Below are 72089 nucleotides of genomic sequence, written 5' to 3'. Positions count from 1 at the left end.
AATCTTTCTTAGTGAAAACATTTTCTCACAATCATTTTCATGAAGGAGGAAATCTTATGACACTTAGATTTAAACAGTGTATGTGTTCCTATCCATGTGAATTTGTTAAAACCAAAGTTTACAACAAATTCAAACTCATATGGATCGAACTTCCTTTAATCTTGATTTCTTGCCTTATGGTAGCACAGTTGCCCACCACGTCTTCCAAGTAGTTAAGCATCTTACCTTTTTCCTATCAATGCACCTTTCATTGATCAAGGTCCTTGCCTTTTACGCATTCAAATGAGAACTCATAGGACTCACATGCATAATTAACTCGATTGGATTGGCACAGAAACAAAATAATGTCTTCACGATAGGTTGTAAACCTCAACTCGTGTGCTAGTGATGATCGATAAGGTTTATTTGATTTGTTCTTGAAACTTTTCGAGACCATTAAGACTCCCACTGACTCCTTGACATATAAGATTCTTTTGTCAATAAACATTTCTTGACAAACAAATTTTCAAGAGTTAGTGTAGCTTGTATCAAAACACTTCATAAATTGGTCATAGTTGGTCTTTGTCTTATCCAAGACATCACAACTTTCCACATTTGATGAATGTTATAAACCTTTAATACTTTTCACTCATTGTCACAATCTTAACTTTAAGACTTGTTATTGGAACGAAGTATGATTGTCTTCTTGATTTGACCATTTCATCAATCTTTGATTCCTCTTCTTAGACATACAATTGTACCAAGACTCACTTAGAGGATCAATTGAGATATGGTTCTTAATCATTAAGACCTATCATAAAGCATAAAAGCTACTCTCCCTTCTTCTTAGAATGGAGAAACTCTTATCTTTCTGCCTACTTGATTCTTCTTATTCGTTTTGCTATTGATCTAAACCCTTTAATCAATTCAAAATTACACTTAATCTTGTAAGTGTAATCATATTTACTAAGCCTTTAGTAAATCATGACGAATATCTTTGTTACTCTTATGGTGAACTCGATCAACACACAACTTTGTGTACTCGATCTCCTAGTCCTTCACTTGACATTGCCATAAATAACATAACTAAGAATCATATCCATTCGTTGTAGAAATATGCAAACATCAATTTTCATAATGATTTCATTGCAAGGAAGTAAACAAATAAATAAGTCAAACAAAATTTATTTTATTTATAAAAGCAGCGGAAAAACATTTGTCCTTACAATGCAAAATCCATTGAAAACTATGTAAAAAGAAAATTTCTAACAACTCTATCATAACTATCTAAGCTCAAAATCCAATCTTCAAGTCCATGAGATCGAGATCCATCTCTTGTGATTAGATTCATCTTGCTCTCTTATCAAGCTTCCTTTCTTTTCACCGATCCTTCAAAACATTCAAATGCAATCTTATCACATCATGTATTAAGAATCAATGAATAGGAAATTAATGGATTTAGATAGTGGATTCTTACCTAAAGCGTAGTCATACTTTTGACTCTCCCATCTCTTAGATCTCTTAGGTAGATAGGGCAACTTCGTCTCCAATGCCCCTTCTCTTGGCAATAAAAGCAAATTGACTCCTTTGGAACAACACATGGAACTACTTCAGACATCGCCTTTCTCTTGTGATCAAACTTTTCGATCATTGCATGTCTTTCATTGCCATTGTCTATATCCATAGAGGTCTTGAAGGCAGATTCACCAATCAACTTTGCTTTTTCTATTGCGCCAAACCATTGTTGATTCAGCAGCAATAAGCATGTAGGTGAGATCTATAAGTGTCACGTCGTGGTTCATCATATAGTACTCTCTTACGAACTCACTATACGAGTTAGGAAGTGACTGAAGAAGCCAATCAACAGCCATCGCTTCACCGACAACGGATCCCATCATTCTTAATCTATCAATGTGTGACTTCATCCCTAAGACGTGTGCACACACCGACTTGCCCTCTTTATGTTTACTTGCCAAAAGGGCTTGAGTGATATTGAACCTTTCAATTTTACAATCTTGTGGGTTAGGGAGAAGAATTGGAGGAGGAAGAGGAAGTGAAGCATGATTTCTTGTTCCTCGATCGAATCGTGGAATATCATCTTCATGTGGAATGCTTGTTCCACGGGATTTGAGAAGACCATAGTTGTCGAACTTTGACATCGGGAGAAAACCGAATTCAAGTTAGTTGATTGATTGAGTCCTTGGTAAATCACCCAAATGAAATTCCAAGGCTAGGACCCAACACAATATCCTACAACTCGGGAGAGGGATGCCGTAACCCAAATTGCAGAACATCTGAAGGTAAGTGAATGACGATTCACTAGTTTCCACCATGAAAAACGAAAAATAATTTTAAGTTTTAAATCTATGAAAACTCCTAGATCCTTTGAGATTCATTGAACATTTCAATGGCATGTTTAAATCTCGATATGCCCCTCTTGTTTGTGACTGGGATGCCGAGGATCACAAAGCGGGTGTGAATAACCATGCAAACTACATGGTGCCCTCACATGTTACAATCACCTATTCGATGTGCCGGTAAGCCACACACGCTCCACCGAAATATGACAAACATTGAGTCACCCTTTGCTACCTTTGCTTAGAACCATTTAGTGTGCCGGTAAACCACACACGCTCTACTAATGTCTTCGCAAGGGCACAAAGTGTAATTTCATGGAATTGCATCAATTCACTTTCGCCTAAGTAACTAAGATTGGGAATTTGAAAAACATTTAGTTACTTTGTATTTCATCATACTTATAATGGAAGGTTTCGTCCTATCTTACCCGTTCGGCTAACGACCCTCCACTAGTCAAGAGTGCGGTGGGTAAGAGTGGATACCCATTCAATCGCCATTTTATAGGCAATTTTCCTTAAACACCCCTTATAGACCAGTTTCGTGAATGAGGCCTACTAACGGTAAGACTGACTTTTACTCATACATATATATAATGTTAGACTTTTAATGTTATATATAGTATAGAGTGTATTTTATACTTTTAAAATACTATATGGTTAACTTTAACAATTACACTTTTAATTCAATTAAAAAGTTAACCTAAACTTTTATGGATTTATTAAACCTCTTTTAATTATACTCCTTAATTAATTAATAAAACCATAAGGGTGTGATTTGAACTTTTCAAAACATTACTAGAGTTTTAGAATTTAACATTTCTAATTAAACCTTTTAATCAACTTTTAAATTCCAAAACTTGAGGGCAAGTTTTGAAACCTTTTTCAAAACATTAGGGTTTTAACTATTTAAATTTCAAAACTTCAAAACTTTTGGGTTCAAATTTAAACTATAAAACCTAAAGGGGAAAATATGAAACCTTTCATAACAACAAGGATCAAATAACAAATAATTTTAAATTAACATTTAATCACATAATTATCCATATTTGATTTATTTAATGATTTCTTGCAAAACAATTTATCAATTTACTCAAAATAATTAATCAATTATCTTATAAGGAAACAATTATCTTGTTAATTGATAATTATCTTTAATTAGATCAAGAATATAGTCATATATATCATAAAATCGGATTTATATTGATCTAACATGATAAGGTAACTATCCAAATGCAAAAACAGCAAGAAATCCCGAGATAAGCATTATCTGACGCTCGAACTCGTCGAGTACCACACTGTACTCGGCGAGTTCCTCAGCCATAAAGCCCAAAAAACGATTTTCCAGTTATACAATGCATCAATACAATTGAAACCAAGCTAGGCTCTGATACCACTGATGGGTTTTGGTCATAAGACATCCTATGTTCTCATACAAACCCTAATGCTTGGATCTAGGTTTCTCTATTGTACATGCTTTGAATCCAAGACTATAAACCCTAATTCTAGCATACAAGTAATCATCTTAATATGTAATTAGGTTTAATATCATACCTTGATTGTTATGTAGCAATAACAATCCCAATTCCTCCTTGAATTGACTTTGGAAGGCTTAGAGTCACAAGTGTCACTCCTCTAATGGTTCACAAACACCATAAGCAAATGGAGAAGGTATAAAGAGAGAGGTGAGAGGTTAGAATTCGTATCTAGGACCTCTTGGGAAGGGATACACGAATTCATGACCCTAGGGGTGTTTATATAGGTGTAGAGATAGGGTTTCAGTCATTATCCTTATCTAGTTGATTATCCATTAAGCAACCAATAAGATAATCCTTGAATCCTTATCATACTCGAATTCTAAGGCTTTCCAACCTTAAATTCGTCCACCATATAAATAAGATAATCCTTACCCTATTTTGTAACTATCACATAATTACAAATCAGCCCCTCTAGTTTAATTAATTACATTTGATCACAAAACTAATTCTTAATTAATTATTGACCAATATTAATTAAACAAATATGATTTCTCCTTTAATATATTATTCTTATAACATATTAATAAATCATATTATCCTTTCTCTCTTTATTCATTTCTCCAATCAAGTTGCTTTGGTGAAGGCAACCCAAAAGGACCATGCACCATCGGGTCAAGTACATACCAAAATAGTTATGGACTTAGACACTAATCCAACACTTTCATCTTACACATAGATATGAAGTATTTTATATAAACTACGTGCTATGTGTGTATATTATTTTTATACTTGCTATCTATGCTGGATGAACAATTTTATACAAGTTTTATATGATTTAAATTGTATATATGTATTTTATATCTTCAAAAATGTTGGGGTAAAACATGGGTAGATGTAATAGGTGATGTGTGATAAAATGATGAGAGGCATCGATGTTGTTGTTGTTGATCCAGTCATCTAGCGGGGTACAGATGACAATCACGGACTCTTCTAGACAGTCCAGTGGAACGCTGGCAGGCTCGCAACCTGTAGGTGTTGTGAACGATGTGTTCACCAATGTACTCCATCCCCCTCATGATTGCCTTTAGGACATTTATTGCTGAGGAACCCCCTTAGCAGTAGTGTCCATCCCGATGATGATCCTTAGGATAGGTCCCTTATGATAGGTGTTTAGGGACGTAATGTGAGGATAACGGGAACGGGTAATCGGGTTATTATTGGTCGATGAAATTAATAAATTTTTTTATTGTAGGTTGAAAACCCTATGTGCTTACCAGGCTCCCAAGCCTGACCTACTCAGTTTTATGTATTACAGGTAGTGGTGCTCGAGCATAGTTGTGATGTGTTGGGATGAGGGATTACGGATATAGGCCTGTAGATATGAAAGAATGTAGTAAGGCTTATATTGTATTGTTTATACTTATGTACTGTATCGAACATGACATCCCGAGTCTTTTAATGAAATACATTTCTAAGGAAATGCTTTTGATAACTCTTTATCATATTATTGTTTTGGGACAAATTCTACAACTCTTTTATTAAAAGGTTACTCTGATTTTGAAATAAAGTATAAACAAAAAACGGTATTTTCTGGCCATGATTTTGGGGATGTCACTATTGGTATCAGAGCATTAGTTTAAGCGAACTAGGAATTTGTAGGATTTCTAAACTTAAACTTAGAATGCTAAGCGATGATTGTGAAATGTGAGCACTAGCTTATTTTAGGAATTATGCCTAAAATGCTTTTATGTGCTAAATCCTTTATGCCTGATATGCTGCTATTTATTCGGATCTATGGTCTGTTATCAACCAGATCTGGAAACCTTATGTGTTTAGGATTCTAAACGTACGAGTACAATATTAGAACTAGCATATAAACGTTTCGGAGTGATAAGGTTGATTTAAACATCTATCCTAAATAAAGATCTAAATTCAGCTTATTTGGTGTATAGATCAAAATGACAAGAACCCGCAGTGGAGCTGGGAATGCGAATAGGAATAGGAATCAACCCCTGGTGATTCAGCAAATATCTATTATAGTAGGAGCTGCACCTGAGCCAGTCACCATGGCTGGAGTTCAAGCTATGATTCGGGCTATGCTAGCTGAGCAAAGGGAAGAAATGAGACAGATGTTCCACGAAAATAAGGATGAGCCTACCATACACGTTGAGCTGACCGAGCCAATTCCCGAGCAATCTGAGGAAGGGAACTACAGCCGCCAAGGGAGTCAAGTAGGGACTTAAGGTGAGCAAAGGGATGGTCCGGAGAGGAGAAACAACAAGAATGGGTGGATGTACAAGAATTTCTTGGGTGCAAAACCACCAAGTCTCTCAGCAAGCCCAAAGCCTGTAGAGATAACGGATTGGATCTCCGAGATGGAGATGGTGTTTGAAAGTTGCGACTGCAGCGAGAAGCAGAAAATTGTATTCACTGTAAGACAACTGAAAATTGGAGTCTTGAACTAGTGGAAACTATTCGCGGATACAATGTCGCGAGGAGAAGTTATGAAAATGTCATGGGATGAGTTCTTGGAACAGCTGAAGATGAAATATTGTTCAGAGATAAATCTGATCGACCTGAACAATGAGTCCCAAAACTTGAGGAAGGGAAGAATGAGTGTTGACGACTATGCTACTACATTCACATAGAAGATGAAGTTGTTTCCGTACCTAGTACCAACCGAACTTCCCAAAATTGAGAGGTTCGCGAACGGATTGCCCGCTGACTTTGGCCTAACAATCAAGATGGCAACTACACTGAAATCAGCTATTCGAGTAGCTAAAAATGTGGAGACCCAACAGAAAGAAAGGGGTCTAGAAAGGGTCCAGGTTGGGGAAAAACGAAAGTTTGATGGATCCTCGAATTCCAATAAGAAGAGTAGATTCTCAAAGTCTGGTTCGAGAGGAGGAGGATCAGAAGCGAAGTGGTGTGACAAGTGCAAAAAGAAGCCCACCGGGAAATGTGACGGGGGAGTCACATGTTACAAGTGTGGAAAACCAGGTCACTGTACCAACGAATGTACCCTCACCCAGAAGGCATGTTACGGTTGTAATGAGGAGGGGCACGTTTTGAAGGACTGCCCGAAGAAGAAGGAGGCAGGGAGACCCAACATACCACCGAAGCCGAAGGCAAGAGCTTTCCAAATAACGGTCGAGGCTGCAAAGGAGGCAACAGACATCGCTTCAGGTACCTTTCTTGCAAATGGTTTACCTGCCAACATACTATTTGATTCATGAGCAAACTACTCATTTGTATCCCATAAGTTTGGTAGAATATTAGCATTGCCTATAGAAAAGCTTGATGATGCCCTAATTGTGGAAGTTGTCAGTGGCAAGTTCATATCTGTTAGTAACCATATTAGGAATATCGTCATCGACCTGAATGGAAACGAATTCCACGAGGAGCTATTACCCATAGAGTTAAACGATTTCGACATCGTTTTGGGAATTGATTGGATTAGCACCAACGACGCTGAGATTCTTTGCAGGAAGAAGATAGTAAGGGTGAACCCACCCGAAAAAGAGTCATTTATGGTGTATAGGGACAAACGCCAAGTAAATTCTGGAATCATCTCCCTGATGAAAGCCATGAAATGTTTGTCCAAGGGATATGCATCATACTTGGCATTCGTAATCGATGCTAAGAAGGAAAAGAAGGAGGTGAAGAATATACCAGTCGTGTGAGATTTTCCGGAGGTTTTTCCTGAAGATCTTCCCGGATTACCACCTGATAGACAAATAGAGTTCTGAATAGACTTGTTACCAGGGAAGAAACCAATAGCGAAAGCACCATACCGATTAGCACCGACGGAAATGAAAGAGCTTATGAAGCAACTTCAGGAGCTGTTGGACAACGATTTCATTCAACCTAGTTCATCACCCTGGGGAGCACTAGTGTTATTCGTGAAGAAAAAGGATGGAAGCAGGAGAATGTGTATAGACTATCGAGAGCTAAATATGGAAACGGTGAAGAACAAGTATTCATTGCCGAGGATTGACGACCTATTCGATCAACTGCAAGGTTCGAGCTACTTTTCAAATATCGATCTTAGGTCAGGATATCATCAGCTGAAGGTGAGAGAGTAGGATATTAAGAAGACTGCATTCAGAACTCGATATAGACATTATGAGTTCTTGTTTATATCATTTGGACTAACCAATTTTCCTGCAGCATTCATGGAGTTGATGAATAGGGTTTGTAAACCATTCCTCGATGAATCTGTGATAGTGTTCATCAACGATATTCTGATCTACTCGAAGAGCCAAGAGGAGCATGACAAGCATCTACGAAAAGTGTTAGAAGTGTTAAAGAAGGAGAAGCTTTACGCTAAGTTCTCTAAGTGTGATTTTTGGATTCGAGAAGTGCAGTTCTTTTGTCGTGTGGTTAACCAAGAAGGAATAATGGTTGACCCAGGAAAGACCAAAGCTGTAATGAAGTGGGAACGACCAAAAAGTCCCACAGAGATTCGGAGCTTTCTAGGATTAACTGAATATTACCGACGATTTATCCAAGGCTTTTCTTCAATAGCATCTCCATTGACAGCTTTGACCTATAAAGGAGCTACATATACGTGGAATGAGAAGCATGAAGAAGCATTCGAGAAACTGAAGAAGAAGCTATGTGCAGCACCGATACTTTCTCTACTTGATGGAGTTGAAGACTTCGCGATCTATAGTGACGCATCTGGATTCGGGTTGGGTTGTGTTCTAACGCAAAGAGAAAAGGTGATAGCCTACGCATCTCGACAATTGAAAGAGCACGAAAAGAACTACCCCACTCATAATTTGGAGTTGGCAATGGTAGTATTTGCTCTAAAGATATCGAGGCATTACCTTTACGACACAAAGTGCAAGTTGTTCACTGATCATAAGAGTCTCCAGTATCTCTTTAATCAGAAGGAGTTGAACATGAGACAACGACGCTGGCTAGAGTTACTCAAGGACTACGACCGTGAGATACTTTACCACCCTGGTAAAGCCAATGTTGTCGCTGATGCTCTCAGTCGGAAAGTTAATCTTGAAAGGAAAAGGCCAAGAGCGTTGAGAATTTTAGTTGTCTTGACCATTGTGGAAAGTATAAAGAAAGCTCAAAAGGAAGCTTCTGAGAAGAATAACCGAAAGGAGGAACGTTTGGAGAAAACATTGGAGTTCGGTACAAACAACCAAGGGTTGAAGGTATTCCAAGATTGAATTTGGGTACCAAAGACGGCATGAATAAGAAATCTTCTGATGCAAGAAGAACACAAAACCATGTACTCGATTCATCCCAATAGCACTAAAATGTATAGGGACCTAAAACCCTACTACTGGTGGCTGACGATGAAACTCGACGTTGCGAAGTATGTGGCCGAGTGTGTTACTTATGTGAGAGTCAAGGCACAACATCAGAAACCATATGGGAGTTTAGAACCTTCACATGTACACATGGGTAAAGGGGAAGACATCACGATGGATTTTGTGACTAAACTACCTAGGACGAAGAACGGTCATGACATGATTTGGGTGGTCGTGGATCGTTTCACCAATAGTGCACACTTCATAGAATCCAACGAAAAGTGGTCTATTAATAAGCTCGCAAAATGCTTACGTGAAGGAAATTGTACGACTTCACGGTGTTCCTCTAACAATTGTGTCAGATCGTGACAGTCGTTTCACGTCAAGGTTCTGGAGAAGTCTACAGGAGGAATTAGGTGCAAAATTGTGTTTGAGTACAGCTTACCATCCACAGACTGATGGTCAATGCGAGAGAACGATTCAAACACTTTCCCAGAATAACACCTTCCATGTGTGTTATTTGAGGAAATTCACGGGATAATTTCCTGACATAATTCCAATCTCAGAATTAAGAATGGATGAGACCAAGAGACTGATTGAAGAGCCCGAGGCAATTGTTGACCGTAAGACGAAGAAGTTACGACACAAGATGGTCAACTTAGTGCTACTCTGGTGGAAACATTCGAATGGGCCGAATCTCACTTGGGAAACAGAAAGTGACATGATGAGTCGCTACCCACATCTGTTTGTTGATGCATTATTCCGAGACGAAATCATCCTAAGCAGGAGAGAATTGTAACGCCCGGGTTTTGGAGCTAAGCATTTTTAGACAATGTAATAGTCTAAATCAACTATTGTAACTCTTTCTAAAATAATAAAAAAGAAATATTTAAGTATTATGTGAATTATGTGTATTTATGTGCTTATTACTCATTTATAAATGTATAATAAATAAAGGATAAAAATAAGCGTCAAAATTAAAATGTGAGATAAACTCTATATCTTTACATAAAGTTGTAGTGGTCGAAACAAGGATTCTGGAGATATAAAGAACGCCGATATCCAAGTTGTAACGAAGAAGTTATGACTCGTCGAAGTTTCGCGATGGAACCGGTACGATACCTGGAAGTGTAAATAGTGAATTTACGATATATTGAGTTTTAGTCTTAACCATCTAAACAAAATTCGTAGAATACGTTAAACCGAGAGCGTCCATAAAAAGAACGCCTAAATTTGACTTCGTATGAGGAAGTTATGATTTTTCGAAGTTTCGTCTTACCAGTGTAAAGCCCGAAACTCGAATTTTAGATCGAGCTGTTTTTGGCCTATGCGACCTAAATGATAATTGAAGATCTCATTAATAAGAACTCAACGGTAAAAAGACAGATGAAAACAAAGTTCGTATGTAGAAGTTATGAATTTTACGCGGACATTTAACAGTATAATCTCCTCGTACTGTTAAATTTAAGATCGGTCAAGAATTAACTGATGGAGTCAAAATGAAAGTTGTAGATCTTATATTTACATACGCGTGGATATAAATAACGCCAGAAACGGAGCTCGTATGTGAAAGTTATGGATTTTAGAATTCGGAAGTATACTGTGCGAAAATGGGTGACGTGGCACAATCTTGGCCATTGCTTTCTCCCCAATGCTTGCCACCAGATGATGACATGTGGCACCAAGTTCAGCCACATTTCACACTATAAATATCACCTCTCCCACCCTCATTTTCTTCACACCTTTCCCATTCTTTCTTCTCTTTACTCTCTCTCTAGAGCTTCTCTCTAGCCCTGAAATCCCCCGAAAAGCCTAGGGAACCTCCCTAGCACGAGGCGGAAGCCCCGGAGTGCTCGAAGGCTCCGAGAACAAGAGCTTTTTGGCTTGGGAATGGTGCTCCAAGCAAAGCCTGGTTTTCTATAAACCCGTTGTAAGTGAGCTACGCCTACGCTATTTTTAATATAGCTTTTATTTAATTATAGTAATGTTATTAGGAACTTATAATAAATACTTGGGCTATTATTATGGGTTATATATTTATTTTTTAACGATTATATAATAGTAATAATAGCTAGACTATTAATTAGTCTCGGCGAATAATAGACTAAACTCTAGTGGTAATAATACTAGGTTTCATCGAAGGAAATTGTTTTTAAGAAGCGAAGCGCTGTCTGAGTTCGGAATCACCACCTTTTCAAGTGAGTGTATGGTCCCTTTCATCTTACACATAGATATGAAGTATTTTAAATAAACTACATGCTATGTGTGTATAATATTTTTATACTTGCTATCTATGTTGGATGAACGATTTTATACAAGTTTTATATGATTTAAATTGTATATGTATTTTATATCTTCAAAAATGTTGGGGTAAAACATGGGTAGATGTAATAGTTGATGTGTGATAAAATGATGAGAGATCTCGATGTTGTTGTTGTTGATCCAGTCATCTAGCGGAGTACAGTTGACGACCACGGACTCTTCTAGACAGTCCAGTGGAACGCTGGCAGGCTCACAACCTGTAGGTGTTGTGAACGATGTGTTCACCGGTGTACTCCATCCCCCCTTATGGTTGCCTTTAGGACATTTATTGCTGAGGAACCCCCTTAACAGTAGTGTTCATCCCGATGATGATCCTTAGGATAGGTCCCTTATGATAGGTGTTTAGGGACGTAATGTGAGGATAACGGGAACGGGTAAAAGGGTTATTGTTGGTCGATGAAATTAATAAACTTATTTATTGTGGATTGAAAATCCTATGTGCTCACCAGGCTCCCAAGCCTGACCCACTCAATTTTATGTATTACAGGTAGTGGTGCTCGAGCATAGTTGTGATGTGTTGGGATGAGGGATTACAGATATAGACCTGTAGTTATGAAATAATGTAGTAAGGCTTATATTGTATTGTTTATACTTATGTATTATATCGAACATGACATCCCGAGTCTTTTAATGAAATACATTTCTAAGGAAATGCTTTTGATAAATCTTTATCATATTATTGTTTTGGGACAAATTCCGCAACTCTTTTATTAAAAGGTTACTCTGATTTTGAAATTAAAAAAAAAATGGTCTTTTCTGGCCGTGATTTTGGGGATGTCACAGTATCCTAGAGTTCCTATTTTAGGATAACAGTTCAATTTTTTAGAGTTGGTCTTTATTGTAATAACATAAATCTTATAAACAAAAACTCTCATATACGAATTTAGATTCACATATCACTATATTATCCCACCTACTACTCAAATTAATTTAATTTCACACATACATTCATTTTTAGAATCCATTTGATCTAGGTTAGATCATACGTAATTCACATGAAAATTTATTCATAACATATTTCACAATATAGCAAGCTATTCTCTAAAAAATTCTTTTTCTTAGTCAAATTTAATTCCCAACTCTTTTTGTCCTTTAACATCCAAAATTGAGTTAAGGACTTGGGCATCTCTACGTCATGTGACGAGCCCACATCCTATGTGGTAACATGATTAACAGGTGTAAAACAAAGGAAGAGGAAACAACCGTATTGTAACATCCCAAACTTTAGAAGTATATTTTAGGGGCTTATGTGTAAATTAAGGAGTCTACTCGGCGAGTAGGTATGCCTGCTCGTCAAGTCGGAGCGGGTGTTGTCCACGTGTTAAGTGACTAACTCGACGATTCAGTGGCTGGACTCGATGAGCTGGTGCTGGGAAGAGAAAACCCTAATTTTAGGGTTTGCACCCTATTTAAAGGACCTTAAGTCTTTACCTCAGCCCCCTTATCACTCCTTGGCGTCCAGAACCAACCGTAACTAATCCAAACCCTAATTTTGAGGGTGTGAAGGAAGGAAAGTATGTTTTGAAGCAATTGCAAGAAGAAGGCTTGGAGTTTAAGAAGGTTATAGAGGAGCAAGTGGATTCGATTTCTCTGCTCAGTGGCATCAGTTTGAAGGTAACAAGTCGTTACCTTGCCCTTGTTACATCTAGATCAATTCATGGATGAGATTTGGGGCCACTTAACATGTTTAGAATCCATTTCGAGTTTTGGGTCTAGATCTGAGGTTGCAACTTCATATCTAGACTTGTCTTGGTCCATGAAATCATAAAGTATCAGCCCTTTAGCTTGTTTGTGAGCATTCTTGTCATGAACCTTCTCCTTAGCTTGTATTGAGCCAAATCACCTTGTATACACGTAAAGTTTGCACCTTTACATGAGAAGCATGCCCTAAAAGGTTGGATCTACAATTTAGAGTAATTGGTTAGCTCAAAATCATTGTATTATGAATTAGGGAGAAGAAACTCAGCGAGTCAGGGTTACGAGTCTTGAGTTGCGATTAAACTCGGTGAGTCTGGGAGATGACTCGGCGAGTCTTCTAAGGTTTCCCCGACTTTTGGACACGTTTGAACCTGACGAGTTGACTGGAAACTCGGCAAGTCAACGAGGGTTTCATGACTCTGTGAGTTTTGGAAGAACTCAACGAGTCAGTATATTGCACTCGTTGAGTCAGGTGAACATGGACTGTTGACTTCGGCTGTTGACTTTGACTTTGACCAAGGGTTGACCGTTTTGACTTTTGATGATAATTGGTAAGCGAGTATTTATGATTGGATCACTGATGGTTATAGGCATTGGAGTTTGGGGCAGTGTTTCGGGAGCATGATTTTGTGGTTCAGTCTGGCATTGCAAGGTGAGTTATCCTCACTATATCGATAGGGTCTAAGGCACCAAGGCCGGCTCTTTATGGACTGTATTTGGATTATTTCATGTTATGCTTATTGATTTACATCCTGGTAGTTAGGATGGTGATATGTTATGCTTTAGTGACCCGGTTGGGTTAATATCCTGGTTATAGGATTGTTGCTATGGTTTATGATTTGTTTGATCAGTTTGACTGTTATATGTATACATGCTAGTGTTATATGATATCTATGTGCACATGATTGTCATGGTTTTAGGATGATGCTATGTTAGTGACCGGTTAGGTCGATATCCTGGTTATAGGATTATTGCTATGCTTTATGATCTGTTAGATCGGTTTGACTGTTATATGTATACATGCTAGTGTTATATGATATCTATGTGCACATGATTGTTATGGTTTTTGGATGATGCTATGTTAGTGACCGGTTAGGTCGATAACCTGGTTATAGGATTGTTGTTATGCTTTATGATCTGATAGATCGATTTGACTGTTATATGTATACATGCTAGTGTTATATGATATCTATGTGCACATGATTGTCATGGCTTTAGGACGATGCTATGTTAGTGACCAGTTAGGTCAGTATCCTGGTTAGGATGTTGCTATGCTATATGATATGCTAGATCGGTTTGTTCATCTATAGACTGTTGTGTGATTATCTGTTATATGTGTACATGGTTGTTTGTTTGGGGATTGGGTTGAGGCGAGTCCTGCTTCTTGCTGCATGCCAACATACCCAGGATGGACCGGATAGACTGTGGGCCCAGGAGGGAACCTAGTCAGGTCGAAGGCCCGACGAGCGGTCCGGATAGGCTGAAGGCCTGAGAGGGCGGTCCAGTCATATTGTAGACTCAGAGAGTGGACCAAGTGGACTGAAGGCCCAATGCAGGCGGACCAGTCACACTATAGACTTGAGATGCATCATTGTTTTGTATATGTTGATATGATATGATTGTGGTTATATGAGGTTTGTATTTTGGGAGTAACTCACTAAGCTTTCGGGCTTACAGTTTCAGTTCATTATTTTAGGTTCAACGGATGGCCGCGGGTAGGCGAAGCCGTGACCGTACACTTCCTCGATTGACGATTATAATTTCCGGGAACTCTTATGTATAAACTATTTTAAAAACAAATTGTAATAATTGAATGGTTTAAAATGATTTTAAAAGTTTTAAATTGGCTAGAATTTTATAGGTGTTACACGTACATAACAACCAAGACGTGTCTCTTTCAAAGGGTTTACCGGCATCCCTAACCTTGGTATGAAACATATATGTGTTGTATTTTTATAGTAATACGAGTGGTAGCAGCTGCATCTAAGATTCCTTAATTTCCTGGTACAAATTCATTATGATATGATCCTTATTTGATTTCTTCGCTGCTTGGGATAAAGTTTGTGATGGTTAACTCTAGACTTTAGTGGTAGTCAAATTTGCGATGGTGATAGGAATGTGTTGGGATCTACTATAGAATTTTCTTACATAGTAATAATAACTAAGGTGACATGTGATTGAAAAAACTAGGTATTTTTTACGGGGAAAGTGTGAGAGACAGTGTCATGCCCCATAGTGACAAAGGTAAATCATCACGCTTATTCCAAGTGGCGTTATAATACCACCTATCAACGCGTTCATCCTCTGATGTCGGTTGTAAGCCTAGTAAAGGCGTATTATCCTCATAATACAATTTCAAACCAACTGTCAACATTATATATATATATATATATATATATATATATATATATATATATATATATATATATATATATATATATATATATATATATCATAGGCAAAATGTCAATTAAAAGCAAATAATCAAATCCAGTCCACCATCATCATATCTAGTTACCATCAGTGAACACGACAATCGGTCTCACTACAAATTTTTTGTTACAAAATTATAATAAATAGATTTATATATAAATGTTTACATAATTTATTATTTTCGATGTAAACTTAATGTCAACATAAATCATAAATATAAATATAAAAATGAATAAAATATATAAAAAGAAACTTAAAACGAATTTAGTTTTAAATAAAATATTTATAAAAAAAACTTAAAACTGAGTTTTGTTTTAATAAAACAAATCACAGTTCATGATCTAATTTAGTATGATCAGAAGTTTAGGGTCTATTTTGGATGTCACGTAGATAGATGAACCGGGTAACTGACTTACTCCAATAAATAATGACATCCTTAGGGTAACTGACTTACTCCAACACTCTTAACACTTTGACACATCAACTTTTTGGATGCCACCTCATTTTTTTCATTTAACACCTAAGGTTAGCATTTGGTAAGGAGTGGTAACACTCCAAACACTTCATCTTTTTTTTTCTTTTTCTAATTTAATTTAATTACTTTATTTTAGTACACATACATTTTTATGCATGAATATTAAACAAATTTTATTTTTTTAAAACATACTTCATAACCATACCCTATTTATACTAAACTAATCAGAATCCTAAACTAACTCAAAACTTTAAATTAGGAAAGTTTTCCCAAAATATGCTAAAGGGAGTGGGAATCGCTAGGAGACTCGCCACCGGTAGCCACCCTCGCCAAACACCGCCCCCTGCCATACGCCAAGGGGTGCCCCAACCTAGCCTCGCCAGTGGAGTAACAAGATGAAAGAGAAAGGTTTTAGGTGGTTGATTCTTGTTCCTGTCAAATCTTTTGCATACTCGCATAAGATTTTCAAAGGTATCATCGGTTTCTCCATTCTAGGGTTCTAATTTTGATTTACTTTAACTTCCCATGATTTTTTTATTTCTTTCCATGATGATCTGTGGCTTGCCGTGATTTTTATTCTCAAACAAGTCTCCTTCTCCAGAATGGGAATAAACATACAGGTTAAGAAATACCTTTCTAGAACACATACATTTAGCATGTCAATGCCAATTTTACAGTTTATTCCTACACTTCTATAAAATTAGGTCTGTGTGTTCCTTGTTTGTTGTTCGATTTTGACATAGGAACTCTTTTTGATATGATTGTATCTCATTTTTAATATTTTTTTAGAGAATTTATAGTTGAACTTTATGTTTGCGTCCCAACTGTTTGATGAAATGTCTACACAAAGAACTACAACTATAATCTGACTTTGATACTATGTTTTTGCTTTATTTGTAATCCCAAAACTAGCCTCAGTTTATCAATGTATATTTTTGCTCAAAAAGGTCGGCTTTCATCAGGTATTTCTGCTCTTTTTTTTATAATGTGTCTATTACTTTTGGTTGAACTTTTGTGTAAAGAATCAGAATATTACATAAAGAAGGTTAGGATTCTCATAGTTGTATATGGTTAAGCATGTTGATTTTTATCTTGCTAAATGGTTTCTTAATCTCCTTTTTCATGACAGAAATCATTGCTTGCAGAAAGGGTGCCAAGGGTGCCATCAGTCTACCGAGTATTGCCATTTTTTGGAAGCTTGCTGCTTATATGGTCATGGAACATGTAATGTTAGATAAATGTAGTTGAATTTGGTCCGAGGGGTATTTTGGGAAAACTTTCCTAATTTAAGGTTTTGAGTTAGTTTAGGATTCTAATTAGTTTAATATAAATAGGATATGGTTATTAAGTATGTTTTAAAAAAATAAAATTTGTTTAATAATCATGCATAAAAAATGTTTATGTATTAAATAAAGTAATTTAATTAAAGTAGAAAAAGAAAACAAAAAAAAAAAAAAAAAAGATAAAGTGTTAGGAGTGTTACCACTTCTTACCAAATGCTAACCTTAGGTGTTAAATAAAAAAAAATAAGGTGACATCCAAAAAGCTGATATGATAAGGTGTTAAGAGTGCTACCACTCCCCTTAACCTTATTGATTAGACTATTTCACTGTTTCTTTTTTGAAGATTAATCAGTCTGTTATTTGATATCTAAGAAGTATTATATTTCTTAAACATACATTATATATAAAATTTTACAAATAACCAACAATATAGATAGAATAAACCAATCCTTAATTTTTTATACATAAGATATAAATCAAATTATTATATTATAATTATAAAAATAAAAAATGATTAAAATATATAATATCAATATAAATTTTATATTATATAAATAAACTGTCATTAAATATTTAATATTTATTAGAAGAGTAGTTGATTAAAAAAGGCAATAAAATATTTATAATTAAAGTATAATATATGTGAAAATTAACGGTTAGATATATAATAAGTATAAAAGTTTATTGACAATTTAACATATATTAATTAATAGATAAAAATAAACAAATAAGTTATATGCGATAATGATTTTAACTAATTAACATAAAACCAAATAATAATAACTAGTAAAAAATTTGGGCTTCGTACCGGGTTGTGTTTTTTTTTTTCCTTTTTTTTTAGTTTTTTAGTATTGTTTTATATCAGATTTGACAAAGATTACTAAAAATACTTTGTATATAATTCAAAGAAAAGTTTATGCGTATTTATCTGATGTAACAACAAAAATCATATCTAACACTTGATAAAAACATAGAAGTTTTACAAAAGGTATATTGAGAATTTAAATTATTAATTTTCTTTTGTTTCTTTTAGTGTAGATGTTTAACATTAGAGTTATCGGTAACTATAAATGATGAAGTTCGTATTCAATAACAATCAATGATATTCAAATCCTTGAAACATAAAATGCCAGTAAAATTACAAATAACTGTATGGATCTAATCTATGCGTACATTTGTTGATAACTTTGAGCGGTATTTATAGCCCATCTTGGAATGGCTACTATTTGGGGATTAAAATGCTAGCAACAGTGAAATAGGGATGAAAAATGAAAAAAAAAAAAAAATGATTTTTTGGACCTTGTAGTGAAATTGATATACCATAGGGACAAAAAGTGTATTTTACCAAAAAAAAAAAGGTATGTGGCAAAAAGTGTCAGCTTCCATACTTTAGGGATAAAAGTGTCACCTTTCAAAACTAATGTGGGCTAACAAAAAAACGTAAAAAATATACCGGTATACTGTTCCAAACTTTAGCAAAATTTAATATGTACATATTAATTTATAATAATAATAATAATAATAATAAAAAGCTTTCATTGAAGATATTCTGAGTATAATTTTCCCATTAATTTTAGAAGAGTTAAATTTTTGTAAATGTCAAAAGGAGAAAAATCATTTTTTCTTAATTTTTTCCAAGTCCAGCAAATTAAAAAATATGGATTTTTCCTCTCTCTCTCTCTCTCTCTCTCTCTCTCTCTATATATATATATATATATATATATATATATATATATATATATATATATATATATATATATATATATATATATAGGGATGTTATTCGGGTCGGAACCGAACCGAACCGAACTGAACCGAATAAAGCAAATTGTATGAACCGAAAACCGAACCAAATAAGCAATATGGGTTCGGTTCGGTTCGGGTATTTTTCGGTTCGGTTCGGTTCCGGTCCGAATAACCCAAATAACATGTGCAAGATGATCAAGGAGTCGAATAACCCAAATAACCCGAATATTTTGTAGTCGAATAACCCGAATAACACTTGTAGTCGAATAACCCGAATATTTTGTATTACTTTTGAAACTTATGATTCCATAAGTATATAACCTGAATAACCCGAATAACATGTACAAAATTATTTTGTAGTCGAATAACCCGAATATTTTGAATTATTTTTGTAGCTTATGATTTCATAACAAATCTTTTAAAGAAACAAATTAAACACTAAATATTAAACATCCAAAACACCCAAAAATCTATCTATAAGTATATAACCCGAATAACCCAAATAACATGTACAAGATGATTAAGGAGTCGGATAACCCGAATAAATATTGTATTTTTTATGATTTTTTTAGCTTATGATTTCGTAACAAACTTTCTAAAGAAACAAATTAAACACTAAATCGACTCACCCAAGGCCGCAAGGGACAAAAAGACTCTTCATATTCGGTTCGGTTTTTTGGACCGAATAACCCCTTATTCGGGTAACCCGGACCGAATAACCTGAAAACCGAATAAGCCTTATATAGATACCCGAAAACCGAATCGAATTGCTTATTCGGGTCTAATTCGGTTCGGTTCGATTCGGTTCTCGGTTCGGTTTGGGTTTTTGGCGCAATTTCTCATCCCTATATATATATATATATATATATATATATATATATATATATATATATATATATATATATATATATATATATATGAAAATGATCAAATGAGAACACCTAAAAGGTTGAGAACGCGAGAACAAGTATATTCATTTGTTATTCCATGTATTCATTTGTGCAGAAATGATAAATTTTTACGCACAATCAACATAAATATGCTTTTTCTCTTCAATTGAAATTAAATGCGTAAAAATTTATCATTTCTCCATAAATGAATACATGGAATCACACATGAATATATTTTGTTCTCGCGTTCTCAACGTTTTAAGTGTTCTCATTTGATCATACTCCTATATATATATATATATATATATATATATATATATATATATATATATATATATATATATATATATATATATATATATATATATATATATATATATATATATAGAGAGAGAGAGAGAGAGAGAGTGTGTGGCGGAGCCAGAATTTTTTATATGGGGGTATAAACATTATCAATATATATTCTATGTAGTTATCATATCTCGGATATTAAAAAACATTGTACAATATCTTAAGTTGCGGGTACAATAACATAGAACATGTTTACTAATAATTTTTTTTTATATACATAAAACAATTTTTTGGGGATACTATAGTACCCCCAACGTTTCATCTAGCCCCGCCAATAGAGAGAAATACATTCAAATGTAGATTGACATCTATTGTAAATATCAGATCATTAATTATAATAAATAAGATATATTATAAAAATTATAAATCAGTTATAATTTTGTTAGTGCGATCTATTTTGAAAATGTACTGTGATATACTGATGTAAATTTGTAATAACAATATGATATTGATAAAATTGAAAGATAAATACTTTTATAGTGATGTAGAGGGTCTTAGAAATAGGGGTGGAATTGGTATGGTACCAATTCATTTTTCACTAAACCATGTATCATACCAATTATAATTGGTATCAAAAAAATTGCTACCGGTACCATACCAAGTATATCTGAGACCAATTTATTTGGCTACCAACAAGTTTGGTTAGTACAAATTGGTAATGGTATATACCAACTTCTTTTAATTTTCTATTGTAAGATTTAAAAATAAGCAAAGACATCGGCATTTTGATGTGTAGTATAGAAATTAGTTACATAGTTTTTTTGAATTTACAAAAGAATTCTACTGAAGTAATGCTAAAGTAACGTTTTAATATTGTGTTTTAACATGGTAATAACTATTGACTAATACGACCAAATGACTAATATAATGTTATTAAAACTGTAAACATCAAATACAATTAACAATTGAAATATATATATATATATATATATATATATATATATATATATATATATATATATATATATATAAGCTTAGGTTATTTTGTTAACACTATTTATTGTGTTATTGTATTAATCATTGTGGGCCAATGAAATATGTAATATTTAAATGAAAATGATTTTCATAAAATAGATTTCAAATAAATGAAAAAGTCTTCACATTTAATGAAAAAGGATAGGGAAGGGTATATGCGTATATTTGCCCTCTCCATTAAAATAGGAAATTGCTCCATTTTTATAACTTCCCACGCATAATCCCTACAACTACGCATAAGTCTGGATTCCACTACCCTTTGTTTTGGAACACGAAATCAATGAAAATCTTCTATAATCAACCAAAAATAGCAATAGATTGTGTTTTTTTCTAAGTATAAAGTGTTATAGTATTGAAGATCGTTCAAAGAACGTGCACTGTGATCGTTTGAAAAAAAAAATTGCAGTAGAATGAGGAATACAAGGACGAGTTCTTTCAAATCGAATTTAAAAACACACAAGCAACGGTTTTGAATCTAGATGAAGACGATGATGATTTTGTTACTCTGCCTAGAGGTATTTTTTTAAAGTTTTTTTAAGGTAATCGTTTGAGTACAGAACATTCTTTTGGAATTTTTGAAAAATGAAGTAGATGCATGTGGTTGTTAAGTTCGTTTAAGTAACAAATAACAAAATTCTGTAAAAATAGAGTATTTTTTCATTAGGGTTTTTTGAAATTGGAGATTTTCTACACGAAATTAAAATTTTTACTGTACAGATATTGGTAATGTGATTCTTGAAGAAATTGTGTTTGTTATTGTGTATTTTGTTGTGTTTTGTAACAGCGAGAATCGATGTTGTTTCTGTCATGTATTTCGTTTAGAGATATGTTGTTGTGGTTGTGATGTAAGTCAGACTACATGATATTCTGTAAGAAGTAAAAGGCTAGTTATTGAAATGCATTCTTCCAGAATACTAACTATGTAAAACGGAGTGAACGTAGTTGCTGTTGTGGTAATTTAGGGTGTTAATGTTTTCTTTGTTATCAAAATTAAAAAAAAAAATGCATACATTTTTCAAGTTCTTTTTGTTATGATAAAATCTAGTACTATAATGTTGTATTGTTTTAATTAATTTGATATTTTTGTTTTTATAATTTGTAGTTTTATTCCTATTATTTTGATGCTGCAGTTTAGTTGTATGTATGGTGTGTATGTAATTCTAACATAATTAGTTTAATTAAATGTGTTAAATTCGTAAAGAATGTGTAACATGTGAAGGGGATGTAGTGGTTAAATAAGTCTAAGTCTCATACAATCTTTAAAACTTAATGTTAATATTGGGACTAATATTGGGTCTTTGTATATGTGTTTGTTTCTCTATGTTTGTTATTGTGATCTGTGAGGATTTAGTGTTATTGTAGTAAAGATGTGGTTTTAATTTTAACATAAAAATTATACTTATATTGTTTGCGTTCTTACAGAATGAACAAAAGCAAAATTGTAAAAGAAACACTGTAACAGAATTGTGTTTGTGTACATTATACGTATTAGCATTCTGATAGAATTTACTCCTACTAATTATAATTCTAGTAGAATCATTGTATAGTAGTCATTGTAACAAATTTGTGTGTGTCTATGTTCATTCTATTTGCATTCTAATAGAATGTTGTCCTAAAAATTAAGATTCTAAAAGAATCATTGTTAGGGTATGTGTGTACATGCTTACTTAATTGTAACAAAAGTAAGTGTATATTAGGGTCATACAGATTGGAATGTGACTGTTTAATATGGAGATTGCTATTAACTAAATGTGTATGTTTTTATTACTGAGAAGTCTGATGAATTAATTTTTTTTAATATTTGGTTTTAATTCTTGTAGAAACATGTTTTGTGTTTGTGTTTCATCCTTACATAATGAAAAGTTGTATAATACTTTTATTTTTTATAAGTAATGAACTATGGGTGGTTACTTTGAAAACTATTATTAACCAATGTTAATCATTCATTTCATTAGTTGTTGCAGAAGCTGATCGAGTCCCAATTAATGTTAATACTTCAAGCCAAACAAAGGTTAGAAGGAACTACCGTACCAGATCAACACCCGTTAAAGAGAATATCAGTATTCAACGTACAGGTAGATTAAAAAATTGTTAATTAATGAAGCAGAAGGTGGCGGAAGTGGACAAAATGATATGAATATTGTTGGATCAAGCAAAACAAAGAAACAGAGGAAAAAACTTCAAAATCAGAACATGGAAAGAACAATGTTGAATGTGGTAAGACAGGTTAGATAATAAGTGCATGTAATTAATGAGTTTAACTATATGTTTCTGATATGGCTAATATAGAGTTTATTATTCTATTGAAGTTGTATTATACGATTAGTAATTGTTTTTTTTTGTGATAAAGCAGATTTTAACAAAGATAAGAAAGACACAATACAAATTGACCGCACAAGTGTTAGAAGTCTGAAAAAGGAAGGGTTCTGATAGAAATACACCTGTTAAGGACAAGAAGAAATCGTCGGATGCAAGTGGTGAAAGGAAAAAACCAAGAGGTTTAAATGAGATTTTTATGGAGAGAATTAGTGGGTCAAAGAAAAACAATGAAAAGGCTAATATTGGTGTGGATATGGAAGATAAGGAAGATGTTGTAGAAAGGAAAAGGGTGGTGCAAGATGCACATTCAAAGAAAAATCCAAAAAGAAAGAAAGGAAAAATAGAACATGAAAATGATAAAATCAAAACAATGGAGGGGGAGGTCAGAAAAATAAGCAAGGACCATCCAGAAGGTTATAGAAGACTTGCAACTAGGATGACTCCTGGAAGGATAAGTTCAGCTGTGAAAGTAATGTCACCCGCACAGAAAAATGGGATTGTGTCAATGGGATTTGGTTCACTTCTTCATATTGACATCGACACTACTCCGGGTTTACTTAAGTACTATCTGTTAGATCACTATGATCCAGATAGTAGCCGTCTAGTTCTGGAAAATATGGTCATAACAATTACGAAAGACACAGTGTATGAGATGTTGGGTTTACTAAATGTGGGGGAAGACTTTCTGAGGTTGAGTAGTTGTGATAAGGATAATGAAGTTCTGCAAGAATGGAAAGGCTAATACGACAAAAAAGGGTTCAATTTCATGACAGTCTTATGTTTAGGTTGAATTTCCTGACCCTTTTCATTAACACATTTGCTGAATAAACTTTGAGTGGTACAAATCAAATTAATGTTGTAAATAAGTTGGTCTTGGTAAAGGACTTCTCTAAAATTGATTGGTGCAAGTATATCCTAGATTGTTTAGTAAGCAAAAAACAACTGTGGAGAAGAGATGATAAGACATGCTATTACAGTGGACCTATACTAGTTTTGATGGTAATCAATTTATGTATATTAAATATTTACTTTATTTTATGATAGTAATATGTATAATGAATTACTTAATGAAGTTTAATCTTTTTTTATGTAGTTGGTGTATGTATATAGAATCAAGTTCACGGGTTTGAAGATAGTGAAACGATTACCGTTTGTTAGAAATGTTACTCGTTCTTTACTTGAAAAAATAGAGAAGATGGAGATAGTGTTGGGGGGTTTGGTAGGCAGTTACCGGAAAACTTTGAGGATATTAGTGATGATGATGGAATGGTTGATGCAGATGATATGTTGGACGGGATGATGAGGGATTATGGTGACGAGGAAGTAAGCTATATATTCAGTAAGAATTCAGAACAATATTTCTTTCAGAATTGTAAAAAATGATAGTTTAATATAAAACATAAATGCAGATGTGGCTGATTTAAATTGAATGATTTGATTTATAGTTATTGATCTATTTGGAACATTAATTTTTTTAGAATATTAATCATGATATGTTAATATAAAACTTACAAGCATACGTGGCTGTTATCAAGCATAGCTATGGAGTAATATTGTCTGAAAAGAAGAATATTGAAAAAGCTCTAAAACATGGAATTGAGAAATTCCCAAACAGCTTGAGCTTGAAGGAGTAGTGTGAAAAAAAAAATGAAAAATTGTTCAAAGAAGTTAATAATGCAGAGAGTGGCGAAATGAAAGACAAGGATCCTAGTTTTGATGGTCATAGTAACAAAGGAGATGCAGATGGTGGTCAAGAAGCAGAATTCTCGCCAATTAGAGGATTAGTAGTTGAAGGGGAAAAGAAGGATGATGGTGGAGGTTTCAGTACACCTCAAATGGATAAGGTAGGTAATACAGATAATCAAATCTGCTCACAATTCTTGGAGAATCCTGAAGTGTTGGCAACAGCAATTAAAATGACGGATGACGCTGTGTTGGAAAGTTATAAAAAAGAGAAAAAAAAAGGAAAGAAAATCATGGAAACAGTTGAGGTATGTGAGGAAGATGATGACCATGGAAAAAGGGGAAAGAGAGATCAAAAGATACCTGTATATGGAAAATCAACTTTTGTTGAAAGGGTTGTTAGAATGAGTGACAAGGTGAAGAAGGATGAAATGTCGTTATACAACTCAGTTTTTACATCAAAAAGAGATTATGGGTAAGTTAAATAATAAAATTTAGTGTTTTTCTTTTAAAATGTGGTGTTATAACAGTGATCATTTTATAATTGTCGAGCAGGGAAGAGATATGGAACATTGCTAGCGGGCATATGTTGCATCAAGGATTCGCATATCATTTTAAAAGCAACATGTTTATTCATGCGATAATCATTGACTATTGGTCATCATTACTCAACGGAATGGAGAAACTCAGGGATGTAGGATCAATTTCTAGAGTATTCTTTGACACAAATTTTTTGGTAAGTATTTAAATTAAAATTAGTTCCAGTCGAATAATATGTGTTTTATTGATTGGTTTATTAATCTGTGCAGGCAGAAGAGATACTGGATGGATCATTGTCATCTGGAAGAAGTCAAAAATTATTTGATTCGATGTTGAAACTCCACCTTAAAAGTCTACCAAAACAGGAAAAGCTGAAGGATATTGGACTAGTGAATTAATTAAACCTTGTTTTTTATCAATTACAACCATAACATAAAATATTATCTTATTGGACCACTATGTGTTATGTAACAAGTTTTCTTCCCAATAGTTGATAAAAGCAAATATTATCCGATATGCTTTGATCTAAGGGTTCCAACATACTACATTATAGACCATGTGACCCGAAATGGTTATGTTGAGGAAATCTATGGAATAAAGCACATTCATGTGGTATGTTGAAGCTTTATTATTTGAAAGATTTAAAATACACGAGTTTAATATTGAATTGTAAAATGATTTTTTCTATCGTAGAAAAAGTTGCTTGGGAACTATTTGAAAACAAAGAATTACCAAAAGTCAACAGCTTTCAACAAGATTAAAGCTCGTGTAATGAAAATGACATGGAAAGTAGAGAAAGAAGGATCAGACTATGGAGTATATCTTATGAGGCATATGGAGTCATATATGGGGGGAAATTAAGGGCGTTGGGATTGCGGTTTTACAGGAAAAAAACAGATTGATTTACTTGCATTAAATAATCTACGAATCAAATACATGGCAAAGCTTATGAAATCAGAGTACAACAAACATAAAATTATGTTGGAGAAAGATGTAGAAGCATTTGAGAGGCTTGATCCATTGCAGATATTGGTTATGATGAATGAAGTGAAGGAAACCAAGGAGAAGCTGAAACGTGGAAGGCGTCGATTTTAAGATGGGAGTGTTATGATGTTAGGATGGTTGGTTTTGAAAGACGTTTGGTAGTATTTTTGGTTTAAGTCTATGTTTTTTATTTTGGTCTAGTATTGTGTGTTTTGGGGTAACATTTTATCATTGTAGGATTGTTATATGGTGTAAGACTTTTGGTAACATTGTTTGTTTTGGTCTAACTTATTTGCTTGGGGAACAATGTTGACGTGTTTTATTATGTTCTAGAATTGTTTGTTTTTTAGAAACAGGTTAATGTGAATGGTGTTTGTGGTAGTAGGATTTATTTTTTGGTAATTGTTACTACTTGATTGATGTTGGAATGTGTATATGGATATGAAAGCTATCAAAATATGCAATGTGTTGGAAGATGGTTTGTAATTTACAGGTAAGTTTAGTTTATAAATCATACATTACGATATGCATTTGTTGTGGTAGTTTGATACAAGTTAGTGTAGACAGTTTTGGTGTATGTAAAATGTTTTAAGTATAATTACATGATATTCTGATGGAATGTATATGTTTGAGTATAAGTGGTAGAATGTATGAAGATTATGATTTACCATGATTGTTTCGATGATATATGTCACATAGGATACAAAAAAGTCATGTGTAAGAATTGTTAGATTTGACTGTACATAATGTTAATAGCTTATGTTACAAATGGTAAAGTGTAACAAAAATGAGTTGTTGAAAGATGGTTTGTAATGCACATGTATATTTTGTTTTTCAAGAATAATAGGTGTACATTTGCCCTGTCCATTAAAAAAGAAACTGCTAAATGGTATGCTTACAAGATATTCTGACAGAATATATGTGCTGTTTTGCAAGTGGTAGAATGTATGAACATTATGATTTTCCTTGTTTGTTTCAATTTTGAATTTCAGATAAGATGCACATTAATCGTGGTAGAATGTATGAAGGTTATATTGTTACATGTTAGGATACTCATTAATGGTAGATAAGAATTGTTACAAAATATGCAAAAGTGTATAACAATGTATGACAATTTTATCAAATACGATGAAATTTGTACGCAGTAAAATAAATAAAGATGAAACAAAAAAGTATTAATGTAATATAATATTAAAAGAAAAACTACATATAAAGCATACTACTTAGACACGTTTTTTAAGAGGACAGTTTCATTTATCATGGTTAGTCATCTGTTTACATAAAACACACTTTCGCTCAGGCATCGAACCAACTTTATTACGAATATCTGATGGGTTGTCAATATCGGGAGCATCATTAGTTAATTCTACGCCTATAATATGGTTGTAGAATGTTTCTCTTGATGGCATCTCAGGGGCTGGACAATCATCTACAAAAATTTTTTCAGCTTATTCAACTCTTCAAGGTATGACTTTGACTTCGATGCATCATGGCTTAAAAATGAAACACAACGCTCTACGTTTGAAAAAATTTCAATAGTCGTCATGTCAGAGTTAGAGTCTAGTAAAGAATTAGAAAAACGCCTTTTAAGCAATTCTGTTGGAACAACATCCCGACGCCACCGTTTCATAATGTATTCTTCAGGAATCTGTTCAATACTATAGAACTTAAAAACACAAAATATGTCCCTACACAAAATACCGACATGTTCAAAATGCATGCAGGTACATTTGTATGAACCATCTGTTGTTGAGTGTGTAACCTGGAATATGTATGAAAAAATATGAGTTTCGGTAATAAAGTATTGTTGTGTGATTAAAAAAAAATTACGCATTGTTAAAGTAATAATGTACGATGTATTGGGTATCCTCTGTAAGACGATCATAATGGTATTCCTCAAGTTTGTCATCAACAACAGGACTTGATGGTTGCCTTATTGTTATGTTCTTTTGCTTCTCCAAAACAATAATAGTGTCAACACAATTATTAGAAGTAACACTCATTTGGAAACAAGTGTTATCAGAATCTGATATCTCTTTCTGCACCTGATAAAAAAATTTACGAGTGTAAACCTTTGAAGCATGTGCTTCAGTTGGACTAGATGTGATGAATCTAGGAAGTGTTGTAGCGGTGTTAAAGTCGTTGACAACTTGATTACGTCTTTGCCGTTCCCTAACACCGTCAAATGTCATCATAAACATTAAAAGATAAGAACTAGTAAGGGCATTGTTCTGAAACGACCAATTTTGGCCTTCCGATAATGATGTAGTTCTCATAAGACCAGACATCGGTATGTCCCTGAAAAATACAGGTACCCAACGTCTACGCAACCCATACATCTCTTGCAACCACTTGTTATTTGAAATGTTAAACTCATTTAAACAAGATTTCCATTCCTTTTCAAAATCATGTGGTTCCAGCTTAGAATTCCAAATTATAGAGTGGAAACGCTTTCAAAAGGCTGAGTTTGTGGCTAGTTGCGATGTTATTTGAAATATATATATATATATATATATATATATATATATATATATGTTAATATAAAATAAATAATTGTGTTGCACAAGGAATGCAGGGTGTGAATAGGGTGTGAATGGTGTAAACTATGAATTCCAACAGAATGTTCTTTAAAATTCTTAAAGAATGTATCTAAAAATCTAGCAAAAGCCGGTAATGAATTGTAGTTGGGAATAGATTTTGTTCTGAAATATTTTATTTCTAATTGAATAATATGTGCTAACAAGGTAAACATAGTGAGTTTGGGTTGAATATAAAAAAATGTTGACCTTGTTTGGAAGTTTTTTTTAATATGCCACATACAAAACCTATGTGTTGACATAGAAACCTATGTCAGCACATAGGTTTTGTATGTCGCATATTACAAAAAAACTTCCAAACAAGGTCAATATTTTTTTTATATTCAACTCAAACTCACTATGTTTACCTTGTTAGCACATATTATTCAATTATAAATAAAATATTTCAGAACAAAATCTATGCCACAACTACAATTCATTACCGACTTTTGCTAGATTTTAATATACATTCTTTAAGAATTTTAAAGAGCATTCTGTTCTGAAATATTTTATTTCTAATTGAATAATATGTGCTAACAAGGTAAACAGAGTGAGTTTGGGTTGAATATAAAAAAAATATTGACCTTGTTTGGAAGTTTTTTTGTAATATGCCACATACAAAACCTATGTGCTGACATTGGAAATACTTCATTAACAGACTTGTTTAAAGTTGGATCTTGATCTATAAGAACAAGTGTAGGTTGTTTTTTGAATGAATTCAAAAATGCTCTAAGCAGCCAGGAGTAAGAACTAGCATCTTCTCTACTCAAAAGTTCAGCGCCAAAAGTCACACATTTCTTATGATTATTTATCCCAGTGAAAGGTACGAAAACCATATCATATCTATTTAAAAATATAAAACTTGGTAAGCGTTATTGGAATCAAGAAAAATTATGTGAAAAGATTGCAAAATTTAATAATACTTATTCATGCTGAATGTCGCATCCAGAGAAACAACGTCTCTAAAAGCATTGTAGTTGTACTTTGCAGTTTCGTCAGCCCAAAAAATCGAATTCATTTTTTTCTCAACAACTCTAAAATCGAAAGAAAAACTTGGGATATTTTTTTCCTCTCCAGCATCTTCAATACAAGCAATTTTACATCCCTGGCACCTATGTAAGAATTGAGATTTCTCGTACTGTTCTTGAAATCAGAAACCAACCCACCTCGAATGTCAGAACCACCTTGAAGTCCAGAATACAATCTATGTGCTCTTGAGGCACCAATATTTTGCTTTGACAAGTTATGAATAAACATCTCCTGTGAATAATCAAGTTTCCTCTTTGTACGAGATAAAAACATATTTTCCTTACCAAACAACATATGATTATGTTGTTCAACAAATTCAACAACATTATATTTATTAGTACCATGTAGTAGAATAACAACATTTTTCGCTTTGCATTCACACCTAAATGAGTCTTTCCTTCTCTGAATCTTATTATGTTGAGGGTCCAAAGTATCCACTTTAGCGGTTGTTGGTTTACCTTCCTGATTGCATAGCAAATGTCGTTGTGTGGTAATGCCAGATTCGGTTGTTCTAAATGGTCCAACCCTGACATCAAAACCTGCTAATGATGCATAATTGCAATAAATTGATAATGCTATTGTATATGAATCAAAAATTTAATTGATTTTAGGTTTGATGTTGTCTAAAACAACAGGAATCCAATACGATGATTCACCAGGAGAGACATAATCATGTGTAACATGAGATTGTTCTGCATAAAAGAAAATTTAAAAAAGTTTCAAAGAATTAATCTAGTTTATTAAAAAAATTATCATATACTAACCTTTCTGAAATTCAATGGTATCATCGTCTATAGTATAATTTGCCTCATTATCATTGAACTCGAATTCATTTTCTACATCTTTTAATAATAGTATGTGTAATGGATACGTAAATATATTTAAAAACGAAAAAATACTTAAAATACATCACTTGGGTTATGATTACTAGATTCACCGAAATGATATTCGGAATTGTCATACATGTGATCTTGAATGTGTTCTAATAGATCCTCATCTTTGCAAGTGCAAGTTACGGCAAAACACAAAAAACAATAGACATTTTCAACATTATTATTATACAAAATAACACATATTAAAAACTTATAAAGTAAATTCACCTAAATTTAGATGGCCACTCTCAGATATTTGAAATTCGACATTATGTAGAGAGTCATGATCCCATAACCCGAAATTTTCATACTCCTTAGGAAATTCATGTATATCATGAATATGATCGGCACCAGCTCATACTGTATTATCCATAAGATAGGTAACAACACGACTGAACACCAGTTGATATGAGAAAGCAAAATAAATGCAATATTACAAAGTTTGAGCCAATTCGGTATATATTAAAAAAGGAGAAACCGTGTAATTGATATGTAACTAAAAATACGTGATATTTGTATTCATTGTTATCAAATATTTGGTTTTTTTTTATTTTTAGAAAGATTGTAAGGATAATAATCAACACAAAATCGTTTTATTCATCATGATATTGTAAATATTTGACATATTCAACTTCCAAGTATAATAAATTGTGTATATATGACTTCAACACATCCTACGTTTTAAATTAAATTTTAAAAAAATTAATTTTGCATAATTTAAAAAAAAATTAATTGAATTTACAAATTATTTCTGGTTTGTTATGACATAAACGCGTATATGAAATAATCAATTAATATCACAAGCGTGTTATTCTGTGAGAAAAACACAAACAAGATCTACAATAAAAATATTTTTCACACATTTGTTTTGTATATTCTCGTACAACTTAACATAGACATACATATACCACGATATCATGATACAACAATCTTATTCTGTAAAACTATATGTGATAATAATAACAACAAATTTATTTTGCTCCTGTTTGATTTGTATATTGTAATACAAATTAGCATTCTTGTAGAATTTCATCCAAAGAATTCTAACATAATCGTTGACTAATCAAAATGTAACAGGAAATTAGAAACACTTGTTTTGTACGAATAATAAGCACTGTGTTTTTTTTTAATGTATATTGTAATCAACAGTTACATTATACTACTTTGGATAAAAAGAATTGTATTTTTGTTTGTTCTGTACGGATAATAAAAATTATGTTTTGTATTGCACATTCTTACAGAATTGTGGATAAAAAAAAATTGTGTTTTTGTTTATTCTGTACGAATAATAAAAATTATGTTTTGTACGAATTGTGTTTTTGTTTGTTCTCTACAGAATGTGTACATATGACATTAAGTACATCACAATTTACGAAGAACTGTTATATCCAGAAACATTAGAACAAAAATACATTACAACAACAACTTTGTATTCATATGATAAATAAGAAAATGTATGGAATTTTAATCAAACTCAAAATGAGAATTATTAATATTAATTAAATGAAAACATAAACTTACAAGGATAACCCCCTATAATTCATGAATCCATATCATTATTATACTGAAATAAAACTCCATAAAATCTGATAAGACTAAATTGAAAACATTATTCATATCCTAAAATATGTTGACGAAGTAAAAATCTACTATCTGTTGACCCTTGCTTGAAGACAATTCCTCCTATCATGACCAACACCAAACAAATCACACATCTTCTTATTTTCTTTCGATCTTGATGCATTTGGCATTGATTAACATTCCGATCATTGTTATCAGAAAAGTCCTTATTGTTATCAATATAATCTTTGTTCTGAAAAACAAAACAAAAAAATTGAAAACATGAATTTCATCACTAGAATATCGTAAAGAACAAATATGAGATTAATCATATAAATGATTATTCTTAACTATGAATATACAAAATTTTATATGCACATGATAAACGATACTTCAAAAATATAACAAAAAAAATCCATGAACAACATACCTCCATTAACAAACTATCAAAATAAAGAAAACTGCTCTGAATATAATGAACTATAAATCCGCAATGGATTGAAACGTATACGATATATATATATATATATATATATATATATATATATATATATATATATATATAGGGGATAGGGAATATACATTACAGCACCACCTAAGCTTAGGTACTAAACTTCTAAAATATGTCGTTTTAACATGTTAAATATATCCTGGTTTCACTTGGTAAATATATCATCCTCCATTACATTTCTTTCTTTCATTCTTGTTTTACCATCTTTGTTTTCTTTCCTCAATTATCGTTTATTACTTACCCAAGTGAACATTATTAAACCCTAAACCCTAAATCTAAACCCTAAACCCTCAACCCTAAACCCTAAACCCTTAACCCTAACCCTAAACCCTAAACCCTAAACCAAAATCCTAAACCCTAAACCCTAAAACCTGTTTTTTCGATCTTGAATTTACATCTTTAAGTATTAACCGTGAATCTATTAACCGTAATCTTTAGATAGTAAAACAATGTATTTTCAAGAGGTTTAGTACCTAAGCTTAGGTAGGGCTGTAATGTATATTCCCTTTTCCCATATATATATATATATATATATATATATATATATATATATATATATATATATATATATATATATATATCAAATGAATTGGTTGGTACAATATTACCATAATATTTCAATTTTTGTACCATTATCGTACCAACATTGATAAATTGGTACGGTACTACCAACCAAACATGTTGGTTACCAAATATATTGGTTATCAAGTTTCTTGGTTCGGTTGGTAACATGTTTGTTTTCCATGGTATAATTTTGCCAACCCTACTTAGAATAATAAATAAATAAACTAATAAACATTCACAAATACCCATAAATGTTATATTGGTGAACTTCTAAAATCGATGAACTTTCGCTCGTGGGTGACTTGTAGGTATTAATTGGTCCCTCTAACCTTTTTTCTTTTTTTATGTAGCGTTAAGTTGATTCGAAGAGTATTCGGTTCACAAGAATGTCCGCTTTGGATGAAATGTCCATATCTGCAATTTAATTCCAATCTTTATTTTTAGTTGATACAATTTAATGATGAAGAAATTGAAGGGTGGAGACGACTCATAATAGGAAGCTTTTTTTTGGTGGTATTTATGTCTTGATTTCCACTTAATGTTATATTTTCTCAAGCCATTTTTATTGGAATATATCAATAAAAAATAGTAGCATATTAACTTCTCATGTCAATATAAAAAATATATTTTTTTATAATTATAATAACAATTTTTATTGCATTCCATCATAAAAATAGGAACATATTTTATGGGTGATTCTAATTACACAAATCTAAATCCAAATGCACCAAGATTAGATTGAAATGATAGATGTCACTTATCAATTTTAACATAGTAAATTGATTTTTTTAATAAAAAAAATATTTATTCAAAATTATTAATGTCATTTTTCATTTTACCTTAAACATCCTTATATTTATATTGATTTTTAAATCAAATCTTTTATTTTCTAAGACTTTAATATATATATATATATATATATATATATATATATATATATATATATATATATATATATATATATATATTGAACCGACGAAAGTATATTTTATTAAATACTCAAACCCTACCAGCAAGTAGCTAGTGAGGTGAAATTGTTACATTTGTTCAATTACAATTGAACGGGTTTTTTAATCCACAAACTTCATTCTAACTTTTTCCTGTCACCACGATATTTTACCCAATTAAATGTTTGGGACTGTATATTTGAAACAATTCTCGCCGGTTGCCAAATAACTTTGTTGAAAATTGTATTATTTCTGGTCCTCCATAGACACCACAATGCACCAAACAATATCGTGATCAACGTTTTCCTTTTATTGGGGCAATTCCCCCATTTGAAGGCAAAGTCAATCATGTTGCTTACCGAATGGATCCCAGACACCTGAACATTGCACCAGTTGAAGATCGAGTTCAAAGTATCCTTAGCTATAGTACATGAGACCAGGAGATGATCTCCTGTCTCCTCAGATTCACGACACACTCCACACAAAGACGAGTCCATTACAATACCCCTATTCCGGAGGGCTTCAGCTGTAGCTATCTTGTTTTGTTTAGCATGCCAAACGAATCTCAAAACTTTCAATGGGATCATTTTTATCCATGGAAATCTACCGTGGCAAACCAGGAAATCTGCTCTTTCAATCATTTCACGAAGGTGTTACTTTTCAAACCATTGTATTTATACTGATTTTTACATTAAACCTTATACTTTACGACTTTAATTTATATATATATATATATATATATATATATATATATATATATATATATATATATATATATATATATATATATATATATATATATATATATGAGCATTCATAAAGATGTTACTTTTCAAATTTATAGTAAATGCCTTTTATAGTGATTTTTAGATTAAACCTTATACTTTACAACTTTAGTTTATAACAAGTATCGTATGTTTGCTTTTAAGTAAAATCTATATATAGAAAGAAATTGTAACCAAATTTTCATTTTTATGCCTTCTATTTTTGTTAATGTTTCATAATTTATATTTCTTATTTAACAAATTAATTTTTTTCCATTAATATTTAATAATATTCATTATTACTCTTCTTATAAATGTATTAATGAGATCATTTTAATTATACAACTTTTATGAATAAATAATATGTTTCTATTTGTTAATTTTCAAAATTAATAAAGTTTAAGGGTTTAAGATTTAAATTGATAAAATCTAGAGTCTTTTTTAAAACTACAACGTAAACTGAGGATAGAAAATTGTAATATTACATTTTATCGATAGAATGATTGGCACACGTATTAATACAATAATTGAGATAGAATAATTGATTATATTAATATATATATATATATATATATATATATATATATATATATATATATATATATATATATATATATATATATATATATAATGTTATTTTAACTTTCAAATGTTGTCCTCATACTTTTATTTGTCTTTCAAAATTTACCTTTTGTTTTTCAAAATTTTGTTTTAAACCTTTTACTTAATATGTTCCAATTATGTTTTCAAATTTTGTCCTCATATTTTTATTTATCTTTCAAAATTTATCTTTTTAAGGAATTGCATAAAAGCACAACCAAGTTAAATTTTTTCCTCATACTTGTGTTTTACAAGGAAACCGAGTCAATAATCCTATATATTTAATTATTTATAAACAATTTAGATACGGAAAAATTCCATAGCAAAAACATGAAATTTCATAGCTAAAGCCAAATAACTATGGAATTTGCTACATAAATTTTCAATTAGACTCTGTAGTTTTATTTCTTGTAGCAAACTGTTTAGCTACGAAATTATAATTTCATAGCAATTTTGCTATGATAGTTTATAGGGCATATATTCGTTACAATTTGAGTTCCATAGCAAGTTCCATAACGAACTAGTTACAACAACAACAACAACAACAATAATAATAATAATAATAATAATAATAATAATAATAATAATAATAATAATAATAATAATAATAATAATAAAGGTTAAGTACAAATACCTCATAATATGTGTCACTCATCCATTCTACCTAACTTATCATTTAATAAAATCTATATTTATAACAAATATCGTATGTTTTCTTTTAAGAAAAGTTACTTTCAACAAGTCGCTTTCAGTTTACCATATAAGAAATACCAATCCTATATATATATATATATATATATATATATATAAAGAAATTGTAAACAAATTTTAATTTTTATCCCTTCTATTTTTGTTAGTGTTTCATAGTTTATATTTTTTATTTAACAAATTAATTTTTTTCTATTTATATTTAATAATATTCATTATTACTCTTCTTGTAAATGTATTCATGAGATCATTTTAATTATACAACTTTTATGAATAAATAATATGTTTCTATTGTTAGTTTTCAAAATTAATAAAGTTTTAAGGGTTTAAGATTTAAATTGATGAAATCTAGGGTCTGTTATAAAACTACAACATAAATCGAATGTATAAAATTGTAATATTACATTTTATCGATAAAATGATTGGCACACATATTAATACATTTTATCGGCACACGTATTAATACGATAATTGAAATTTTAATAAAGTTATAAATTGGTCGACCAATATGAATTTTGAAAATAATAAAATATATTATTTTCATTAAATATCCTTACATTTATATTTGATTTTCAAATCAAACCTTATATCCGCCGCCTCGGCCGGGGTTATAACAGTTGTAGGGCTTAAAAATAATTGACAAGTTACTAATACATTATAATAGAAACTTATCAACATTTGACTATAATAATAGTTCATAAATCAGTTCTTACTCGGCAGGTTACTAAAAATAATTATTATAAGTTGTGGTGGTTTATTGTTATAAGTTGTAGAGCGTAAAAATAATTAACAATTTACTAAAAATAATTGATAACTTGTGGTGTTTTATTGTTATAAGTAGTAGGGCGTAAAAATCATTGGCAAGTTATAAGCGAGTTATGACATATTTTAAGACGTGACATAAGATGTTAATTTATTATATATAACAATTGACGTAAGGTGGTTAAATAGATGTTTCTAGAAACGAGTTAAAATTTTTTAAATTAATCGGTCTTTAAAATTATAAATTTAAAATGATAAAATATATCATAGTAAAAAATATACTTTATGGAAAATGGATTTAAATTCATAATAAAATACCAAACGTTAATATATATATATATATATATATATATATATATATATATATATATATATATATATATATATATATATATATATATATGTTTTTATGATAGGTCTTAATGATTAAGAACCATGCCTCAATTAATCCTCTAAGTAAGTCTTAGTACAATTGTATGTCTGAGAAGAGGAATCAAGAATTGAAGAAATGGTTAAATCAAGAAGTCAATCATACTTCATTCCAAAACAAGTCTTAGAGTTAAGATTGTGACATTGAGTGACAAGTCTAAAGAAGGTTTGTAACATTCATCAAATGTTGAATTTGGAAAAGTTTTTTTTTATTCTTGCACATTTGGAATTGGAAAGTTGTGATGTCTTGGAGAAAGACCAACTATGACAAATTTTGTGAAGTGTCTTGATAAAAACTACACTAACTCTTGAATATTTGTTTGTCGAGAAATGTTTGTTGACAAGAGAATCTTATATGTCAAGGAGTTAGTGGGAGTCTTAATGGTCTTGAAAAGTTTCAAGAACTAATCAAGAATAAACTTTATCAATCATCACTAGCACACGACTTGAGGTTTACAACCTATCGTGTTGACACTATCTTGTTTCTGTGCGATTCCAGTTGAGTTAAGTATGCATGTGAGTTCTATGAGTTCTCATTTGCATGCATAAAAGGCAAGGACCTTGATCAATGAAAAGTACATTGATAAGAAAAGGGTGAGTTGCTTAACTAATTGGAAGACATGTTGGGCACTCGTGTTACCATAAGGCAAGAAATCAAGATTAAGAAAGTTCGGTCCATAAGAGTTTGGATTTGTCACAAACTCTGATTTTGGACAAATTCGCATGGATAGGAACACATACACCATTAACATCTAAGTGTCATAAGATTCCCTCCTTCATGAAGATGACTATGAGGAAATGCTTTCACCAAGAGAGATTTTAAGAAGATAGCGATTGTGAAAATTGTATTCTCAAATTTGATTAGGGTTACGGTATCCCTTTCCATAATTCGAATTGTGGGATTTGGCAATTAGTCTGAATTGTTTAAGACACACATATGAGCTATCTTAGGCAAAGGTGTATAAGATTAAGAAGCTTAGATAAAATATTATCAAAGCATTAAGTATTAGAAATATGAACTTAATAAATTCAATAGGTATTGTTTTCTGGAAGTTAAGCTGTTTTCTAAATACATGTCAAAGCTAGTGGGAGCCTAAGTGTTGTGCTTATATGATAATAATCATCATGATAGTGGGAGCATAAATGTTGTGCTTGTATGATTATTAAGACAAGTATTGCAAATTAGCAATATTAATTATAGAAAACAAGAGTTATACTTTGCAAAGTCGCAAGGGTTGAATAGTTGTTTTGCTATAATTAAGGGAGAGAATATTGTACTTTGTTTCAAAATATAAAGCTTAGATTGAGAAATTTTAATAAATTTAGTCAAAGGATACATAGTGTGTTCTTAAATTTTGATTATGATTACGGTATCCCTCTTCATAGTTCAAATTATGAAAATGTGACACATAAAATATTATGGCAAAAGATTGATAAAGTATCGTATCTTTATGTAAGACATTATGCATTGTATCCCATACGCTTCGAGTAAAGGATCGATTACAGATGCTATAATTTTCCAAATTTCTAGCGCATTTAGAAGGAAAAAGGACAAGAATCGGTTTTGACTAAGATAATTAAACAACTATCAAAGGACGATCCAAAGTTCGCCGAGGATTGGTCACTTGTGAGTAGTTGGAAGTATAGTATTGGATGGACCATATCGACATTATTATGAATAGATAAGATTCTATTAAGAATGAGTTGTCATATGGAAAATATGGAAATGGTTCCATATTAGGAATTAGATATTGAGAGTCTATGTCTAGATTAGAAAATTTTATGCAAAAGGATGTTCAAGGAATGTACTTTGAGTGCGAGACATCACGTCTATGGAATTGTATTGTAACAATCTCAGATAGAGGACTTTGTAATTTCATTGGCAATAGTCATTGTGACTTTTGTACTATGACATTATGAAAGGATCATTGCATAAAATGTTAGAATCTAGCATATTCTATAAGTGGTAAGAATTTGGTATTCTTTCACTTGTGAAAAAGGATTAGGAGTTGTGAAATGAGTATGATTGGAAATGTATTCATTTGATCTATTTCACAAAGTAAGAACCGTAGGTAAACACTATGTTCATGGGACAAGTGTAGTAATGATTCGAGTAAGAAGTTGATTACCCGAAACAAAAAATAATGAGTAATCAATATGGTGATAGATAAAAGGTGTTTTATTTATACTTAAAAGTTTGGGGCCATATGGGATTAGTATTATTCTTGTATTTCACTTTGCATGTTTTGACTTCCTAAATAATTAGATTGATTCAGAACAATCAAATTATTCGAACGGACCACAGTCGTTCATATGTTGGAAGTAGGTATGAATGAAGATTGTCGTGAATTGGTGTGTGGATTGTCTAAAGTGTATTAGACATAAGCAATTGTTTACTACAACGTTCATGAGTGCTTATGAATATGAGTTTGAGCATTGGATTAAACCCACGCTCACTTAGATCACTTCACAAATTGTATCACGAGTGATTGGTGAGACGATAATATCTTATATTCTTGAAACCGAGATGTGTGAGTTGTATCTTGCAAGTCGGTTACTCATTGATAATATGTAAACGCACCAGTAACTTGTTGTTATAAAACATATTGTTGTGTGTAATTCGGTAAGTGAGTGCAAGCGAGCATTGAGTCAAAGTTTATCTGTTCCTTTTATCCAAAATAGGATAAAAGCGATATCTTTGGGCCCCTCGATGATTTAGTGATGGCACCTAAGCGCTTTGCCGAGCCAGGACTAATTTGATGTGATCAATTGTAGTCTGTTGCCACTCATCATAAATCGGAATTCGGGAAATAGTATAGGGAGAATGATTAGAATTCATGTCTTATATCTATACGATATCTAGAATGGAGGAATATATGATCCCTTATCTAAAAGACACGCGTATCTGATAAGATCAGAGTTGACAGCGGCTTTGGAAAGCTACGATTGCATATCAGGATCTGAAGTCATACGCAGAATAGTTATTAGACTTATCCAAGTGGGACACTGTTGGATTAGTGTCTAATTCCATAACTATTTTGGTATGTACTTGACCCGATGGTGCATGGTCCTTTTGGGTTGCCTTCACCAAAGCAACTTAATAGGATGAATTATGGAGAGAAATGATTAATTATGATTTATTAATATATTATGAAAATAATATATTAAAGGAGAAATCATATTGTTTAATTAATACTAGTCAAGAATTAATAAGAATTAAGTTTGTGGCTAAACGACATTAATTAAACTTAAGGGACTAAAACTGTCAATTGTGTGATAGTTGAATATTGGGCTAATAGACTCCATATTAGAGGGGTGGATGAATTCTATGGGGAAACCCATTAGAAATCGTCCTAGGCCTCTAAGGAGGGAGTCCATGGGTTGCTTAGGGCCTAAGCATCCAAATTAGGGTTTCCTTGTTAGATAACCCTAATAGCCTCACTATTTAAAGGACCCTTGAGACTCAAAAACGTGGTGAACTGGATCCTTAGGGTTTCTACACGTTTTTGGGTGTCTCTTCTCTTCTTATTGTTCATCCTCTTGATCTTGGTGTTTGTGAACCATTAGAGGAGTGACATTTGTGACTCTAAGCTTTCTAAAGTCATTACAAGGAGGATTTGAGATTGTTATTGCTACATAACAATCAAGGTAATATCGTAAACCCATTGTTATGTTAATATTGATTATCATATGCTAGATCTAGGGTTTAAACTCTTGGATGAATTGCATGTACAATAGAGAAACCTAGATCCAAGCATTAGGGTTTGTATGAGCACAAAGTATGTTCTTATGTCTAAAACCCATCAAGAACCTCATAGAATTAAGTAAGGGGAGTGTATGGCCACCCTAAAGGTGTGTGCGGCCATGTGGGTGTGACCCAAGGGGTTTGCGGTCGTACACTCATGATGAGAGGTGCCTTTATGGTGTTTTCAAGGTCCATACTTGCATCCATGAAGAGTTCTAGGTCTATACTCGATTGTAGTGCAAGTTAATGGTCCTAGAAGTGGGTTGATGGTCCTAGGGTGTGTGTGTGTGGTCGCACACGAGAGTGTTCTGCCGCACACAAGGAGTGTGTTACCACACAAGGGTGTGTGCGGTCGTACACCCCACATGATGATGTCTAAAATGTCAATTCCAAGGTTCAACAAGGCTAGGGTCTTGTCTATCTCGAGTATAGAAGTCAAACTCTCACTTTAGAGTGTATTTTAAAAGTGTGCGGCCACCTTAAAGGGGGTGTGCAGCCGTACTCACTTCCAAACACGAATAACATGATGAATAATGCACACTTAAGGCTTAGATAGAGTGGTCTTTCATGGATATCAAGTTAGAGGATGAATTACCCACGTTGTTGAAGCTTTGGAGGGTTTGTGGTTGAAGAAGCTTGAGAGAAATGGTTTTTTGTGTTGCCAAGGTGTTAAGGGAATGAAAGGAAAGGGGGCTACCCTTTATATAGGGGTATGTATGCTGCCTAAAAGAGAGTGTGCGGCCAAGAGGTGAGTATGCGGCTGCATATCCATGTGTACAGCCGTACACTCCCATTAAGGGTGTGTATGGCATGGTTTTGACACTATACGACTTGATGACTCATTCCTAAACTCAACCTTGGTCATACTCAAGCTTAAAACATTTAAATGAACCCTTAAACAACACAATAAGTCAACAAAACAAGTTTAACATTGATTGAATTTGACTAAGTGTAAAAGATAGAAGTTTCAAGTTGTCACATCATCTCCTCGTTAAAGGGAATTTCGTCCCGAAATTCAAGAATAAAGTACAATCACGAACTTGGAAAGAGATGAGGGTACTTCTGCTTCATTGAATCCTCGCGCTCCCAAGTGAATTCAGGTCCCCGCTTGGCATTCAAACGAACCTTCACTATCGGGATGCGTCTCTGCTTCGTGCGTTTGACCTCTCGGTCCATGATTTCAATAGGTTCTTCCACGAAACGTAGACTTTCATCTAGCTCGATCTCGTCGAGAGGAATCACAAGTGTCTCGTCGGACAGACACTTCTTTAGGTTCAACATGTGGAAGACAGGATGGAAGTTGTTGAGTTCTCGGGGTAACTGAAATTTGTATGCTACCGGACCGATCCTAGCAAGGATCTCGAATGGCCCAATGTACCTTGGGTTTAGCTTTCCACGTTTTCCAAAACGTATCATGCCTTTCCATGGTGAGAGCTTCAAAAGGACACGGTCACCAACCTGGAATTCCAAGGGTTTTCGTCTCTTATCAGCGTTGCTCTTTTGTCTATCTCGTGAGGCTTTCAGTCGCTCTCAGATTTGTACGATCTTTTCAGTTGTCTCTCGGATGATTTTAGGACCAGTGAAAGTGTTGTCAAGGACTTGACCCTTGACTAGTTGCGTGTCACCCACTTCAGCCCAGCACAGAGGGGATCTGCATTTGCAACCTAGAGGGCTTCAAACAACGCAGCCTTGATGCTGGTATGGTAGTTGTTGTTGTAGAAAATTCGACCAAAGGAAGATGAGTGTCCCATGACGTGCCGATGTCGATGATGCAGGCTCTCAACATATCTTCCAATGTCTGAATTGTTCTCTCACTCTATCCATCTGTTTGACAATGATAAGTCGTGCTCATATCCAACTTAGTTCCAAGAGCCTTCTACAGTGATTGCCAAAATCTCGAGGTGAACCTGCTATCTCGGTCGGAGATAATGGATACAGGTACCCCATGAAGGCAAACTATTTCTCGGATGTAGATCCGCGTGAGTCTCTCCATCTTGAATTTTTCTTTGATTGGCAAGAAGTGGGCGGATTTAGTCAACCGATCGACAATTACCCAGATGGCATCGTGCGCACTCGGAGATCTGGGTAACATGGTGATAAAATCCATGGTGATCATTTTCCACTTCCACTCAGGTATATCCTGCTGCTGAAGTAAACCTGAGGGCTTTTGATATTCTACTTTTACCTTGGCACAAGTCAAGCACTTATCCACGAAGGTAGCAATTTCTGCTTTCATGTTCGGCCACCAATAGTATTGTTTGAGATCCAGATACATTTTATCAGAACCTGGGTGAATAAAGAATCTAGACTTGTGAGCCTCATCCATGACAACCTCCCTATACCCGCCGTACTTTGGGGTCCAGATCCGATTCATGAAATGGTAAAGTCCGTCTCCCTTGATCTCCAAGTTTTTATCCATTCCTCGCATCGCCTCATCTGTCAAGTTCTCTGGTTTCAAAGCTTCCAGCTAAGCCTCTCTGATTTGCACGGACAGATGGGAATGGATAGTCATTGTTAGTGCCTTCACCTTACACACTGAATATTTCTTTCGGTTGAGGGCGTCAATTACCACATTGGCCTTGTCGGGATGGTAGAGAATTTCACACTCGTAGTCACTGAGTAGCTCTACCAATTTTCGTTGTCTCATGTTTAACTCCTTCTGATCAAAGATATGTTTCACACTCTTATGGTCGGTGAAAATGGTGCACTTGGTTTCGTAGAGGTAGTGTCTCTAGATCTTTAATGTGAAGACTACTGCTCCTAACTCTAGATCGTGAGTCGTATAATTAACTTCGTGTGTTTTCAACTGTCTTGAGGCATAGGAGATAACCTTTCCTCATTACAGGAGCACACAACCTAGGCCCTGATTGGATGCATCACAGTAGACAATGAAGTCTTCCATACCTTCAAGCAGGGACAAGATAGGTGCGCTGCATAGGGCCTGCTTCATTGTTTCAAACGTAGTGTCTTGCTTTTCTCCCCAACTAAAGGTTACACCATTTTGTGTCAGGGTGGTTAAAGGCTTAGCAATTTTGGAAAAGTTTTGGATAAACCTGAAATAATATCCCACGAGACCCAAGAATTGGCGGATTTCTGTGGGTGTCTTTGGTGCTAACCAATTCTCAGTCGCTTTGATTTTGGAAGGGTCCAATCGCTTTGAGAATTTTGCATATAGCTTCTCCGCCCTTAATGTTTCTAGCACTAGTCTCAAGTTCTGTTTATGATCATCTTCGCTCCGCGAATAGACAAGTATATCGTCAATAAACACAATCATGAACTTTTCTAGGAAAGGGCGGCACACCCGTTTCATCAGGTCCATGAATACTGTCGGTGCATTGGTTAGACCGAAGGGCATTATGACAAACTCATAGTGTCCATAACGAGTTCAGAATGTTGTCTAGGGCACATCATTCTTGTGAACCTGCAACTGATGGTACCTTGATCTAAGGTCTATTTTCGAGAAATAACTGGCTCCCTGAAGTTGGTCGAAAAGATCGTCGATTATGGGTAGGGGATAACGGTTCTTGATGGTAAGCTTTTTCAGCTCTCGGTAGTCAATGCACATCCGAAAGGATCCATCTTTCTACTTCACGAATAAGATCAGGGCTCCCTAGGGTGAGGAACTCGGTCTTATGAATCCTTTGTTGATCAGTTCATTGAGCTGGCTGGATAACTCTTGCATTTCTGCCCGCGCTAGATGGTAGGGAGATTTAGCTACAAGAGTAGCTCCGGGGATTAAGTCGATATGAAACTGAACTTGGCACTCGGTCGGAATCCCTGGAAGATCTTCGGAGAAGACATCAGGAAAGTTGCAGACTTTGCGGATGCTCTCGGGTCTTTAACCTTTTGTGTCTCATCAAAAACATGAGCTAGAAACGCATGACACTCCTTCCACAAATATTTTTGGGCTTGAAATGATACGAAGGTTCGAACTAGGCTTATCACTGTAGATCATGAGAGCTTCACCAGAGGGAAGATTGAGATGGATGGATTTCTTGAAGCAAAGGATATCAGCATGATTGGAGCTTAACCAATCCATGCCAATAATGACATCGAAAGTCTTAATGGATACATGCATAAGGTCAATGGGAAAGGAATGACCGTCTAGGGTAAGAGTACAACATATGAATATATCGTTAGTGCTTTCCTTCTTCCTGTTAGCCATCTCGACAGTGAATGTTTCGGTTAAAGGTTGAGATTTACATTTGATTCGATGTTTGAATGCGTGACTAACAAAACTCCTCTCCGCACCAAAATCGAAAAGAAGTCATGCATAAGAGTTGTCAAGGAGGAACGTACCCGTAACAACGGTAGGATCAACGACTGCTCCCTCCCCGCCCATCACCAGCACCCTTCTTGTATTACCGCTTGTTGCTGCCTTGGGGCAGTTTCTTTTGAAGTGCCCAACTTCTCCACATCCATAGCAATCTTGTTTGGTCCCCTCTCCAGGAGTCGGATTAGTTGGTTGGATTGGTGCCCTGTAGTATCGGGTCGTGTGTCCCTTCCTTCCATAGTTGTTGCAGTTCAAATCATGGCATGGTCTGTGATGATGATGAAAGGTACACTTGTTGCACAGAGGTAGTTTCCCTAAATAACCACCGGTAGGAGCTTGGGTGGTTGGAGCAGTAGTTGGAGTAGCAGCAGGAGTAGTAGCAGCATGAATTGCCACTAATTGTTGTTTCTTGGAGGGCTCCTGAGAAGACTGGCCCTTGCGTTTGTTTCCGAACTTCTTCTTCCTCCCACCACTCTCCTTTTGTGGCTCGGGGGCGACTGCCACCTCATCAAGATTGACTCCATGATTGATCAATGTCTGTGCCAGATCCTTGGTGCTTTCAAATGTAGTCGGTCTAGAAGCCAAGACATTTCCTTTGGTTGGAGTCGTCAATCCCCATATGTACCTCTTAATTTTCGTGCTTTCTGGGGTGACCATTCCCGGACAGAGGAGAGCCAAATCACAGAGTCTAGCGATGTAGGCAGCGATGTCGGAACCCTTCATCTTCAAGTTCCAGAGTTCGTGCTCCAACTTTTGCACCTCGCCCCTCGGGTAGTATTCCGCAAGCATGAGTTCCTTAAGTCTTTCCCAACCCATGGCATTAGCCACTGGCCGGGTTAGGGTTTTGACTTAACCATTCCACCAGGTCAAAGCTCTGTCGGTGAAGCTGCAGACGGCGAACTTCACCTTGTTGGCTTCGGAACAGGCACGGATTTTGAAGATGGATTCGATCTTCTTGAACCATCAAGTCAGGGAGATAACACCTCCATTTCCGTCGAATGACAAGGGATTCGCGGTCATGAAGTCCTTGTAGGAATACTCCTTTTGATGTACCTAATTCTCGTCTTGTCGTTGGGGGTCGGTTCCACCTCCATCCCCACTAGAGTTCACTTGTGCCATCGTTGCAGTTATGGCAGTGGAAACTGCTACCTGGAACATGGCAGGATCGAATTGTGGAGGTGGCGGTGGCAGGGTGTTGTTGTTCCTTCTGATGGGCCTTCGTCGGGGAGGCATCTTGTTTTAGAAACAATCAGGAAGAAGAGGCTGATAAGTCCCCTAAATTTAAATCAAGATATATATAAAACAAGATATATCTCATCCTGATAAAAAGTGTTCCACTAAGCGATAAGCAAAGAAGGGTTACTAACGCAAGTAATTTATCGCTTACGAAAGAAGAGGTAGCAACACATGGAATGAATCTGTATACTGAATTTGGCTCTACCTAAAATACTCCTATAGTATTTTAAGTTGGATGTTTTTGTTATTGGTAAGTTTTAGGCTTGCTGTAACACCATAGTCACTCCCAAGCACATGTTGGTCATGTCTCGAATGATTATAATTGATCAGGTTATATTGACCCTACACATGATTACATAACTGCTCAGGTTCAACCGCAGTGTTCCAATATTCAAATACTTTTGTTTTGCTCTTCCTAAGACACAGATTCTGGTACGCAAGTATACTTGTATACTTTTTATATAAATACTTATATTTTTGAAAGTATACTTTTAGATTAGAGCACTTAGGCCCCTTAATGTTTATAGTTGTATACCATGTAAGGTTCGGTATACTTAGTTCTCTATAAACAATAGCTCTGATACCAATCTGTCACACCCCGAAACCAGGATGGCGGAATCGTTCAGGGTGGAGGACGTCATGTTTAGCATCACAACCATTGTACAATAGCAATCATAGTAACACAACCATTACAATGAATATATATATATATATATATATATATATATATATATATATATATATATATATATATATATATATATATATATATATATATATATATGAAAAATGTTTACATCAATCTGAAACTTGTTTTAATTACACCAAAAGTAAGTAGAGAATAAAAACATGACTCTTATTGCTCCGGCTCCTCTAAATCCAAGAAGTAACTGTCTACTGATTTCCTAAGAATACAAGTAGTTTGAAAGAATATCAGCATAAAGCTGGTGAGTTCATAAGAATTTAATTTTGGTGGAAAATGTTCTTTGATTCTTTTGAAAAGTTTTCCTCAAGAAAAACCCATATTTTCTTATGAAAAGTAGTGTTGAAAGAGTATCTATTAGTAGAAAAAAAAAAACATCAGTTTTAGAAATGTCGGCGTTATCCTCGGAAAAATCCCATATTTTCCCTAAAACCAGGTTAACCATCCTAGAGGTAGAGATGCAAGTTTAGAAATCTCTTATTACTATCAATGTATTTATGAAATTAGTTTTATTACTCAAAATAAAACAATGAAGAGTAGAGTCTGTAAACCAAATTTAGTTTATACGTATTTGCGAGTCGTATAACCATGCTTGATATGACCGAGATACCTTTACAACGTTCTTCAGGCGTTAAGCTAAATGACATTTGTTCACCCCAGGCATGCCTACCTAACTGTAGCTAGCAGTTCAGGTGTGGGATTATCAGTCCGAATAGATCTATTCACAAATCTCACGCTCTCCCTCTATGAGACTCTGGTTATACAAAAAGGATTTATCCATGTACACCTAAGGGTACAGTATTGAAGTAAAGCCTCACAATTTTGTTTAATCTAGTTTACAAGCTAGAGGCAGTATAAAATAGTAATTTTCCTTGAATAAATGTACTTTATACTCCTGAGAAAATATATAACATAAACTAAATCTGCCATAGTTTATACATATTCATCCATGAAATCTGATTTGGCAGAAACTGCCTAGAGGATAATCCCAAACTATACCCATTATAGTTTATTAGAGTTGATATGGAAAATGCTTTGTAAAAACCTTTCTGAAAACTATGAAGTTAGATTTCCAAATTAAAAGTTTCCCTTATGCTCAACATATTACAAAAGGGGATAAAATATCCGAATATGTTATTAAATGTGGAAATCGTTGGACTGTATTACTAAGTTTAAAACTTAATAAAATACTTTGAGTTTGACTTGTATTCCCCCCTGAAAACATTAAAAACATGGAAAATGTAGGGGTATGAACTCACATCGGGCAAGTGATTTGTATGAAAGATAGGTACGAGATGTTGAATGCCAATTGAAACCACGAACTCAATTTGATCCTAATAGCATGTACTAACACATATAGGAGTCAAATGAAGGTATTTCACTACTAGATACGATAGAAAATCACTCTAGGGACTTGGAACCACTTGCACTAAGTGTTAGAACCTCATAGAATTTAGTAAGGGGAGTGTGTGGCCCCCTAAAGGTGTGTACGGCCTAAGGGGTGTGCGGTTGTACACTCATGACGAGAGGTGCATTTGTGGTGTTTTCAAGGTCCGTACTTGAATCCATGAAGTGTTCTAGGTCTATACTCGATTGTAGTGCAAGTTAAGGGTCCTAGAAATGGGTTTATGGTCCTAGGGTGTGTGTGTGGTCGCACACGGGAGTGTGCTACCGCACACAAGGAGTGTGCTACTACGCAAGGGTGTGTGCGGTCATACACCCCACATGATGATGTCCAAAATGTCAATTCCAAGGTTCAACAAGGCTAGGGTCTTGTCTATCTCGAGTATAGAAGTCAAACTCTCACTTTCGAGGGTATTTTAAGAGTGTGCGGCCACCTTAAAGGGGGTGTGCACACTTCCAAACACGAATAACATGACTAATATTGCACACTTAAGGCTTAGATAGAGTGGTCTTTCATGGATATCAAGCTAGAGGATGAATTACTCACGTTGTTGAAGCTTTGGAGGGTTTGTGGTTGAAGAAGCTTGAGAGAAATGGTGTTGTGTGCTGCCAAGGTGTTAAAGGAGTGAAAGGAAAGAGGGCTACCCTTTATATAGGGGTAAGTATGCTGCCTAAAAGAGAGTGTACGGCCAAGAGGTGAGTGTGCGGCCGCACACCCATGTGTACGGCCGTACACTCCCCTTAAGGGTGTGTATGGCCCGTTTTTGACACTATACGACTTGCTGACTCATTCCTAAACTTAGCCTTGGTCATACTCAAGCATAGAACACTTAAATGAACCCTTAAACAACACAAGAAGTCAACAAAACAATTTTAACATTGATTGAATTTGACTAAGTGTACAAGATTAAAGTTTCGGGTTGTCACTTTGCAACACTACTACCACTCCCAAACACATGTTGGTCATATCTCAAATAAATATAGTTGATCATGCTATATTTATCCCATATATGATTAAATAACTGCCCAGGTTTGACTTTAGTGTTCAACCTTTAAGTTATCTTATATGTTCTTGTTATGATATAATCCTAGCAAATATGTATACTTTTAGTCAGAGTGTTTTAGTCCCATTGTATTTATAGTTGTATATCTTGTATGGCTAGATATACTAGTTCACTATAAACAATGCTCTGATACCAATCTGTCACACCCTCGGACCAGAACGACAGAAACGTCCAGAGGCGGGTGACTACATTGCGTAGCATCAGAACAATTGCATACAAATGAAACGTAGCAAATCCAAACAACATGCATCAATATAACAAGCTTACATTGTTTTATATCATGTTTATGTTCTTAAATTTTACACAAAAGAAACATCGGTAAGCAATTCCCAAAATACAACAAAAATAATCCTGAGTCCACGATTCGATAACCTGCTTATTGGTTTCCTAAGAATACAAGTCGTTTGAAAAGCGTCAACATAAAATATGTTGGTGAGTTCATAAGCATTTTCGTGTAAAAACTTCGATGATAGTTTAGAAATCCATAAAATCCAATATTTTCCTATCAAAATAGTTGTAAGTCTTGTTTCAAATCGAGTATAGTTGCATGTATGTCTTAGTTCCTCATTTTCGAAATCGTATAAAATCGTTTCCTCCAAAAATCCTATATTCTATGTTGTATAAAAATAGTACCTTTAACAAAACAATAACACTATTATGAAAAAGGTCTCATTTGAGGAAATCAAAACAGAACAAAACAAAACTAAAACAATACATTTCTGATATATTCTAGTGAGTCGTTATAACCATACTAATCACTGAGTGCCTGTTATGATGTTCTTCAGGCATCGGTTTTGTTCAACACATTTGTCACCCTAGACTAATTGATGTAGCTGTAGCGAACAATGAAGGTGCAGGGTGTCAACCCCGTATAGATCTATACACAAATTCCCGATCCCCCTCCACGAGACTCTGATTATAGCTCTTACAGGACTTAAAGCGTACACTATTATATATAAATGTATGTACTGTGAAGGTTTGTCTGACTAGAATACTAACAACTCTTTGAGCAAATCGTTGAAATCCCTTATCAACCAAAGAAATAATCCTAGTTGTATTCATTGACTAGATATTTCATTTTGTTTCATTTCGTTTGTGGGAATTAATTTATTTTGAATATTTATCAAGATAACCCAATATTATCGAAGTCAGCAAACAACCCCTTTTTCTTTATAAAATACAATGTGTGACTCAATTTGTTGGAAAGTGCCAAGTTATGATTTATATATAACTTTGACTTGTGTGAGTGTATGACCGCAACTTTATGACATGCATATTTTTATGTCATAAAGGCTCCATTTGTGTATTTCCTTGGTGAAATTATTTATTAATATTTATAAATAATCCCTAATAGTTTGCAAATATTCACAAAGTTCCCATTTTCGAAAATCACTAGAAATAGTGTCAACTTATCAAGCTCCATTTTTATAACTTTTATCTCTAGACATGAAAGCATAGATAAAGGGGTTAAGTTGGACACAGCCAATAGTTGGGAGGCTCTTTTTTACACAAAGTATCCTCTGTTCATTATGAAGTTGTGAAATCTTACGTTCATGAGAATATTACTAATATAATAATTTAATAATATTTCACACACATACAAACCTACGTATACATGCAATTATTCAAGTATTTAGGCAAGATTTGACTTGTACTCTCCCCCAAAAATATTAAAACATTAAAAAAGATGGCGTATGAAGCTCACATTGATTAACTTGCTGGCTGATTTGAAGAGTGATTAGGAAGTTTCCAAGCTCCAAAGCTGGGAAGATTCTTAAATCTTTAAAGGATTCTAAGAATAATTTTTGTGTGTAAATATAATGAAATCTTAGAATAATGTGAAGAATAATTATTCAAATAGGATAAAATACTCACCAAAGAAATCTGGGAATTTTCTTTGAAGGGATGAACTTGAAGCTTGAAGGAGTTGCGAGTATTCTTAGGAGTTATTTGGAAGTGAGAAATGAGAAGTGGGACTTGGGAAGGAAAAAGAGTTCACGTATCTAAAGGGAAGGATAAGGGTGACTTGATATTTGCATGGAGTGCCAGTGGGTAAAGCTTGTTATCTATGGATAATGTGTGGTTTACCGAGATTTGCATGGGGAATGAAGGATTTACATCACATCACAGAGTCAAACCCATATATTTCCTTAGAGTCTCTTTAATAATCTTGGGTATTATTTATATAAATATGTTTAAAATAATTAATTTTGGCATAAAATAGGGGTTTAAGGGGTTTAGGATATGAAAAATACGAGTTTGGTGTGATTTCCGGCATCAAAATGTCTTAAAATGATAAAATAATATAAAATTTCTAAAAATGACAAAAACCTGGAGTGGGTGCTAGTTCTTGCGAGGGTCCGAAGGCTTAGGAAGGATTTCGGAGCCATTAAGCAAATTTCGGAGCGTCTTCTCGGATTTCCGAAGTCAGAAGGCGGAGTCCGGTCCGGCCAGGGATTTCTAAAGCGAAGCGAGGCAAGAAGCTTTCGGTGCTGCGAGATTGTCCGGATGGGAGGAAGTCCGAGATTGCGAGATGGTCCGGTACCAGGCTCTTCCAGAGCTCCTCACTTCCGGAGTCAGTTCAGAGGCTGCAAGGTCCGAAGCAAGGGTGGAGGTTCCGAAGATGTGCTTCCTCTTGGCTCCTTAGAAGGCATTCAGGACAAGAGGTTTAGGACCAAGAGGGTTCTGGACAAGAGGTTTAGAACCAAGAGGGTTCCAGACCAAGAGGGTCCTTTTGGGTTTTCTCTTCCGGTTTTGGGCTATTTTCGACTAAGGAAGATACGTAGAGAGATTTGGGAGAGATTCCACATACTTGGAGAGATTTGGGAGATATTTCATATTCTTGGAGATATTTGGGAGAGATTTCACATACTTGGAGAGACTTCATATTCTTGGAGAGATTTGGGAGACATTTCATATTCTTGGAGAGATTTAGGAGAGATTTGACATAGTTTGAGAAATTTGGGAGAGGTTTCACATACTTAAAGAGATTTAGGAGGGATTTCACATACTTGGAGAGATTTGGGAGAGATTTCACATACTTGGAAGCATTTGGGAGAGAGTGAGATATCATAGGAGAGATTGAGAGAGACTTTGTCGGGAGTCCTTTTTAATGTTTTTCTTCTTAGAGCAAGGACTTTAGACTTAGTTACATCCCATTTTGAGTGTCATACACCCCCGAAGAGTACTTATTAGTACTTTATAGAATTGATACTTCCTTAAATCAGCTTAGGGTTTTAAGTTTTGAACATTTGGGACTTTCAAGTGTTACTTTGCATTAGGATTTATAGTCGTACATTTGTAAACATAAAGAAATCCTTGATATATAACACTAGTTGAGGTGACCATATTGACTTGTTGACCTTTACTTGACCCGAAGCTTGCTGGTTGTCACAATATAGCATTGTACTTTGATTTTATTTGAACAACGTTGATGTAGCATTGTAGTATAATATTTTTACACTTCCTTTACGTGGCATATATGATTATAAGGGGAAAGTTGGATATCATCCTTATTTTCTGTAAGACCTCCCTTCACTACATAATATATACATTTTTCTGGTACAAAATTGAAAATGAGATTTTTTTTTTTTTTTTTTTTCTATTATTACAGGCTTTTATTGGGACAAATGCTATGATTTTTGGTGTTGCAGATAATGGTTATAACTTGTAGGATACTGCAAACCAACAACATCAAAAATAAGTATAGACAACATTGTACTTTTTGTTTATTTATTATTAAGCAGTGTATTTTGACAGACCACCAAATTATATCATTGTCTTTCCAGTTTTTATTTCTTATTAGAATATTAGATCCTAGTTGAATTCATGAATCATTCTACTGCGAACCAACAACGAATATCATGTTTCAAATTATTACCATGTATCGAATCTATTGGTGCTTAATTCTTTGCCTTTTGAAGTTTTTTGGGTGTTTTGATTTACATCCTTCAAATTAATCACCCTTTCCATTGCCGATGGTCCAAAAAATCGGATTTTTGGTAACATGTGTTTCCCTACTTTACATGGTGTTTTGATTTACATCCTTGAAAATGCTTGGACTTAAACATGATCGTTAATATACTTGAAACGTAACTATAGTAAAGACCACTTCATTTACCTACACCAATAAACTTGGAATATTAAAAAAAAATATACTAGAACATTTAATATGGACCCAACGACAAAGCCCATCTCATAATAGGAAAAAAAACTCAACAAAAAAAAAGTGATTCATGCTAGTTCATGTTAAATGTTATAATTTTAAATAAATAGAAACATAAATAAAAGGAAAATATAAAAGGATATTTAATTTATCTGTGACAATGATATTAAGGTAATTGAATAATTTTTATTTCCATAAAATTAACTTCGTTTCTTTCAAATTAGGAAACTAATCAAGTTATATATTAGCCATCACACTACATAAGGCTACCCGGAGTGGGCGTCCTTGAAGATGTGTGATGCTGATATGGCGTGTCCGAATATGCGTGAACAACGCCCCAAGGACTGGTGTTTTGGGTATGAAATGAATCGGAAAGCAGAAGAAGACGGAGCTTCCTATTGGTTGCTTCTTTTTTGCCCCATAATTTCGTTGGTTTTTCCTTTTAATCCAACGAAGTAGAAAAAAGGGGGGTGTACCCATTTTACAGAAATTGGGTGAAGAAAACAATCGAGTGGACATTATATATGTTTAATTGAAGTTATAAATGTGGTCTTTGAGATTCTATCATTTAATCCTATTATACCTTTTCATTTTTATTTGAATTAAGTTAAACTCTTAACTATATATAATTATGTTTATTTAGTTTTAAAATTTAATAATATTATTATTGGATTTTGTAATTAGTAAAATGATTACTTAAGTTTATAATAATGTTTTTTTTATTTAATCTAATATTTTAAAATTAAAAAAAATATAAATATAAATGAGATTGAGTGGTAACCATTTTCATTGTCTAGTGAGTTGGTAGTAAAACTGATATGGTATAGAGATGAAACACTTTTTCGATGGGTTGTATGTAACCACTCCAGCATCTCCTAGGTCCCATTAATCTGAAAAGTGAAAATAGACCCCTACATAATAATAATAATAATAAGAGTAAATTACACGAATAGTCCCTATGGTTTAGGGTAATTTGCACGTTTGGTCTCTAACTTATTTTTTTAACTCGGAAAGTCCCTACTGTTTGTTTTTATTACTCGCTTGGTCCCTGACTTACCTAGAAATACTATTTTGCCATTGATTTTTTGATTTATTTAAATTAACACACCCCCAATCTCATCTCATTCACCTTACCTTACCTACCCCACCATTTTTTCTTATTTAAATAATAGTCTTTTTAGGTAAGATAGGGACCAAACGTGTAACAAAAACAAACAGTAGGAATCAAACGCGTAACAAAAACAAACAGTAGGGATTTTCCGAGTTAAAAAAATAAGTTAGAGATTAAACGTGAAAATTACCCCAAACTATAGGGACCATTCGTGTAATTTACTCTAATAATAATAAAAACCATATAAATTAATTTACTCATAGCGGTTTATCACATAGTGACCTTTTTTTTTTTTTTTTACAATTGAGCAAGGTGTACAACCAGGTGAGTTTAAATTGCAAGACTTTGATACTGTATTCCTTTTTGCAGTAAGGAGATGACTTTTTTTTTTTTTTTTTTGCTGTGTGATTGTATATCTTTTTGCTTCGATATTCAATTCAAATGATTTTGCAGGAATTCTAAAATATAATTTTAGGCCATCGAGATGAGTGCAAGTTGCAAAAAAGAAAAAAAAATACATACTAATTTAATTCCTTTTCATTTATAGATAATGTTTCTCTCACATACCATTTACCCTAAGACATTAGAATCAGTTCACTAAAACACAAGAATCAGTTCACGGCAAAAGTATTCTTATTGAATTACAAGTAATCACAACATTATTACTTTTGTGTTTGCTAATTATAATTGTGGTTTTAGTAATTTTGTTTATTTATCATAATTTCATATTGAAAAATCGATTGCATATGGGTTTATGTTAAATGTATGATATTTCGTATCAAAAGTTGACCGTTGACTACAAAATTAAATTGATATTATCTAGTTTGATTATTATTTAAAAAAAAAAACAAAAAAAAAAAGATTACGGTGATGTTTTTGTCTAGAAATTTTTGTCATACATGTTAAGTAACAATATAAAAACATGTATTTACCATAAAAAAGAAAAAATAAGAAGCAATCAACAAACATAAACAGAAAGTTTACTAATACGAAATTTGCATATTATAAATAGATAGAGGCATGCAAATATAATGTCTTAAGACAAAAATTTGTCCCTATTCGTCCAATAGTTTCTAGATTTTTGCATTTATGATATAATTATCTCTAATTAAGTTCTTGCACGAAAACTTAATTTATGGAGAATCTATAATATGAAATCATGGAATTTGAGACAGAATTTTTGTATGTATGAGGTTATCGATCATTCAAGAGATCATAAAAATCAAATTCATATTGTAAATAGGATCGGTATGAAACTCAAAAAAAATTATTTCGGCTAATTACTCCAACCAATCTTATCAAGTAAACAAGATTAACTAATAAAACAGGTTTTCAGGTTATGTAGGTAAATCACTAGTAGTTCATTAGTGATTCAAAGTTTACAATTGCAACAGTTACCCCACTTCATGTAGTCTATTATATAACTAGCTTATAACATGTGGAAACCACGGTTGATATAATTATAATTATTATATAGATCAGAAAAATATTAAATGCTAAAAAAGTGTAACATATTTAAGATTGTAAGAGAACCTGAATTATTTAGAAAACTAAATAAACATAATTCTTTGTCTGCAATTTAGATACCATGTTGCTATAAATTCACTTAAGTCATTAATTCATAGATATGCACAAAATAGCAAAATAAGCCATAATAACGTATGACGGTAATTGTATAAATTATGCAAGATAGTATAATTCTAATAAGACTTATATTTATTACTTCGTAAAAGTAATTAATATTTCCAACCTAAAATTTAACGCCATAATTCTAAGGATATAACGATAGTCGTAGTTGATATGAAAACCTTATAACCATTATTTTTCAACTTTTGGAATCAACAACTTCAACTCCTTATTTCCTGCTACCACACGCACCTTTGTTGACGACGAATTCGCGTTGTCATCAACATCAAAAACTTCATCAAACTTGCATCAGAAATCTATACAATTAGATATCATATGATGTATGATGAGGACTTGGAGGTGTCAAAATCTTCACACTAAATGGAGTTATATTTTCACCGGATTGAGTGACATCCTTAAAAATATGTTATAAAATATAAAATGATAGTCAATAAAGTAATATTATTTTGTGTGTTTGACTAAAAGGTGACTGTATGATACATTCATAATTGACTTTTCTTGGGATTCCGAATTAATCAGTACCAAGTTGAAAGACTCTAAATTATAAGGCTACAAATATAAAGAACAAATATGAATATTATTGAAAAAAGTTCACATCTTAAGAATTTAAAACATTTTTACAAAAATTAAAATTAAATAAAGGTAACTAAAAAATAACAAATACAAATATTATGCGAAGTTATCAGATACTCTAAATTATCAGGCTACACATTTAAATAATGATTACCTACCCAATAAATAGTTTTTTTTTGCAACTAATTGATAATTTGCTTATCTTCGGTTTCCCATAAGATAGAGTAGATATTAGTTTTGTACCTTACATTGTAATATGTGACGTTTACTTTGAAAGCCAAATGGTTTTTTTTTAAATTAAGCTCGGGCGAAAATAACTCCAAACTGAATCCAAGCTGAAAAATAGAAATAAGCTAAAATAATTAATTCGTAATAAAAAAAAATGTAAAAAATGTTAATTTAATTAAACTAAATTCTAACATTATAGATTAGTATGTTGTTTTGAGCCTTTTTAAACATATGTGTAACCAAGATATACTTTAATAGAATGTTAACTGTGTAAATATAAGATTAGAGATTCGACCTTGAATTTTAGAATCCTAAGATGTTTCCAAAAAGATTTCATTTTTACAAATTATAACAAAGTTTATTAGATAGCACATTGCTATAAAATATAGAATTGAATTTAATTATTAAAATGTTAATTTGTTTAAAAAGTAAAAACAATATTGGATTTTCGCAAATTATAGCTATTTACATTTGAACGTACATTGCAATCATTGCTATATAAGTCATACAATTTAATAAAGAAATGTAAATTTGAAAGTATATTAGTATGAGAATTACAATTCTATGAAATTGTAAATAAAAAAACTTAAAAGAAAAGTAATTACTATATATCAATGTACTTTCAAACTATTATGAATTATAGCACTTTACTTTCAAAGTACATTTCTGTAACTTTTTTTAAAAGAACAAACTTTAGGTCAATAATATATAAGGATGAAGTGTTAAATATAATTTTTTAGAAGTAGGGGTCCATAACTTTAATATTTTTTACTTTGATAGTGAAATCAAGATTGGCAAGATCAATTTCTTTTAGAAAAGTAAAACTTGTAGCTGCCATATGGGGAATATTTTAATAGTTTGTATTAGACATGACATATAGTTGTAAAATAGGTTTTTAAAAAAAATGTAAAGTACATTGCCAATTAATACAACACAATTATAAACATACAAAAATAAAAGGACAAAAATGGTCATCAATTAAATACTAACATCGATGAATAGTGAAACTCTATAAATTTAATTAAACATAGTATCTGATACATAAATGCTTTAGTTATAAAAAAAATAATTATACCAAATATGATGTTCATACTAATAATAGGATGTATTAGATAGTACGATGCCCTATAAAATTAATTAAATACTGTATTAAAGCACACATACATGATATGTGTTTTAAAAAAATGGTCCTTGTTTAAATGATCTATGTTTAAAAAAATGCATACATTGTTCCTATGTAAAGAATATTGACTAAAATGAAGTGGTCGAGATTTAAAAAAATTGAAACAAATTGTCCTGCTTATATTGCATTTTCCGAAAAATAAACATTTTATAGTACATTACCCTTTCATGATCAAAGTATGTTGCCCTATTAAGCAAAAATATCATACATGTGACAAAAAATCAAAAAACAATATGTTAAAAAATATATACTTATTTTAAAATATTAACACAAATGGCCATTATGCAAGTTATGCATATTCTTAGCATTATATTTCTGATTTATAGCAAGTCTCGTGCAATGGGTAGAACTTTCAAAACACAATGTTCTATTAGGAGGAATTGACAGTAAGATGCTATGATAAAAATTAAAAAAATTAAAAAAAAAAAAAAAAACCTATTTTTTTATATATGTTTAGAAGACCATAACAATAATCAATAAAAAAATAAATGAGCAGTACTAAGTTGGTGTTGTTTGATGTTTTTCTTTGTGTCTTCGTAGTAGTAATGGGAAATGTGTATGCAAAAGCAAAATCCGGAGGATGTTCTATAAAATCAAAACCAATCATGTTTTACAGGTGTAAATATGTGGACGATCATGTAGGGCTGAATGTGTACAGTTTAACAAGTTGAAGAAATCATTCATAAGTACTGAATGAGTATAAAAAACAAAAATGACTTATTTTGAAACAAAAATATATTAAGGACTAAATGTGTACAAAAATATTAAAGACTAAATGTGTAAAAATGAGAAATATGTTATCATATTAAGTTATTTTTTCCGGTTAACCTGGAGTAACCGGTCATAAGGGCTAAATGTGTACAGTTTAACAAGTTGAAGGGTAAATGTGGATGAAAAAAAAAACTTAGTGTTCAAATGTTTACAAATCAAAAAATATATTACCATTTTAAGTCATTATCCCTTATATTAAATTACACATTTTTATTTAAGGATGTTTCATTTGATAAGAATGAAATTTTAAATTTCAATTAAAGAGAACATTTATCCACATTTGAATATATATTTTTTCATTAATATGCAAGATTTTTAAACGGGTTTTATAAGAGATAAAACAGAAGAAAAAAAATTAGGCATTAGAAGAATGACAAATAAGGGTTAGAACTTAGATGGGTGACATGTGACACTTTAGAATAGGAGAAGATAAAAGGGTAATTCTAACCGCACGACTTAAATTCCAAATGTACGAATTTTTGATTGACTCAATATACATCACTGAAAGTTTTTGACACTTTTTAATATATTAAACTAAATAAACGTTTACTTTTCAATTTTCATTAAATACCCTTATATTTATAGTTGATTTTCATATCATACCTTATACTTTTTGAAACTTTAGCTTTTATATATATATATATATATATATATATATATATATATATATATATATATATATATATATATATATATATATATATATATATATAGGTAAGAGTTATATGGAAAATGAATACAAGAAAGATAGTAGAGAGATTTGATTGTATTTTATTAAAACTATATTGTTTTTAATGGATCTATACCTAATATTAGGTACATAACAGCTACATATTCCCTAAGCCTTATATATATATATATATATATATATATATATATATATATATATATATATATATATATATATATATATATATATAATTTTAAACTATTAAATACTTATTGTGTCCATTTGATTTTCATCTGCTTCATTTGTGTCCATTGGATGAATATCCGTTTCGAATGGCGATGTGTCGTTGAAACAATAGTTACTTTCATTGAAACAATAGTCATTTAATATAATCTATATTTATAACAAATATCATATGTTTGCTTTTAACGAAAGTCACTTTCAAAATGACATTGTTAATTGCTTTCAGTCTAACATATAAGAAATATCAATGGTCTATATATTGAAAGAAATTGAAACCAAGTTTTTATTTTTATCCATTCTATTTTTGTTAATGTTTCATATAACTTATAATTTTATCTATAAATATAAATGTTTTCTGCTATATATATATATATATATATATATATATATATATATATATATATATATATATATATATATATATATATATATATAAGGCTTGACATTTGACGTAAGGATGGTTAAATAGATGTTACTAGAAACAAGTTAAAATTTTTTAAATAAATCGATCGTTAAAATTATAAATTTAAAATGATAAAATATATCGTAGTAAAAAATAAACTTAAAATGGATTTAAATTCCTAATGATAAACGTTAACATTTTAATATATATATATATATATATATATATATATATATATATATATATATATATATATATATATATATATATATATATATATAATAATAAAAGTAGAAGCCTAATATATAAAACTTTACAAAGCAGAAGGGGAAAATTATAAATTTGATGTATATTAGAGGACCCTAATTGAAAGTTTGACAAAAAGAATTATAAACACTGATTAATTTACATAGACACGGAATTGAATGCCAATACACCAATAATTCGTGTATATAATTCGTGTATATAGGAGGACCCAGATAAAATAACAAGTCCACTAAGCATATAATATTTTAATTTTTTTTTTTCTATACGGAACAAACAATTTTTGACAAACATATTAAACTACCACCACCGATACGTTATCCTAACATTATTAATTGATTATTATATTATTAGAAATTAAAGGGTTTATAGCCTAATAATATTAAATGTTGTTTTTTTGTTTTTTAAATCTTGAGATTCAAATCCCGTTTGGAACATAAATGGATTTTAAAACAGACTAGAAATAAATTAATTTGACGTTGATAGATTACTAAAAAAACAAAAAATGAAATTTAAAATAATGGGGTGATGTATTTGAGTGATTCATAAAGAAGGAGGTGAAAAAAGAAATTCAATTTGATCATAAATATTAGCATAATTTTATTTGATTGGTAGAAGAGATACAATACGAAATGAAGCAGGCTTTTCACATAACAGAACACGCATTAGGATTCTCATCACTGAACAACTGTGGAGCTGCCGGATAACCATACACCGATTCCACCACGTATCTCGGAAGGTTTGTTTGGTGACAATTGAATTCAATCTTTCTCAAATCTACGACTTTCGTCTCTTCTCCACCGCTCGCCGCCTCCTTTGGTTGCGCCGCTACTTCTCCGCCGCCGCCGGCGGCTTCTTCCGGTTTCTTCTCTTCCTTCTTCTTATCGGCATCGCTTTCCTTTTTCTTGACTTTTGCATCTTTACCTTTGTCGTCTTCAGGTACCTTGGGCTTTGGATCTTGTTTCACAATCGCAGTCTGTTTGCCTACTTTCTTGGTAACGTATTCCACCAGTTGCTGCGGCTCAAATGTGCCTTTCACCGCCACCTCTGAACTTTTTAGATCGGCTTCTGCACTTTCCACCCCTGCACAAAAAGATCTATTGAATTGCAAAGGAGATATACAATACAGCCAACAAATGGAAAAACGTAAGAGAATCCACAGTGGTTAATTTCTATCATAGATTTTTCCTACTAATTTCTTTTAACAAAAGCTAACGTTAACTGTTTCAAAAACCTTTCTCTGAAAATTCAACTAACTAATAGTCTTTATTTATTTGAAATACTTTTGTTAAGTATTCATAAATAAATTTTAGCTTTTAAGCATACATTTTTTTAATAAGATATTTCAAAAAGAAATATTGTTCAGTAAGATTTAAATAATTATATATATTATAATAGGAGATATTATGTAGTATATAGATTTAAAATTTAAGGTTTGGGATTGAATTTTGAAAATAATTACTATTTTTTTGGTAAAAAGTAATTATTTGATTATGTGGCATCGAACACACACTAAATGAATTAGCATAACAAAATATTTTCAAGAAAATGATTATTAGGTTAAAATAAAAACATTATTTCCTTTTGTCTTACGATGGTAAAAATCATTTTTAAAGGATAATATGAAAAAAAAAAATCAAAAGGTTGTGATAAGATTTGGTTATATATTTTAAGATTTTCTTTTAGAAAAACTTTTGCATTTTAAGGGTGTTTGGGCTTGTTTATTTGAAACAACTTATGTTTGTTTACAAAAATGTTTATTAGTATTCGGTCTTAAAAATTAAAATCAAGTTAAAAAAATGTTTGAATTAGTTTAGCTGATACTAAAATAAGATGATAAATTGTTTTTTAGGTTATGTTTAGGAGAGTAACTGAAAAAGTTAGTTTATACATTAATAATGTTTGATAAAAAAAATAGTTTATAAACTAGATTGCAATTGTAAAATGACTAAATGGAAATTTAGATATGTAACTAAAAACTAACATTATATATAATTAAGTGTATTTTTGGAATGTTTTTGTAAAAACTCTAAGCTTTTCAAAAACTGTTTTAAAGTAACTTATCAAAAGCTAGCTTATAAGCTAAAATAAGCTATTTTATATCAAACAACAAATTGTAGTAATATGGTAGTTTATTTTGGCCAAGAAAAGTCTTAGTGTTTGACAAATTTTGTTTATTCACATAAAATGTCCAAAAAATATATCTTAGCAATGTCATAACATAATAAGTGAATAAACAGTTTAATACTTTTAAACCTTTTTTACACTATCGAGTCACTTTGATTTATTTCAAGTTTTGAACTCTTAAAAATACTTTTATGAGGGTATATAGGGTTTTTCTGCCAAAAGATAGACAACTCCACATGGTTTTCTTAATCAAATTTGGTAAAAATGCATAGTTTTGGAGCACTTATCTAAAAATATAATGAATTTGACAAACTCTCTATTCTAAAATATGAATTTGACAAACTCTCTATTCTATCTCCAAATATCAAATGAGTAAATTTATAATCTTAGCTTATAAAATAAACGAGTTAAAGTGGGTAAAAATGGATATAGGTAAATATTTAATATATTTAGCATATCAAACATTTATATTCTCAATAAGACCCCTATATAAAAGGAATCATACGAATACTAACTATATTGGTTTTTGTGATGACATTTAATTTATCAATTATTAATAAACTTTAACCGAAAGAGAAAAGGCATTGATAAACCAATCCAACCCGATCCTTACCAAACGTCCGACCCGCACATTAACGTTTGATTCATTTCAAACTTTAATTCAGCCTAACGTTAATGTAATGGACTTTAAAGTTCAAACGAAATTCAGTGAATTACAAGTTCAAATCAAAGATATTTTTCAAAATATTTACAGATTACGGAAAGTGGGATTTCATAGCTGATCAAAAATTGTGTTGAGAATTTGAAAAAGAAATTACCTTTCATCTTCATTATGCGTTTTCTGATTTCTTGTGCACAAGCTTCACAATGCATATGAACTTTTAAAACCACCGTAATCACCTGTGGAGGAACCTGTGTTTTGATATTATAAACCCTAATCAAATAAACTGGATTCAGTGAAACTGAGATTATCAGAACAAATCTATTAATTTCCAAACCTCCTCTTTCTTCTCTTCAGGTTTCGACGCCTCTTTATCTTCGACTTTTTTAGGCTGATCAGCTGGAGGTTTTGGTACCGGAGAGAGAAGCTCAACTTGCCGGTGAATCTTCTTCTGAATCCGTTCTAGAACCTTCAATGGATCTGCTTTCTCTCCCTTCACTACTACCGTTTGCGTCTTACAATCCGTCTTAACATCCTCAACGCCTGATCGGATCACATTATTTTTCAAAAAATTAATCCAATCTATCAAGTGAGCAAGGAGTAGAGAAATTAAAGCCAGATATAATAACAAACAATCGAAGCCTTTGAAAATTGAAATATCATTGGATCGAATAACATTATCAGTTAAGCATTATTAATCCACTTCTTCAGATTAAAAATAAATAGATAAACGAAGATCAGATACAAATAACAAACCTTCGAATCCTTTGAGACATCGCCGGAGTTTGCTAGCACATCCTTCGCAATGCATGAACACTCTTAAAACAATCGGCGGAGGTAGAGATGGCTCCTTTGATTCCTCTTTACCATCGGCGACCGGTTTTGGCTCTACTTCTGATTTCTGTACTTCCTGAATCAAACAAACAGCATTCAAATGCATGAATATGAAGTTAAATGAAATGAAAGCTTCCAATCAAATGCATTGAACAGAAATACCTTCCCCATAAGCTCTGATTTACCGACTCAAAATTTTCAATCTCGAGTTGTGTGTTTGATAACCGTTAGATCTAATATAGGGAGAACTCACGTGCGACAGTGGAGATTGACGTGGCATGAGGGTCGTTTCCCTTTTACGTCGTCGTATTACAAGCACGCCTTTATTGTTTGTCATGGTATTGGACTAGATAAGAAAGAGCAATTTGATGACACTGACACGATAAAAATATACGAAACGAAATAAAATTTGGATGAAATTGAAATTCGTGTTCGTGTTAAGTGTAAAAAATATGATGTCATGTCATTTTGTGTTCGTGTTTAAAATTTAATACGATTAGCATTTATTTTTCGTGTTTTTCATGTTTGTCGTGTTTTTCGTGTTATTTATGATTAAATATTAATTAAATAAACTAATTTTTTATTATGTTATCGTTGTCGTGTTTTTCGTTTTTTAATCGGTTCGTTTTCATGTTAGTTAAAAAAAAAACACGACATCGTGTCGTGTCGTGTTTGTGTTACATAAAACATTATCGTATCATGTCGTATCAGACAAAAACACGACACGATGACCCGATTTGTCACCCCTACATAAAACCCATATAAACGGTTTCATTAAAACAATCACCAAGTTTTTTTCGGTTTTTAAAAACTAACCACTGTCTTCTGAACATTTCATTTCGGAATAGTGTGGGAAATGGATTTAATAAGTTAATTAATTTTTTGGTTTTTTCACATCTTGATAACTATTTTTTTTGTACACATCTAAGTAACGAAATTTTTGGAAGTATTCACATATGACCATTATGACCGGCTGTAGCAGGTTACATCCGGTCATAACCGATCATAATAGTCATATGTGAACGCTTCCGAAAAGTTTGTTACCTAGATGTGTACAAAAGAAGTTAGTTACCCAGATATGAACAAACCGAAAATATAAGAGTAAATTACACGAATGGTCCATGGAGTTTGGGTAATTTGTGCAACTTCTCTTTCCTTTCCATCTTTAATGATATCAACGTCTTCGTTATCCCTTTTTTTATTTCGATCCTTCAACTCCGGCGAACCAACATAATAACCCTTCTATTGGGTTGTGGTGGTTGAAAATTCAATGAAGAGATAGTGGGTTGTGGGGTTGGTTCGTCGAAGTTGAAGGACCGAAAAAATAAAGATGATGAAGACATCAATATCACTAAAGATGGAAAGGAAATAAAAGTTGAGGATGATGAGAGATAGGATGCTGACTAGTGGGACCCAACTTAAATTTCTCAAATGTGATTTCAGGTTTAGGGTGAGAAGATGCAAATATGTGAGGTCTATTATTTTTTTTTAATATATAAAAAATAAATACATAAATAAGAACACAAATTAAAAAATAAATTAAAAAGGACACAATAATCTTTTGAGGTATGACAGAAACCAAACGCACAACAAAAATAAATAGTAGGGATCATCAAAGTTAAAAGTAAGTTAGAGACCAAACACACAAATTACCCAAACTACAGGGATCATTCATGTATTTTACTCTTACCTTTTCGGTTTGTGTTTTATAATATACAAGTGTGAATGCTACCAGTGATCTTTATATGAAGTGTCCCTTTGAAAGGGGACTGTATACGGTTAATGTTCAAAGTAGTTGCTATCACCAGACCCAACCTATAATGTTTTGTCAAGGCATGATAAATAGTGTTAAATCTTGTACCCAGTTCCTGATGAGGTTCAAAAAATATCTCATGAACTTAGGCAAGCAACATTGATAACCATTATGGTTGTTGTTATAGACTTCCTTTAGTCAGGTTATCCCAATCTTATATCATGGGTATTGTTTGCGGCTTAGGATTGGTTGAAGTAGAGTAATATAAGTTTTGTTATGGTGGACATGTGAATCATATATAATATCTTATTTTGAACAAAATTTAGTAAACTAGAAATCTAGAATGTCATTGGATCTTTAGCAAGCAGGACTAAACGTGACTGGTTTGGAAATATTAATCATGTGAAATTAACAAATGTCTTTTTCCCTATCATATGTTTAACTATAGTGAACATTGATATTCCAAGTGTCATTATCATGTTATCGATGGATGAACATAATTTACCGATAATGATGTTCATTAAGGTTATATGTGAGACATTTCAATGGATTTATATACATTGTGATTTTGGATGTAAATGGGTATTTATAATAGGAAAAAAAAATAGAAATTTAGTTGCCACATGCTACTTTAAATTTACCACATATCATCTAAAATTCACTACTCACCACCTACCACCTTCAATTTATCAACTATTAATTTATTTGAGCATTATATAAAATTTTGTAATCAATTTAGATTCTTATGTATGATGAAGCGTGTTTGGAAAAAATAGGAAGAAAATACTAAAAATTCGTTGATTCCATAGAAATTGAAAAATTGCAGATTTAAAGAACCCTTAATTTATTAATGATCAGAAACTTGATTTCAAAGAAACAATGAATGAGTCCTTAAGTAGTGAAACCTTATCCACCTAGGAAGTAAATAAATTACGAAAAAGTCAACAAAGTTTAAAAATAATAAAATTTTGCGAAAAAACTAATAAATCATGATTTTTAACCCTCCTGATAAAGGAGATCTTCTCAAAATGTTGCTTCTACCTGAAAATTAAGTTAATCTGAATTTGGTGTTTAAGATTGTGAAAAAAGATTGTTTTGATATTAACTCATTTTCTGAACTAACTCAAAATTGAGTGAGATACTTAATTAATGTTCAAACTTTCAAACGGTACATGTGAAAGAAAAAGAATTATAGGTTGTTGGAACTCATAAAAAGTAAAATCGACTTCTGTTCTCTCAGGAAGATTGTTGATTCTATGTATGGGAACGTTCCTGATACGTTGGATATGGTATAGAGTAACGTGATTCCGATCAAGGTGTCATGTTTCATATGGAGGGTTGTCCAAGACAGAATTCCTACAGCTTTGGCTTTGGAGAAAAGGGGTATTATGGTAAACTCATTGCTATGTAGTGCTGTATTGGGTCGCATGAATGTATCGATCATGTTTTGATGGAGTGTTCGTTTGCTACTGTGATAAGGAATAACATCTTAAGTTGGTGTGGTGTACCATGTGATCTGCCACCATTTAATAATGTAGGAAAGGTTTATTGTCATAGGCTACTGCTTGCTTTGAAATCTATGGAGGTTTAGGAATAAACGATTATTCCATACTGAAGTCACTTTGTCTCTTCATGGTTCCGAAAGTATTAAGCTAATAGCTTTCTATAGGTTAAAGCATAGGGGTAAAAACGGAATATGTAGTTGGGATGAATGGTTAGTTTCTCCTTTTGGTGGTTTGTAATCCTTTAATGTATATGTGTTGTATCTTTTGGTCCCAGTTTCTAGTTTCTTGCTACCGTTTCAAAAAAAAAAAAAAGACTAAGAAGTGGATTCGGGTGCAACATATAAGCCATGTTGTTAAGGTAGTTTTAAACATAAGTTGTTGAAATCGTGACATTAAAAGATAAACCGATAAATATGTGTATAGATCAGGTTAAATATCGACCAGACATTAACAATCATTTAACACTTACACAAAGTCACAATTAATAAAATCATAATGTCATCAATTTTTTGCACTTTATTCATTACAAAGATAAATAATTTGAGTTTTAGTTGAAGGGCTATTTTGAAATCTATCAATTAATTTGAAGTATCTTATTTGTACTCAGAATATCCGGTTTTTTTTTCTTTTATGTTGCTTTACCATAAATAAATAAATAATAGTTTAAAAAACATCCTAGTTAGACCATCGTCAAGAAATAAATCAAACTACCAACATTTTTAGATACACGAATTAAAGAGGAATGTTGCAGAAATAGTAAAAGAAATTTGTAAGAGATTAAAATAATATTTTAAATAAGTTATTTTTTCATAATATAAATATTTTTAAAATCATATATATATATATATATATATATATATATATATATATATATATATATATATATATATATATATATATAATTTGTATGTGTCACATGTTATTTTTCTAAAGTTTATATTTAATTTTCAGTTTTATTTATAAGGTGACACATGACATCTAACATATTTTCTTTTAATTATTCAGTTTTTATTTAATTTTATTATTTTCTTTTTAAAATTATAAGTCGAGTTAAATAGATATACACGGTATGAATATATAATAAAATGAAAACTCAAATTTTTATTATCCAGTTAATTTCATTTTAAACAATTAACATTTTAATTAAAATGTCAATTTTAAAAAGTGTAATCAACGGTTATAACATTAACATACGTAAATAGTTTATTAAATTATTATTATTAACAAATTATTATACATAAAAAAATAAAAAAATAAAAAACATATCTTAATAATATATTTTTTTGTTTTTTTTTATTTTGATACATATGAGTATAATTCTTGCAAAACATTAGTACCTAGTTAATCAATTTATTTCATTTTGATATCGAATATAATTTAATTCAAATATTATTTTCTAAATACAGTTGGACACCGAACACTATCTACTCTGCTACAAACTTAAAACATTTTTTAACATTATAATATCATCTTACATTGACAATCATTTTTCAACATAGTATAGTATTGAAATTTTATTTTATTTTTTTTTAATTTTATCAATCTACTTTCATTGTCTATTTTATAATATATGGTTTCCACGGTTCTCTCACCTAGTAGAGTTATATAAATAAAATTAAATGATGTTATATATATTGAAAGATATTACAAATAAATCACATGTAAAATCTACAAAGATATAAATTAACTATTTAATACCTTTTGTTAAATTATATGGTTTTGATATCCTTAAATAAACAATAAAAATAAAATAAAATAAAGGAATTTTATCAACTAAAATGTTGGAAATAAGTGTTCAATGTCATAATTAAATTAGTATAATGTTGCGAATAATAACAAAATCCATTTTTGGTAGCCTTCAATAGCTAAAATAGCTAGAATAGATTTGATAGATTAAGATAATTAGTTAATTGGTTTTAATTAGAATTAATCATAAATTGATTAAAAGTGTAGGGAGTGAATGTTAACTGTTCAAAAGTTGAACAAGATGAGCATTTCAGAAACCCTACGTAGTGTTATAGACTTTGATTGAGTATTAATGTGATTATGATAGCCAGGAATCATCAGAGCAGCTATTAGAGACTACTTTTTGCGAGATTCGACACCCGGTTTACGAGGTGAGTTACCTTTCAGTAGAAGTGGGTCTAAGGCACCAAGGTCGCCCACTAGTAGTTGATTATAGCTGAGATGATTCTCTTTTTGATAATTGTCTGCTTTGCTACTACCTGGTATGTTTATGTGTTAGCATGATATGTGATAGTGGTAGTAGGAGGGAAATAGTCCCCAAGTCGGTTGTAGGACCGCAGGGTAGGTCTGACACCCCAGATATGCCTGACAGTATGATTATGATATGATATATGTGGTAGTACTAGTAATGGTGAAATAGTCCCCTGAGTTTGGTTGTTAGGACCGAAGGGTAGGTCAACACCCTGAACTGCTTGACATGGGTAGGTCACCCCCCCCCCCCCCCCGGAACTACTCGATAGGGTAGGTCGGCACCCCATAATGGTCGGATAGGGTAGGTCGGGCACCCTATAATTTCCTGGAAGTAGGTATGTTATATGATTGTATGGTATGTGGTATGATGGGGGAACTCACTAAGCTTTGTACTTACAGTTTTCAGTTTTGGGTTTCAGGTACCTCTTCCTCAAAGGGGAAGGAGTCGGCACAGTAGCAGCGCATCACATACACACACAAGGTTACATATTTTGAGATTCATAGGAATGTACTCTGATTTTATTAATGTTCGATGTTATGATTTCGAGACATGTTTATTATGGTTTTATGGATTGATATGATATTGAAAATGTTTTCAGTAAATGGTTTTATAAGTTACTTAATTAAAAACGAAATTTTTGGACTCGAATTTTGGGATGTTACACTTGAAACCCGAAAATGTCGTAGGTGAATCTTTAAGAGGAATTGATAAAAATCTAGAAATCAAGGGAAACAGAGTTCGTTATCTCATGAATCGGATATGGACACCGAAGTTCGGCGGGTCCAGAGATGTTGTCATAAATGAGGCTCACAAGACTCGGTACTCCGTGCATCCCAGTTCAGACAAGATGTATATGGACCTCAAGAAACTTAATTGGTGACATGAAAGTTGAAATCGCTGCCTATGTGGGCAAGTGCCTAACTTGCGCCAAGGTCAAGGTAGAATATCAGAAGCCCTCGGGTTTGCTGCAACAACCAGAGATACCTGAGTGGAAGTGGGAACGGATAACTATGCACTTCATAACCAAGTTACCTAATACAATGGGTGGAGTTGACACCATTTGGGTGATCGTTGATAGGTTAACCAAATCTGCACACTGATAGGTTTTGAGCAAAACAACATTTCTATGGTGTTCATGCAAACCTTAATGCTTGGATCTATGTTTTTTTTACTTGTACGTGCATAATTGTCCAATACTTGCAT

General features: G+C 32.6%; 2 protein-coding genes and 1 long non-coding RNA gene across 4 annotated transcripts; 1 reads left to right on the top strand and 2 right to left on the bottom strand.

Annotated features, from left to right (window-relative positions):
- Positions 1-28609: 28609 nt before the first annotated feature.
- LOC145003665 (protein FAR1-RELATED SEQUENCE 5-like) lies at positions 28610-31176 on the bottom strand. Its single transcript, XM_078962638.1, has 7 exons — positions 31153-31176; positions 31045-31080; positions 30730-30927; positions 30526-30619; positions 30283-30439; positions 29944-30202; positions 28610-29203 (listed from the first exon to the last, which is right to left on the bottom strand). The coding sequence occupies exons 1-7, from the start codon at positions 31174-31176 to the stop codon at positions 28610-28612; spliced, it is 1362 nt and encodes a 453-aa protein (XP_078818764.1).
- A 31170-nt stretch (positions 31177-62346) lies between these two features.
- On the bottom strand, positions 62347-65678 carry LOC145028934 (heavy metal-associated isoprenylated plant protein 7-like). Of its 2 annotated transcripts, XM_078977626.1 has the most exons (5): positions 65573-65678; positions 65333-65486; positions 64914-65119; positions 64734-64827; positions 62347-62871 (listed from the first exon to the last, which is right to left on the bottom strand). In XM_078977626.1, exons 1-5 carry the CDS (start codon positions 65579-65581, stop codon positions 62435-62437), a joined length of 900 nt encoding a protein of 299 aa, XP_078833752.1. In that variant the 5' UTR covers positions 65582-65678; the 3' UTR covers positions 62347-62434. The 2 variants fall into 2 exon arrangements, with proteins under 2 accessions (XP_078833752.1, XP_078833747.1); XM_078977621.1 differs by lacking the exon at positions 65573-65678 and having other exon boundaries at positions 65333-65516.
- Positions 62511-63127, top strand: LOC145028951 (uncharacterized). The gene is made up of 2 exons (XR_013676277.1): positions 62511-62649; positions 62728-63127. It is a non-coding gene; the product is annotated as an uncharacterized LOC145028951 (long non-coding RNA).
- Positions 65679-72089: the final 6411 nt, after the last annotated feature.

The sequence above is a fragment of the Lactuca saligna genome, chromosome 1 (genome assembly GCF_052625555.1).
Source record: "Lactuca saligna cultivar CGN05327 chromosome 1, ASM5262555v1, whole genome shotgun sequence".
Lineage (NCBI taxonomy): Eukaryota > Viridiplantae > Streptophyta > Magnoliopsida > Asterales > Asteraceae > Lactuca > Lactuca saligna.
Note: the sequence above shows the minus strand (reverse complement) of the source record. Positions and strands in the feature narration are given on the sequence as shown.

What these genes read in the sequence shown, in the direction of transcription:
- LOC145003665 (XM_078962638.1), bottom strand. Translation starts at nt 31,176, where the DNA reads ATGATACCATTGAATTTCAGAAAG. An exon ending in TACCATTGAATTTCAGAAAG is followed by an intron (nt 31,081 to 31,152) that starts GTTAGTATATGA and finishes TCTTTTATGCAG; the next exon opens with AACAATCTCATGTTACACAT. An exon ending in AGGTGGTTCTGACATTCGAG is followed by an intron (nt 30,440 to 30,525) that starts GTGGGTTGGTTT and finishes CTTGTATTGAAG; the next exon opens with ATGCTGGAGAGGAAAAAAAT.
- LOC145028934 (XM_078977621.1), bottom strand. Translation starts at nt 65,516, where the DNA reads ATGCATTTGAATGCTGTTTGTTTGATTCAGGAAGTACAGAAATCAGAA. An exon ending in CTGAAGAGAAGAAAGAGGAG is followed by an intron (nt 64,828 to 64,913) that starts GTTTGGAAATTA and finishes ATCAAAACACAG; the next exon opens with GTTCCTCCACAGGTGATTAC. An exon ending in ACGCATAATGAAGATGAAAG is followed by an intron (nt 62,872 to 64,733) that starts GTAATTTCTTTT and finishes CTTTTTGTGCAG; the next exon opens with GGGTGGAAAGTGCAGAAGCC.